The sequence below is a fragment of the Astatotilapia calliptera genome, chromosome 12, assembly GCF_900246225.1.
Source record: "Astatotilapia calliptera chromosome 12, fAstCal1.2, whole genome shotgun sequence".
In the NCBI taxonomy this organism is placed as follows: domain Eukaryota; kingdom Metazoa; phylum Chordata; class Actinopteri; order Cichliformes; family Cichlidae; genus Astatotilapia; species Astatotilapia calliptera.
In genome coordinates this window covers 5,178,405-5,235,351 of record NC_039313.1, presented here as the reverse complement: position 1 = coordinate 5,235,351, position 56,947 = coordinate 5,178,405, and the positions used below count along the sequence as shown (strand labels likewise).

General features: G+C 40.7%; 1 protein-coding gene across 2 annotated transcripts; it reads right to left on the bottom strand.

Annotated features, from left to right (window-relative positions):
* Positions 1-11,473: 11,473 nt before the first annotated feature.
* hk2 (hexokinase 2) lies at positions 11,474-55,909 on the bottom strand. 2 transcript variants are annotated; one of them, XM_026186935.1, is made up of 19 exons: positions 55,587-55,909; positions 50,292-50,454; positions 48,741-48,889; positions 44,304-44,423; positions 39,640-39,690; positions 38,408-38,503; positions 35,196-35,295; positions 34,508-34,691; positions 32,064-32,225; positions 28,899-29,132; positions 25,988-26,292; positions 25,727-25,875; positions 25,409-25,528; positions 21,372-21,467; positions 20,033-20,132; positions 19,701-19,884; positions 15,963-16,118; positions 12,754-12,990; positions 11,474-12,382 (listed from the first exon to the last, which is right to left on the bottom strand). In XM_026186935.1, exons 1-19 carry the CDS (start codon positions 55,647-55,649, stop codon positions 12,238-12,240), a joined length of 2,814 nt encoding a protein of 937 aa, XP_026042720.1. In that variant the 5' UTR covers positions 55,650-55,909; the 3' UTR covers positions 11,474-12,237. The 2 variants fall into 2 exon arrangements, with proteins under 2 accessions (XP_026042720.1, XP_026042719.1); XM_026186934.1 differs by lacking the exon at positions 39,640-39,690 and having other exon boundaries at positions 55,587-55,908.
* Between the last annotated feature and the right edge of the window lie 1,038 nt (positions 55,910-56,947).

The window sequence follows — 56,947 nt, the reverse complement described above, 5'->3', positions numbered from 1 at the left end:
TGCAAAGGATGCTTATGCGCATTCAGAAATATGACATAGATGTGGTGTATGTGCCAGGCAAAGACATGTTATTAGCAGACACGTTGAGCAGGGCATATCTTCCAGAGTGCTCACCACAGGGCTCCATAGAGGAGGAAATAGAGAGCATTAACATGGTCACTCATGCACCCATCTCACCTGACAGACTAAACAGCATAAGGACTGCTACACGAGACGACAAAGCACTACAGATCCTCATAGATACAATTCACAGAGGTTGGCCGACAGACAAAAGAGACACTGATGGTGACATCAGACCATACTTCTCATTCCAGGATGAACTGAGTAGTCAGGATGGACTTGTGTTTAGAGGTGAACGTGTTGTTGTCCCGACTACCATGAGACAGGAGATCATAACTAGACTACACTCGACACACCTAGGTGTAGAAGGTTGTCTAAGGAGAGCCAGAGAGTGTGTGTACTGGCCAGGCATGAACGAACAAATTAAGACTTATGTGACTAAGTGTGACATCTGCAGGTCAGTTGACTACAGACAGCAGAAAGAGACCTTGGTCCCACATGAGATCCCGACTAGACCATGGGCTAAGGTGGGCTCGGACCTGTTTATGTTTGACAACAAGGACTACCTTATCACAGTGGACTACTATTCAAACTTCTGGGAAATTGACTATCTCCCGGACACTAAGTCCACCACAGTGATTAGAAAGCTGAAGGCTCACTTTGCCAGACAAGGCATCCCGGACATTGTTGTTTCAGATAATGGACCACAGTATACGTCCGGTGAGTTTCTGAGATTTAGTCGACTGTGGGGTTTCCAGCATAAAACATCTTCGCCAGGTTACCCTCAGAGTAACGGGAAGGCAGAATCAGCAGTAAAGACAGCAAAGAGGCTGCTGCTAAAGGCAAAACTGGCAGGGCAAGACCCGTGTCTTGCGATTCTGGACCATCGCAATACACCATCACAAGGCCTGGAGACCAGCCCAGCTCAGAGGCTGCTCAGCAGGAGGACACAGACGCTTTTGCCAACCAGGACGAGCCTGCTAAGGCCAAAAGTCATTCCAGCCCGGCGGGAGTTGGAGAGGAAACAGAAGCGCCAAAAACTGTGCTATGACCGATCAGCACGAGACATGGACTCTTTGAAGCTAGGGGACAGTGTCAGAGTTCAGCCTTTTGACCGCCATTCCACTTGGAGCAGGGGAGTGGTGATTGGGACTGTTGACCCGAGGTCCTATGAGGTTCAGTTGGACTCTGGAAGTGTCCTGAGGAGGAATCGGAGGCACCTGAGACATGCAGGCGTGGTGGATCAGGAAAATGCCATAACAGACACCGGGGCACTGACCAGGTCAGTGACAGCTCCCTCAGACACTCGTGAGCGGCAGATCAAGACTGACGAGGTAACAGGGGGTGTCAGGACAAGGTCAGGCCGCAAAGTGGTTCCACCACTTAGGTACAAAGACTATGTTGCATAATGAGGATTTATTGTTTATTGTTTGAGGGGAAGAGTTGTGTATTCTGTGGATATTGATGTTCACTACAGCTTACAGAAATGTACATGTTTGAATAAGTGGAATGCTTTTGTATTCTTTGAGTGTTTCATATTGTTTTCACCCTCAGTGAGAAGAGGGACAAATCAAAACAAAAGGACTTCTGTTTTTTCCAAAAAAAAAAGAGAAGGGATGTAATAATGTGAATTATTGTTTGCAAGATGTTTTGTTCCACAATAGATTGTGTTGCTGCACGGACGTTTTAGAGTGTCACACAAGTAAGGATGGTTAGGCTGTATGTTGCTATTGTACATGGCAGAGGACCAATCTGAGTCGCATGACTTGTTAATAAAACTGACTACCCCGTTGGGTAGGAAATAGATATTCTGGAGTCTGTCGTGAATGAGACCAGAATATAACAGCCGGGGTTGTGGGCGGGTGGGTGCATGGGGGCCCGGCCCTGGAGCAGGGTGCCGCCGGTGCGTCGGACCACCTGGGGGGCTCTTCAACTGGTGGGGAAGATTGTCACATCTTGCAGGAGCTTTCCTCTCTTCAGGAACTCTCTCTGCAGAAGGGGGAGATACAGGAGAGGTTGAGGAAGATCTCAGCCTGGGCGTTTAATCAGAATCAGAATCAGAATACTTTATTGATCCCTGGGGGAAATTATTTTTTGTTACAGTGCTCCATTTTAAACCAACATTAAGACAAGACAGACAATACGCTAACTAAGAATAGTACAATATATACAGTGGGGCAAAAAAGTATTTAGTCAGCCACCGATTGTGCAAGTTCCCCCACTTAAAATGATGACAGAGGTCAGTAATTTGCACCAGAGGTACACGTCAACTGTGAGAGACAGAATGTGAAAAAAAAGTCCATGAATTCACATGGTAGGATTTGTAAAGAATTTATCCGTAAATCAGGGTGGCAAATAAGTATTTGGTCACCTCAAACATGGAAAATCTCTGGCTCTCACAGACCTGTAACGTCTTCTGTAAGACGCTTTTCTGTCCCCCACTCGTTACCTGTATGAATGGCACCTGTTTGAACCCATCATCTGTATAAAAGACACCTGTCCACAGCCTCAAACAGTCAGACTCCAAACTCCGCCATGGCCAAGACCAAAGAGCTCTCGAAGGACACCAGGAAAAGCATTGTAGACCTGCACCAGACTGGGAAGAGTGAATCTACAATAGGCAAGCAGCTTGGTGTGAAAAAATCAACTGTGGGAGCAATCATCAGAAAATGGAAGACATACAAGACCACTGATAATCTCCCACGATCTGGGGCTCCACGCAAGATCTCATCCCGTGGGGTCAAAATGATCATGAGAACGGTGAGCAAAGATCCCAGAACCACACGGGGGGACCTGGTGAATGACCTGCAGAGAGCTGGGACCAAAGTAACAAAGGTCACCATCAGTAACACACTACAACGGCAGGGAATCAAATCCCGCAGTGCCAGACGTGTTCCGCTGCTGAAGCCAGTGCATGTCCAGGCCCGTCTGAAGTTTGCCAGAGAGCACATGGATGATACAGCAGAGGATTGGGAGAATGTCATGTGGTCAGATGAAACCAAAGTAGAACTTTTTGGTATAAACTCAACTCGTCGTGTTTGGAGGAGGAAGAATACCGAGTTGCATCCCAAGAACACCATACCTACTGTGAAGCATGGGGGTGGAAACATCATGCTATGGGGCTGTTTTTCTGCCAAGGGGACAGGACGACTGATCCGTGTTAAGGACAGAATGAATGGGGCCATGTATCGTGGGATTTTGAGCCAAAACCTCCTTCCATCAGTGAGAACTTTGAAGATGAAACGCGGCTGGGTCTTCCAACATGACAATGATCCAAAACACACCGCCCGGGCAACAAAGGAGTGGCTCCGTAAGAAGCATTTGAAAGTCCTGGAGTGGCCTAGCCAGTCGCCAGACCTCAACCCCATAGAAAATCTGTGGCGGGAGTTGAAAGTGCGTGTTGCTCGGCGACAGCCCCAAAACATCACTGCTCTCGAGAAGATCTGCATGGAGGAATGGGCCAAAATACCAGCTACTGTGTGTGCAAACCTGGTAAAGACCTATAGTAAACGTTTGACCTCTGTTATTGCCAACAAAGGTTATGTTACAAAGTATTGAGTTGTATTTTTGTTATTGACCAAATACTTATTTGCCACCCCGATTTACGAATAAATTCTTTACAAATCCTACCATGTGGATTCATGGATTTTTTTTTCACATTCTGTCTCTCACAGTTGACGTGTACCTCTGGTGCAAATTACTGACCTCTGTCATCATTTTAAGTGGGGGAACTTGCACAATCGGTGGCTGACTAAATACTTTTTTGCCCCACTGTACATATATATACATACATACATACATAAGTCACTTATAAATAAATATTTGGAAAAGAAACATGTGTAGTTGTAGCAGCAAACAGTGTGTTAAGTGGATGCGTTGTACAGGGAGATGGCCACAGGCAGGAATGATTTCCTGTGTCGTTCAGTGGTGCTTTTCGGTAATCTCAGTCTCTCACTGAACGAGCTCCTGTGACTGACCAACATGTCATGGAGTGGGTGGGAGGTGTTATCCAACATTGTCTTTATCTTGGACAGCATCCGCCTCTCCGACACCACCTTGAGGGAGTCCAGCTCCATCCCCACAACATTGCTGGCCTTACGGATCAGTTTATTAAGTCTGTTGGCATCTGCGACTGTCTTATGTAGTCTGGAAGATGAGTGGATGGTGGGGTGGGTGCAGTTTTCTCTGTGGTGGGGTTGGGTGGACTGTCCCGGGCTCTGTGGGGCCGGGAGGCGCTGCTGCACTGGGCCCCGGTCTGGATGGGCCTGGGCCCCCTTTCCCTGGCGGGTCGCGGAGTGTGGGAGTGCCTACTGGGGTCAGCGGGGGAGCTGGCCCCAGGGAGGGGTTACCTGCCCCTCCCTTCCTTCCCTCCCCATCTCCAGCTGCCTCTCTCTTCCCGCTCCACCACAACCACCCACACATGCAGGGCCTTGGAGTAGGGGTATGTCACCAGGGTGCAGAGGAGGCTACCCCCCCTCTGTCCCCTTCTGGCTGCCTCTGCCTCAATTTTATCCCACAACTTAGACATTCACATTATTCACACTCTCATTAAACATACATATAGGATCTTGGGGGTGGGCACAATCACGGAGTCCAAATTACCATCAGGGTGTACACCTCACCCCTGGCGTCGTTGCCCACCTCTCAATTTTAAATACACGTAGACATTGAGGGCTATCAGGAGGGACTATGCGCTTACCTGCTGCTCTCTGGCAGGTAGCTCCAAGCCCTCCTGGGTTTTAATTGCACCTTAGAACACACATGCATCAACACTACAATGAGCGGGTGGAGGGAGGTTTGGAGTCTTCTCCCACCCCCATTCTCTGCGGCCTGCTGGAGCGGGAGGGCTAGGTGGAGTTGGCCGTCCGACTGCGGTCTGGAGTGTGGGGCCTCCCTGCTGCTACGGAGTCGGGGTGGTCTGCCTCTCCCCACCGCAGGGAAAAGGGTAACACCACCTGGGTCTGGGTGCCGTTCCCCCTCCAGGGGCAAGGGTACCTAGACCCGGTTTGTAGAGTACGCTTGGGGAGTGTGATCGTGTGTACAGCGTCTCTTTATGTCTGTCTCCACGTTGGTTGAGTGTGGAGTAAGTGCATATGAGAGCATGAGGGGGGGAATGGATGTTTGTGTCTGTGTGTGCCTGTATGTCTGTGTCTATATGTCAGGTTGGGTGTCAGGCGCCACCTCTCTGGGGACACCTCAGGCCCTCCAAGGTTTGGAGGCCTATCTCCCCCTACCACCACTTCCCCTGCCAGTGGCGGACCCCCTCAGACATCGGTGCGTTGGTGGTTCTTTGTGTCCGGGGATGGGCGTCCAGGTACACACCGGCTCACTCCTTGGCGGCCGCTTATCGGGGCCTGGAGCCTGGGGCTCGCTCGGGCCCCTTCGGCGGTGGGGTGCCCCCGGCCTCTCGGCCTGGGGCTCAGTCACTCAGGCACAGCTGGCGGCCGGCAGAGCTCACGGGCGCGTCACTGCAACTCCCCCTGGCTTCTGCTCCGCGGCTGCTGAGTGAACCCTCATCTGGGACTCTCCTCAGCTCTTACTGGAACAGTGGCGCGGCTGCCCCTCTGTTGGTCTTCCATGGTTTCTTGTGTTCTGGGGGCCTCTGGATGTCTGGAGTTTTGATCTCCTCCATACCTGCTTCACACCCTGGAGGACGGGGCTGTGGCCCCCCCACACTCCCTAGCAGATCGTTACATGGAGAAACCTTTGGAATACAAGCGCGCTGATCCACACAGGTATGCACACGGGTGTTCACTGCTCGTAGACCCAAATTACACCTTTCTTGGCTGCTACTTCGAAGCACATCTGTCCTGCGTGCTGCACAACAACATTGAATATTTAGTATTTACTGCTGTTTACACTTAGCTAGATTAATGCGATGGTGTTGTGTTTAGTATGTTGCTTTGTTTTTTGTTTTTTTGTCTTTTTTTGCTTGTTTTCTATTCTTCTCTCAACAGGTGATCCAGGAGATTTTTATTTTTTTTCTCCCCCCTTTCTCACTGTCCCTCTCCCCTTCTGTTTTTCCTTTCCTTCCTCTTTCTTTCTCCCTTTCCTGTCTCTCACTCATGTCTGTCCCGTCTGTAACATCTGAAAATAAAATATAATAAATAATAAAACCAAAGATCGACCAAATGGACCAATACGGCAATGCCACGATGATCCATTTGGCAAAGTAAATCCATTGGGTATCCTTGTTGGTCTTCAGACAACAATTCTGATGGCTAAAGAACCAAATGGGACAGGCGAAAAAAAAAAAAAAAAAGCACCAAATCTGCCCCTTACTCTGTAAAGCACTTGTTGACTCATATGAAAAGTGTTACATGAGTAAATATTGCTTGATTAAGGAAATCGATGCAATTAATGTAACTGTTGCATCTACTTGATTAGGCAATAAACACTTTATTTAATAAAAAGGTTCCCAGAATTATGAAAGAAAAAAAAATTCTTTCATTGATTTCATGATTAGGGGAGACCGGGGATAGTTGTAACGTGGGTCAGTTGTAACACTTCCAATTTCTCCAATCAGGGCTAAGTTTCAAATGATGTGATTAATCCTGTGCATGCCCAACTCAGTTGTGCTATCACATGTGAAAAATCAGCACATTTTGTCAAACACAAACAATTTAACACGAAAAAAAGTAATTTGTATGCCAAAAAGTAAGTTTTTCTACTTTATTTCAATTTCTAATAGCATTATCTGCTTTGCAGTTAAACTCATCAAACTTAAATTATGTTATTTGTATGTCTATGGAGATATATTCTGTGCAGGTCTTTAGTGCTAATGTTTTAGCCGTTGGCTGTAATGTTAGCTAGTTCATGGCTATAGGAGTCTGGGTCAGTTGTAACAGCAACAGTCTGGGTTAGTTGTAACAATAATGCAGATGTTACAACTTACCGCACTATTACTTTAACTTATATTAAACAAGTTGGGGCAACGACATCAGCAGAGAGAGGTTCACTGGTCGCATTTGTATATGCGGTTAATGCCATTGGCAACACAATTCCTCCACTGTTTGTGTTGTGATATTTTGATACCACGGTTAGCATTTACAGGATATTGTTTTATACAGGAAAACTGTTACTCAATAAGGCCCATCTACTAGTTGTTTTTCTCTTTCTCTGTGACCCAAGAATTAATGTGTAAGACTCACAAGCTGGTACCCCAAGGTCGAAAATACCACAGAGACGAGACCACTTCCTTACTCCCATCCTCCCTTCTTTATCTCTTAGAAAAAGGCTCGTTAAAGGCCAGGTGGTTTGTTTCAGAATTCACTAATGAAAGAACTCTGTATTCTATGTCTAGGAGTGTATTTTGCTGGGATGATCATAAATTGTAGCTGAACTGATAAACTACACACAGGATACTTCTTTGCTCACAAGGCAGGAAGACGTTTCCTTATTTGGTCTGTACCGGTTTGAACTGAGAACTTGCTGACACACGAACCTTTTTTTTCCTCTATATAAGCTGTTATGTACTAAATAAACCTTTGAGTCGATTGGGAAGGCAACCTAAAGCAGTCTCTGTTTTCTTGTTCTCCCAAGCTGCTCCCGAGCTCGTACTAACACGCTGAATGGCATACCTGAGTGTTACTTTAAATAATTAGGAATCTTAGAAGGAAAGGACAGAACTCTGCTTATCGCTCGTGCCTTGGAGGGAAAACCGGGATGGACATTTTTTTCCTTCAGTTTGTGTTCCCACACATACATTATGCAGACCACTGTGTCAGAGATGGACCAGTAGGAAGTACTGGTAGTGGAAATAAATCAGGATGGGTGCAAGAAACAGATTTCCTCATCTTTCTGAAGCACTTTGCAAACCACACCAAGGTAAGCCATGATAAAAAGTAATGGAATTGCGATGCTGGTGAACAACTACATTTTTTCAGCTTCATTGTTATGTTCAAAATTGGTGCAAGAGTTGTAGGTTATAATGCCCACTGAGCCAATGAGGCCAAACGCAAAGAAGACCAACCAAAATTAATGAAATATTCAGTTGCAGAAAATTCCATAATTTGTCTTTTTTGGGGGGTTGGAATCAAAAGTTAGATTTCTGCATTCTGTCACACAAACACACAGCTACATAAATGGCTCTAAGTGCGTTCATGTGTTGAATAAACAAAGATTACATGTTAATGTTTTGTTAGTACCCTTATTTTATTGTGTTACATTTTACCCCAGGATATGTTACAACTAACCCAGACTATGGGGTTAATTGTAACATTTCACTCTTCGTGTTTGAGGCCATACCATGCAATGGGTAATTGTGCTGCAGAGAAAATAGCTGCACTATTTAATAGCAGAGACATGTAAATACTTTGCATTACATTTTGAATCCACTATCTTAAAAGAGCTCCAATTTACAGACAGAAATGTCAAAAATGTTACAACTATCCCCGGTCTCCCCTACTGTGATAAAACATAATATTAATAAATTATTGCATGTTTCATTTCATGTAGGGACCGCAGTCCTCCATGAATGCACCTGAACTACTGTACATTAAGATGGTAAGTCTTTCTCTGTGTGCATGTAGTGTGCACATATTGTGAAATATTCATCATGGCATGTTGCTCCAATCGCAACAGGACTATACCAGCCTACCCACAGGCAGTAGCGGTTGCCCGGGGCGGCATCGTGGTGGGGGGCGGCATCACGGGCATCGGCAAAATAAAAAATAAAAATAAAAAATTGCTCGTACTCATGCTGCCTCGACATCAGCCAGCGCATATTGGGAATGGCATTGTCACCGATCGGTTTTCTATCGCCCATTTGCTGGGAGTAAGGGCGCCCTCCGTTTGCGAGGTGCGCCTGCTGCTTGCGGCACAGGGAGGAGAGGGCGGGGCGGCGAGGGGATTCTCTGGCTGGCTGGAGCAGCATCTAATAACCAGCTCGCAAAATAAAACAAAATAAAGACAAACTAACAAACACGAAAACACCAGACATTATGATACAGACTTGTAATTTGCGCCGATGTTTTTTCGAAATTCTATACGTGAAAAGTGAGCGCGAGAGCCCTCGGTGCGCCTGCTTGCTGCTGAAGTCAAAGTAAAACTTTATTGTCATCTCCGCTACAGTCCAGAATATAGAGAGACGATACGGCGAGGCTCCAGTTACAGCAGTGCAAGTAAACAAACAATATATATAAGAAGAGTAAGAAAATAAATATACACTTTAGGACTCGGGGTAAAGGGATCAATAACAATTGAAAATTTATAATTTACAGTTTGATGATTTAAAGTCTCACACACAACCCGTCAAAAGGGGAGGAGAGCCTTGCTGCTTCCAAATAGAGCACATTTCATTCACAATGATGTAAATCCAAGCCCATTATGTATTCATGATTTGAATCCTGGGTTGTGTAAAATCTCAGAAATGCACCCTAGACAAAGTGAATCTGTGAACTAAGGTAAGTTTATTAGGTTATGTTGTGGCGATCCTCGAATTGGGGGATTTGTATTCATACTGGAGTGCAAAATTAAAACCAATGTAAGATGGACAATTAAAGTTCAAAGCCATCAGGTCCTCAGTTTAGAAAAAATAGAAAAGAAGAGGAGGAGAAACGAGCAAAAGATGCAGGTAAGCAGATGTGTCATTGGACAATGGCAGGTCATCCTGAAACAATCAGAATCAGAATACTTTATTAATCCCTAAGGAAATAATGTGGGTTACAGTTGCTCCAAAAAGAAATGGTAAAAATAGTAACAGTAACAGACTGAACTCCAAACAATACATTATGTTACAGATTTTAATGTTAATTAGTCATTGTCAATTGTTGATTCTTCCTGTTCTCATTGTATGACAAATTATGATGGCTGTTTGGTAGCTGTTTGCATTCTATGCATACTCTCTCTCTTCATATGTGTGTGTGTGGGGGGGGGGGGGGGGGGGGGGGGAGTGTTCGCCCGGGGCACCAAACAGGCTAGGACCGCCTTATTTTTATCATACATTTATTGCTACAGGGATAGATACTCATATTAAAGTGACCAAAGTTTTAAATAATTGGGTCAGCATATGTAAAAGTAATCCATGTGAGCTTAAAGCTCAGGCTTCAAACTGTTCTGAACACTCAGTGCTAAGCTTACATCTTTATGATGTCACACGAAGGGTATCTCCCAGAAAAGCCATACACCTTGGAGAGACCATTTTAAAAGCATTTTGAGATCCTTTTTCTTTTTAAATACAGACACAGGACTGCAGCATTAGGTGAACCTGGAGTTATATTAATAACAGCAGACTGTATATAGCCAACATTTATACAAGCGTATGACTAACATATGTGATGTCCAGTTCATTAGCCGTCCAACCCTGGCATGTGCCATTCAAAGGACTGAAGGCTCATTATAAAGGTCTGCTTATAGTGATTAAGGTGTTCGGTTAAACTGAATGCAGTAACACTAATTAGACTGCATATTAGGCAAATGCACATCTGCTGTGGGCTGAAGGAGCATACTCACCTCTGAGGTTATCAGATGAAGCCTGCTCACATCTCCATGGATATAAGCAAATGTATTTGGTGACAGACACATTCTTTAAGGTTTAGAGGGATCTTGTGATCTCCTCTTTCACGAACACTAAACTGTGTATATGTATATCCTATTGTACCCACATGTTTCTTTTCCAAATATTTATTTATAAGTGACTTATGTATGTATGTATGTATATATATGTATATATTGTACTATTCTTAGTTAGCGTATTGTCTGTCTTGTCTTAATGTTGGTTTAAAATGGAGCACTGTAACAAAAAATAATTTCCCCCAGGGATCAATAAAGTATTCTGATTCTGATGATTGTTGACCTTTGAGTTTGAAAAGGACGCAACATGGAGGCTGCGTAACAAGAATAATGGAATAAAGGACAATGGAGGAAGAAATGAGAGTGTAAATGCACAATTGTGTACTGATTGTTTCCTGAACTCATCCACAGGCACATTACACGTGCACGTGGCTAAGCTTAAAACTATGAAGCCTGCATGAGCCATGCTGTGATTCACCTGCACCCTCACTGCGACTACAGTATCTGTTTGCTTGAAAGTTGCTCCCAAATGGATCTATTTTAGTACCCATCTGAATAAAAGAAAGAGCAAACGAATACATCAATTGTAATGTGACGGTCTTTAATGGCACTAAAACCGCAGGATGAATTATGATCTGCCAGACAATCTTAGCAGACAGATTATGAATGAAAAAGCAAAGTGCTGTGGTTCTAAAAATTCACTAAAGCTTGATTTTAGTGATGTTGCTGCTGAATGTTGGGAATTCTGATTTTTTTTTAAAAAAAGATTCTTTTTTGCTGAGTTTCGGCTTGACGGGCATTTTCAGAAACATGACTTTTTAACCTTTTTGGTAGCAAAATGAAATATTTAAACATGCAAATAAAGTTAATACAAATAAAAAAGAAAAATAAATTAAAAACATTTTCCCACCAGTGCTGGATTTCAACTTTTTGTCTTTTCTCCTTTATTTTCTGACCTCTATTGTTTGGTAAGAGTCCCTGGGGATGGGTGCAGTGAGAATATTTAATGTTGGTACTTTTCCTACAGCATCAGAATAACCTAATGGTAATCATTAGCCCTCTGCTAGCACTACAAATACAAACACAGTATGAATAAAAATACAGAATGAATAAGATTTGGTTTTCAGCATGTCCAGCAGAACAGAACAGTTCACTTATATAAACGCTGTGTTTAAATATTGGTAAATTCAGTACAACAACCGGCATTTCATTTTTGGTTTCATAACACAGGAGTTACAGTTTAATCTCCCACGTGTTCAGCAATTTTCCAAATAAAGGCAATGGAAATGTTTTTGTGACGGAGGCACTTTGTGACACGTGCTGCCTAAACAAGTTTTTCCAACATTTCTTTTTTCAATCAGTGTATAAACTTATACACACGAGCTGGAAGGCAGCCTGGGATATTCAATATTAAAGACAAAGATGGAGTGTATACAAAGCAAGCCCATCAGCTTGTAACAGTCACATTTCACAGGAGGTGCAATTCTTGTAACGCGCTGTCTGAACTTCATTTAAAGACTCCCCCCTTCTCAATATCAGCTACAAAGATTACAAACACAAATCTTAAAACACATTCTTACACACCTTTACACTGGGGGTGGAAAAAAAAACATTAAAAATATATATATATATAACTATTCATGACATCACAGCAGCCTTTGGGATTTACTGCTGTCCTTCATTTTTGACCCTGCAGGCCACTGCGGTGATCAGTGCTGCTCCCTTTCCACTTCCATCCTCCGACTTCAGGAACGTCACCTCACACTGTGGCGCCAAATCCCGCAGTGTTTCTTGCATAATGGCAGAGAAACTTAATAAGCAAAGGAAAGAGAGAGAGAGGAGAAATAAGTGTCAAAAAGCTGCAAGAAACTCTCTTCCTCTACTATGCAAATAAGAGTATTTTTGCAGCTGATGACTACGTTGTCTTAAATGTAATACACCCAGATGGTCTTTTCTTTCAAGTCCTCAAAGGACTAAAAAGATACATTTCTGCAGCTCTTTGTACAAATCATGAATAGTTTATCCAAAAATCTACAATTCAGAAAAAAATATAATAAATTTGTGAATATAAAAGTGTGCAGTGTAGCTCTGTATCCCAACCACTCAGGGCTTAATAGTGCAGGCTTGTCTGATTCTTACGAACTGAATAAAATGCTGTTTTAGGAGATAACTGCTTCTTACTGAGGATGCGTTTTATAAAGCGTGCCATCCACTCCCACGGTGATGGAGAGTTGATTCAAGTTGCGATTCTGCCGTATCTTGTCGACAACAGCGGCTAAACCAGCGCCAGAGAGCTGAGCGGCACGGCGGGCGACCACGCTGCACACCTCCTTCACCAGCACGCTGTCATCGCACGTGGAGCCGGTGAGGCCCAGGTGCTGCAGGATGGAGCGAACCTGACGCATGGCGAGGCGGTCGCTGCGGGTCGGAGAGAAGAAAGTGTTATGCACGCGCAAAGAGAGTCCACTTATTAGACACACAATCATACAGAGCATTTATAATCAGAAAGAAACGCGGAACTTTAAAGCAGACAAAGTCTTACACGTGCAAATTTAAACCCTATAAAGACTCAGAGAGATTCATGGTTGGATTTTAGAAAGATTGCAGACTCCACATGTTGGTGGATGCAGCAAACATGGACCTGCAGCATTGTGACCTACAGAGAAGCACTATTTTTTTGTTTCATCCATTTTTCTATTTCCACATCCTTTCCTCTAAATGAGATTTGCCACATGATGTTTTCTATCTCGCTTCATAAAAAGCCTTATGGATGATGAGCCGCTGCGAGCTCTCACTCCTCTGCAGAGGACATCTGCAGCTATGGGAAAGTGACAGATGGAGCCCTTTCTGACCAAAGACCTTCTTCCTTCTCAGTCCGTTGCAACATGCAGCTAAAAGGATCTTAATCACTTCACAATTATTTCAGTTTGTGAACTTTAGTTGATAAGTATCAACATATTTTAATGTTCTCATTCTAAATGACTTTGTGTAGAATCATTAGAATAAATGTCATTTTACCCATTTAAAATATTGTAATTCCACATCAAATGTGCTGAAAGTAAAGAGCACAATTTATGAACACAAAGTAACAGCCTTTCTCTGAAACATCTCTGATCTCACCCATTTCTTTGTACTTTTGCATTGATCTGCTTCTATCAATCTCTTTAAAATCACCCAGCGCGATTGATGTTTCTTTAGATTAATCTGTAATAACACATCTTGGCTCTTTCATGTGCACTGTAGCAGGGGAGGTAAATCCAGGATGATTCAATCAGAATGCTAAACTCGATAAGACAGAGCCCTCAGGCCCTTAACTGATGCTACTAGCATACAGAACATTTAGAAATCCTGCCATCATCACACAGGTTGCAAAGCCTACTCTCATTCCCAGAGTTTCAAATACGGTCAAAGGTCTGCTTGTCATTGGTCTGTCACGTCCTCCTTATCACATGCAAACGACACCTTGGTATTATTTGTTCACACTGGATGAGCTGAACTTCTTAGCATGCAGTGTTAATGATGCATACAGTAGATGGACTGGTTCTTAGTAGAGCAGGGCGATATGACCAAAAGTATTTATCACGATATACATTTGAAAATTTGCAATAACGATATAACTGATGATATAATTGACACTAGACAAAACACTTTACAACTCCACAACTTTATTAGTGCAAAAAACCCCATCAATGTATTTTCACTTAAACAAGCAGCTGTTTTTTATGTGCATTAAAGTTATATAAAAATTTAACAGTGCAAATTTCTTGCTGACAGTTTAACCAAAAGGCATTTCCAGTGGAAACTGGCCGACATATCCTCAGCATAACCATGTATAATAGCCACAAAACTTAAAAAGAGGTTATACACACACAATACGGTAACATTATGTTGAAGCACAGTACGTATCACTCCGCGAGGCTCCTGCCTACGATAGTCGTAATGATCCGACAATCCATCAAGCGGTGCGGCTTCGTAGCTTAGCAAAGTCACACTAAAACATTTGACAGATTTTCGAGCGCCGTGTACATAAAATCGTTTCGAGGTCAGTAAACACAACTAGAATTCATACATAAGGCACACGGGATTATAAGGCGCACTGTCGATTTTCAGAAAAATCGAAGGATTGATTTTAAGTGTGCCGTATTTTCCACAAACACGGTAATAACGACGGCCCGCTAGCATGCGCTACCAAAAATAGTGCTTTGTTGTGTATCTGACGGACGAAAGCTAAACCAGTTCCACACCACTGAAGTTGCAGCATTTTTACAAACCAATTCTGGTTCATCCGTTTCATTCAACGGTCCGCTTTTGCCTTCTCATTCTCTGCTATGCTTTTTCCGCCATGTGCGTATGAAAACAAAGGCACTGCGCATGCTCATTTTACCCATATTCTATCGCGAGATTTCATTTTCTTATCGTTGCCCAACATTACCGTGAACGGTATGATATGGCCCAGCCCTAGTTCTTAGGCAGCACTTTTCTGCTCTACTACTCAAGTAGAGTTCTTTGAGTGATACTTGAGCACTCAGCTTTATCCAACATGTTTCATTCACTTTTTCTTTCTTCTAAGTAGAACATCCAAACTCTGATGAATGCACTGGGAGCAACTCCGGGCTCTGGAGCGACTAGGGATCGAACCCCCAAGCCTCTCCGTCCTAAGCCTGATCCTTCCTGATCCTGAGCCACAGCTGCCGCATTCAGGAATATTAAACCCAAGCTAGGATTTTCTGTGAAAACACAAAGCTCCCTAACAAAAAACAAACTGCAGTTTTCCAACTGACAAACGTTCGACCCACTGCCTCCCCTCAAACCTCCAAATATCGGCTTAACTGTTTTTGCTCTGTTTCTTTTCTGTCTTACCTTCTGCACTCGGCTTGACCAGGACACTGGCAGTGCATCTCTATGATACCAGCAGGATCTTACACAATGGCAGCATTTAACACCCTGGGATAACAAGTGGCTTTACTATAGTCTGAGCAGCACATGTATTGGAGAAGCATCGCAGCAGAACAGACTGTGGTGTAAAGTCGAGCTTCCTTTTTGGGCTGCTAACTATCATTGAAAAGGAAAAATGGTTAACTCTGTTAACTTTGTATTATATTTCACTAACATACTTAAATAAATATAAAAATATAAAAGGATAACTGGAAAGTATAAAGGATGGCAACATATTCAGACACTGTGATTTTATGTTATCACATCTAAATAGTCTGTGTTGGTTTCAAAGAACAAAAATGAGTCAGTGATACAAAAAGTATTGACATGCTGCTCATCATTTTATACATAATCATTACACACCTCAGGCTTTAGTATAACAAATGCCAAACATGTGACCAAGATGGTGTGAGCTCAACAGACATGTTGAGACTAGAGCAGTTTGTAATACTCACCTTTCAATCTGCGACAGGAACTTTGTCTCAAAGATGCCTCGCGTCTTCAGTCGTTCTGACACTTTGCCCCTGAACAGCAGGCCCTTAGCGGTAAAATCCAGTAACACGTTCCGCACGATCTCCCCCAGGTACATCCCACTGATCATCTTTTCATACCTTCGAGAGAACACACAAACTTCAAACTTTCCAGATCCATGCACACAGACAACACAGTAGCCACAGTATTTACATTATCACCATTTACAATTTCAGTCCCAAATGTTACTAAAAAGCAATTTAGTGAGCAAGCACCAATTTACTTTGAGAAAGAGGAGACAGAAACATTAATTAAGAGAAGTCAGATAAGTTATTTGTTCCATTAACAAAAACAAATGTCATTACTAAAGCAGATTTTAATGGAATAGTTACCAGAATGTGTAACAGGGACTGAAATGAATTCTGTCTAATGTTATATGCTCGGCATGTACAGGACACACACTGCATGAACTCCCTGACGTGACACTGAGACTTCTTTTTACAGATATTCCAAAAGGCTTCTTTAAAAGAAGAAAAAATAACTTAATAAAGCACTTCTTCTTTTGAAATAATCAATGTATAGTATGCCTGTATAGGTATAGCTCTGCTGTCTTACTCACAGCTACATCTTAATGTTCTCTCATGAATAAGTCAAGAGGAAACCAATGATGTTGCCCGACTTGTCTTTAAAACAACAATGTGTCTTTCATTTCATTTCATCTCCCGGTCAAAGGTGTGACCTCCCTCTTCGGTGGCTTGGTATTTTGTATTTTCTCAGAACAAAGACCACAAAGTGCTTTAAGCCAACAAATTAAATGTTTTGTCTGGATGTGTTCAGATAAACAGAATAAACAAGAGAAAAATGTGATGTGGTGGCAGGCCTGAGCTCCTGTGGACTTGAATACAGAATATATAGATTTCAGGAAAAAAGGCTGAACTTGGATGGTTCTGGGACAGCTTTGAACCCTTTATCTCATTCTCACAGGCAGATGCTCTCAAAGTCAATCAGATTGGATTGACAACTCTCCACAGAGGTCTGGGCTTTTCCTGGAACACTCAAATACAGTCAAGACTCATTTTCAAACATATTCAGACTCACTTGCTCTGGGCTTTTTGAATCTGCCTGTATATATTCTAATTCCACTACAAGCTAAACTAAAGTGCAGCTTTTGCTTTATTGTTGAAATAAAGAAACAACCAATCAACACCATGACTGCTCAGATCTCCAAAGAACTGCAGTAAAGTGACCATAATCACACAAACTCATTTTCACAGATAGTACTGAAACTGAAAAGCAAAGGGAAAACTTTGCTTTTCAGTTTTTTCCATCTTAAGATACATGCAAGTGTGTATGTGTGACTAGTTACTCTGGTAAAATGTCCACCTATCATCTTATATCTATATTAATTAAATAATATATAATGTTATATTGCTTAAATAGTTGCATGCTGATGAGTTTGCATGTGTAGCACATGCACAACATAGAAAACAAAAATACTTTTGCAGTTTTGTGTTGTTTTGTATGCTCTGGGTATTCAGTTCATTGGTATTGTTTTTTGTTATTGTTAGTTTGTTCTTGATGGAGTCTGCTGTTTTTGTTTTGGTAATTAGAAACTGTTAAAAACATGTTGCTAACAAACTGTATTTAACCACCAAGTTAAACTATCCAACGATTGCACATTTACAGAGATGCTCATCAAATGACCCCAGATTACTTTAGCTCTTCTTCTGTTTGATGTGTTTTTAACATTTGATCTGATGAAGCTGATGAATTTATTTTTCCTTAATCTAATTCTATTTATAAGAACAAAATGAAACCTGAACCCCAAGTGGAAATCACTCTGCATCGTTTTAGTTTAAGAGTGTCTCTGTAACAGATGTTCCTGCAGACACAATTCTGCTGTTTTGTAGTCCATCCAGTAGTTTGATAAACAATCATACAAGAACTGTGCTTTTAAAAAAAGATAAAACACGTATCTTATCCAGACAGCTGTATAAACAGCTCTTTGGGTGAATAAAATAGCTGGCAGCTATGCTGAGTCTCTATCATTCAGCCAAAGGTACTGAGTGATCGACTGTGTGCAAAGAGCCAAGAGACAAATGTGATCAGACTTAATTCTCAGCATTTAGACTTATAATCCACGGCCCCCTCACATCTGCAGGGAGAGCAGGACAGGCTACATTCTTCAGTAGTCTTTCTACAGCATCGAACTGCATTTTTCAGTTCTTTTAATGTTCTTAGATATATTTGATCACATAGAAATATTTTACATTTTATCATTGGAATAGGTGACACTCATAGGGATCATTCTGTGGGGGAAAACAAGAGTTATAAGATTGGTGAAATGCCCCTTTTGGATTGGTAAGATGCTGCCAGCACCACCACTTTAATGTGAACACACAGGGTAGCCCCCTGGGTTAACTTAGCGAGTTGATAACCTGCTTTATGCAATCACTTATCCTGATCACTGATGCTAGGATAAGTGAATCCAGATAACAGGAAGGTAATTTGGGTGCACTGAAGGTCATAGTACAGGGCGCTGAGGTCTAAGCCTACAAATATAATAACAGTCACCAACATAGTTGTTTAAAGAATATACATTTGTTATTCAGATTAACTCTTGCTTTTGACTTGTTGGATTTTAAATGATGTGTACTTTCAAAAGGGCCTGATGTGAAGTTTAAGAATTTGGTGAATAATGGCCTGTTTGTTATGAAGTGCAGAATGCTGCAGCGGCAATGTTTTTTTGTAGGCCAACTTGAAAGTTAGCATCACTCTGGCTCACTAGACAAAAAGCCACTGCCAGTTTGTTGGTAAACATTTGGACTATACAGAAATTAAGCTTTGTGAGAATTAAAGATTCATAAATTGTTCAGCAAGATAATCATCACAAACCAACATCAACCATAACACCTAACCATAAACCTTATCTTAGGCATTAAAGAAAAAAAAAAAATACTGACGTCGATGCAGAGAAACTCATGTCTGGGTATCAGGACAGAGTGTTGCAGTGTCACATTACAGAGGGAAAGAAACGTGAAATTTTAAGAAATAAAATAGTGCAAATTGAGTTTAAAGCACAACAGGGTTAAATTTATTCTCAACATGTTTGTCTGTAGTCTAAAAATGCTGAGTAAGACAAACTTGTTCCTCCTTTTGTAACAAATGTTTCCGATTATTCCTTCATAGTTTTTGTTTACAGAATTTGGATTGAGTATTTGACAATGGTAAGATTATCTGACTTGTGACCATAAATATCTTAAAGGTCTAGTTTATACGGAGCACTTCTGGAGCCTGATATTTCTAAAAGATTAATGTCAGTAATTTATAAAAAAATAAATAAATAAATCTGTGATTCCAGTTTTCGACACTGAAACTTTGTCATTGTGGGAAATGTCAGAACTGACGGCTGGAATTGCTTTACTGCCACAGAGAGCTCTTGATGTGTGACACTATGAGTTATCTATTCAAACAACTGTCACAGTGGTGACTTGCAGTGTAGTGCACTCTCCATGTGTCTTTTAATTGGCAGCATTATTATTTCATGATAGACTCCCTGACTCTTCTGTGTTTCTTGAGCCAGTGTGTCTTTCTCTCAGTCAGTCCTTGTCTTGTTTTTCCCTTATGTGTTCATAATGGTAACTACATGTGATGCTGTTTGTTGTGAATCTTGGCTCTGAGAATCCACGCTGTGGATTTTTCATTTATTACCGATCCAGTACCTCTGTTTCCCAGGGTAGTTAGAGCAGGCATCGACGAGGCGATCGAACTCTGTGCAAAACTCCTCTAGTTCCCCATTTTCACCAAATGCTCCCCACTCGACATTGACACACATGCGGCCATTGTCGTCCTCCACCAGTTCGATGTTATGCATTTCCTCCATGTAGCAGGCATTGGTCCCTGTGCCTGAAATTAATCAGACAAAATACGAGGACTTTCATAGAACAGCTTGACTACAAAGATGATGAATAAATAGAAATATACCAGACAATGTTTGCAAACAATAAATAAACTTTGCAAGACTTCAAAGAAGGAGGGAGGTGGCCAAACTTACCGACGATGAGTCCCACCTCACATTTGGGGTCCTCGTATCCGCAAGTCATCATGGTTCCCACTGTGTCATTAACTACTGCCACAAAGTTCAAATCAAATTCCTGGAAGCAAAGTAAACAAACGTATTCATATCTATGAACTGGAACTGAGCATCCATTCATCCATTCGCTTCCGCTTATCCTTTTCAGGGTCGCGGGGGGCGCTGGAGCCTATCCCAGCTGTCATAGGGCGAGAGGCAGGGTACACCCTGGACAGGTCGCCAGTCTGTCGCAGGGCCAACACACAGGGACAGACAACCATTTGCACTCACATTCATTCGCACATTCACACCTAGTGACAATTTGGATTATCCAATTAACCTATCCCCACAAGCTGCATGTCTTTGGACGGTGGGAGGAAGCCAGAGTACCCGGAGGGAACCCACGCAAACACGGGGAGAACATGCAAACACAGAAAGACCTGATGGTGGAATTGAACCCAGGACCTTCTTGCTGTGCGGCAACAGTGCTAACCACCGTGCCACCGTGCCGCCTGAGCATAAGCATAAATATTAATATTATCCATAGCACTAGAAAGACATTATTCGCTTATCTACACTCTTCACTCAACTGCAGTTCTAATGGTTGCGGGTCTGAGAATCCTCATATTGCTTTAGTGCATCATCTAACGCTGTGAGCACCGGAAAACAGAAGATATAAATCATAGTTTGGTAAATTGTCAGATTATATAATAAGATTCTGTACTTTTATAACAAGCACTACTTACATTACTTTATCTTACATTTCAGCCACAAACACACACACACACACACACACACACACACACACACACACACACACACACACACACACGTAAATATATATAAATATCTACATATAGACACATGTATATATCTCTCTGTGTGTGTACATATACACTCAGCCATTTCAGAAAATAACTCAAACACAAATTCAAAGAATCACACAAGACCATTTTAATCTATTTGTTAAATCTCATGCAATTAAACTGATGTACTTGTTATTCAATCAGAAATGAAAGTCGTAACTAAAAGCATTGGAGAGAAAATTCAGACATTCACTTGCAAGTGTAGGTGGATCTCTTAGAGTGCTGCTCTCCTGGGTCTTACATGTGACTGTATAACATCATGGTACAGTCTAGCCACTTTGGCTCTTTTTATTACATGAATCAAGGGTTAATATTCAAGGCCACAATTCTGTAATATTGTTGGGTCTTTGCTTTACATATAAAACACCTTGAGGCAACTTATGCTGTGCTTTGGCAGATGAAAAAAAGTGAAGTGACTTTAAAATTGTATTTAAGACTGTGATTGATGTACTGACCCCTCTGCTGCGGACAGCTTCTTTAAGCAACGCGACAACATCTTTCCCCTCACAGCCGCTGGCTTTAAACCCCTTCGTCCACTTCAGGAGTATGCCCTAGACAAATTACAGAGTCACGATCAGAATCCTTTGTATTTAGCCACGTTTGTGCACACAAACATTTGACTTTGGTTCACGTTACTCTTTGCATGCAAAGAAAATAAACATTTTTTTGTAGTCAGGGTGTCATTAGAGCTGAAAATTTAAGCACACACAGAAAGAAAAAAAAACAACAACAACTCAGGTCTCAATTAGAAAAACAAAACACAAACAAAAACAAGAAGCAGTCAAGGAAGACAAACCTCCATTGTCTCCATTTGGAAATGTTAGCTCTTTATACAGTAAAGTTACAGCGGGATACAAATAATATCAGGCTGATCCTGCCACACTTTGTGTCCCCTGTCTAAATCACGGACAAACAGTATCCCACAGTTGTTTATGTTTTTGAACCTATTTTGCACAGAGAGGCATTTTTGAAAAATGTATTGATAACAATGTTGAATATTATTACACAGGAAAAAAACAACTAAAATAATCACACCGTGACGCCTCTGCCTTTCTAAATAGAGGGACAGTAACTGCGTGTGTGTAAGCGTGTAAAACCTGAAGATAGAGACAAAATACTGTTAATCTGCTATTCTGCAATTCATCTCCTGTAAACAATAACGTGGCGCACAGCGTGACGTGAAAAAAGGCACATACCTTTGACGTTGCCTGACCAACTCTGTATTCCTCGTCCACACGTAAACGCAAAAAAGGAGTTTTAAAAAAAAATCACAGTTTTCAGTGATTCGAAACGCCGTTTACGTGTGGACGAAACAGCTGCGTTTTCAAAAATACCCGTGTAGGTGTGGACGTAGCGTTAAAGAATTAGTAGTTTATTTTCTTACAACCTGTAATTTATTGCAGATTACTTGCATTTGCTTAATTGTTCACTAAATGTTTGAGGTGTGAAATAAACAGCAATGGAGCAAAATATGGGTGTGTGTGGTTGGAGGATGTGTTTGCGCGTGTGCGTGCACGTGCGAGAAGGAGGCATGGGGCGCGAACATTTTTCTTGTAAAAAAAAAAGGGGGGCCTGGCAAAAAAAGTTTGGGAACCACTGGCTTAACACATGTGGCAGGTTGTTGTCATCAATTGTCGCTCCTTGTTTTCAAGTTCAACAACCGAGCCCACTTATACAATCACATTCACAGATCACCAAAATATCTTTCTTTATGCAACTCTGTCTGCATGACACCCTATTCCAGGTATTTTGTTTGGGGCGATGATTCAGAGTTCAAATTTATTCTGCAGGGCTTCTTATTTTCATCATCATCCAAACAACACTCCCTATAGTTCACTGATTGTTCAAACTTCAAGCTGCTGGGAACATTTGATTGTTATTATTTGTTGGGTTTTTGTTTTTTTTTCTGACAATGCAAAAGGCTATGATTGCTATATCCAAGGTACAGCGGCTTGCAAAAGTATTCGGCCCCCTTGAACTTTCCCACATTTTGTCACATTACAGCCACAAACATGAATCAATTTTATTGGAATTCCACGTGAAAGACCAACACAAAGTGGTGCACACGTGAGAAGTGGAACGAAAATCATACATGATTCCAAACATTTTTACAAATAAATAACTGAAAAGTGGGGTGTGTGTAATTATTCTGCCTCCTGAGTCTTTGTAGAACCACCTTTTGCTGCAGTTCCAGCTGCCAGTCTTTTAGGGTTTGTCCGTACCAGCTTTGCACATCTAGAGACTGAAATCTTTGCCCATTCTTCTTTGCAAAACAGCTCCAGCTCAGTCAGATTAGATGGGCAGCATTTGTGAACAGCAGTTTTCAGATCTTGCCACAGATTCTCAATTGGATTTAGATCTGGACTTTGACTGGGCCATTCTAACACATGGATATGTTTTGTTTTAAACCGTTCCATTGTTGCCCTGGCTTTATGTTTAGGGTCGTTGTCCTGCTGGAAGGTGAACCTCCGCCCCAGTCTCAAGTCTTTTGCAGACTCCAAGAGGTTTTCTTCCAGGATTGCCCTGTATTTGGCTCCATCCATCTTCCCATCAACTCTGACCAGCTTCCCTGTCCCCGCTGAAGAGAAGCACCCCCAGAGCATGATGCTGCCACCACCATATTTGACAGTGGGGATGGTGTGTTCAGAGTGATGTGCAGTCTTAGTTTTCCCGCCACACATAGCGTTTTGCCAAAAAGTTCCATTTTGGTCTCATCTGACCAGAGCACCTTCTTCCACATGTTTGCTGTGTCCCCCACATGGCTTGTGGCAAACTGCAAACAGGACTTGTGGTTTTTTGTTAACAATGGCTTTCTTCTTGCCACTCTTCCATAAAGGCCAACTTTGTGCAGTGCACGACTAATAGTTGTCCTATGGACAGATTCCCCCACCTGAGCTGTAGATCTGTGCAGCTCATCCAGAGTCACCATGGGCCTCTTGGCTGCATTTCTGATCAGTGCTCTCCTTGTTCGGCCTGTGAGTTTAGGTGGACGGCCTTGTCTTGGTAGGTTTACAGTTGTGCCATACTCCTTCCATTTCTGAATGATCGCTTGAACAGTGCTCCGTGGGATGTTCAAGGCTTGGGAAATCTTTTTGTAGCCTAAGCCTGCTTTAAATTTCTCAATAACTTTATCCCTGACCTGTCTGGTGTGTTCTTTGGACTTCATGGTGTTGTTGCTCCCAATATTCTCTTAGACAACCTCTGAGGCCGTCACAGAGCAGCTGTATTTGTACTGACATTAGATTACACATAGGTGCACTCTATTTAGTCATTAGCGCTCATCAGGCAACGTCTATGGGCAACTGGCTGCACTCAGACCAAAGGGGGCTCAATAATTACGCACACCCCACTTTGCAGTTATTTATTTGTAAAAAATGTTTGGAATCATGTATGATTTTTGTTCCACTTCTCACGTGTGCACCACTTTGTGTTGGTCTTTCACGTGGAATTCCAATAAAATCGATTCATGTTTGTGGCTGTAATGTGACAAAATGTGGGAAAGTTCAAGGGGGCCGAATACTTTTGCAAGCCACTGTAGCTTGTGTACTCCCCACCAGAGTGTCCCAGCAAGTTTAGAAAACAGAGTATAGTTTAGACCAGTTTCTCTACCTGACACACTCCTGTGCTCACATACAGCGTGAAGAAGAAAGTTTTAAGTATAAGAAGATATAAATGAAATAACCTGATCCGTAGCAGGTCTGGCAATTAGATAAATACAACCTCCGAGCAACCACAAAACATGACATCCTGCACCGCATCATTATTTATTTAACAAAAACAAAACCAACTAAGCTAAACCAGAGTACAGTGCAAGTAGCAACCAGGTGCTGTTAATCAAATGCACTTGATGAACTGATCCATCAGCAAGTGTGAGCACCTCTATAAAAGCAGTTTGGGCACTTTGCTGATCTGGGGCATTTGGGCGTCCTATCTACAAAAAGGACTACATCTCAGTCTCATCAAGCCTAAATTATCAAAGTTTTATGACAGAGTAATTAGAAAAAAAAAAACAGAATTAAATGTAAGGCCATTTGTCTGACAGCTAAAACTTGACAAAAACTGGTTCATGCAACAAAACGCTGGTTTTAAGACAGCCAGCAAATCTACAACTGAATGGCTGTAAAAGAAAATAATTAAGGTGTTGCAATGGCCCAGTCAAAGCCCAGATGCTGCAGTGGGACCTCACGAGAACTACAAATGAAGCAACTACCTGCAAAGCTCAATGAACTGAAGCAATGCTGTAAAGAGGGGTGGGCAAAACAATGATGATGTGGAAATTGATACAAGTGATTCAGAAAATGATTACATCAAGTTACAAACTACTGAATCATGAAGTTTACTTCAGTCTAAACTGAAACTGACGTAGACCAAGGGTGGGTCTTTGCTGGGGTAAAAAGTATAAACGTTTTTGGTGAAAGGCACCAAGAGAAAGATGTAACCAGTCTGAACTCATATAGTTTATAGGTCATTTTACACAAACACAGAAAATTACCTCATCAAGTTTGGTTTGATCGCAGGGGAAGGAGAACGTAAAACCCAAAGGTAAAGATGCTCCTTTCATGCCCATGTATTCCAAAAAGTCAGCTATGCAGTCCACAATATGGTTGAACAGCTAGAAAAAAAACCAAACAAAAAAACAAAATTAAAAGGAATATTATAAGGTATAAGTACAAATAAGTACAAAGCATCACTTTTGCAAACATCCACAGTACTGTGCTTTGACATGGCAAGTTTTTAACCAACATTTGGCCTTAATTTAGCTCTTAATCACAAGTAGCTTCCTGTTAGTCAGTTTCAGTTGAAGCACTACCTCTTCCCCTGTGCCTTGCATGATTTCCTGTGGGATACTGTAGATCTTCTGTTGCATATCCACACTGCGTTTTGTTCCACTTCTCACTCGCACCAGAAGCACTCGAAAGCTGGAGCCTCCAAGGTCCAAAGCCAAGAAATCGCCATGTTCTGTCCAGGTATAAAAGACATTAACTCATTATATTTAAAAAAAAAAAAAAAGAAAAAAGAAACCTTGTGTCAAAAGCAAGCCAGAGCTTGGGGGAGGTGGGGTTAAACCTACCTGATCCGTCGGGAGTGGATCGGACATAAGTGGGAAGCATCTTGATGCTGGCCTGCTTGTGGGTTTGCTTTGACAGACCTCGGGTCATCTCCTCGCTGAATCGCCTCTTTACCTCCAGCAGCTGTTCGCGACTCAAGCGCAGCGTGTCGAGGATGTGCTGCCGGTCAGCATTTTGGTTGGCAAGTCGGAAGGCCACCGCAGTCACCATAGCTGCACCCTTCCCACTACCATCCTGTGACTGCAAAAAACGCACATCGCAGTCGGGTACAAGTCGACGAACCATTTTGTTGAGCCTCCTGGAAAACCTAGAAAAGACACACATTTGGTTAAGTCCCCATGGTTTCTGTCTTCTGTTGTTCCTTTTTCGCTTGTACACATGATACCCAAACAACTTGCTCTGTTGTGTTTTGATCTTCTTTTTTTTTTTTTTTTTACATTGAAGCTGCTCTACACCAGACAATAATCAGGAACATCATCTATGGGCATTTCCTTCTTCAGAGATTAACATTGTGTAGCCACTTCTTATACCTGAGTATATCATGCTTATGATTTTTGCCAAGGAACACACACACACACACAGAATCATTTTTTTCATACACACTGTGCACTTTAACTGATGAACCTGGTGACATTTCCACTAGATATATTTGATCAGCAAACCTTTTAAATTTAAAATGAACATCTTTTGACCCTGTGTCGCACAAATACAATCAGCTGTGCCCATTAACGTCTTGAACACACCCTCCTTGTCAGTTAACCCCCCCACACACACACACACACACACACACACACACACACAATGACAAGCTGTATATTTTATAGATTATCATTTTCAGTTACACTAAAAGCAGCGCATAATCAAGCCAGCTAGGAAACCTGGAAAAGGTAAGTGGCAGGCAATTCAGCTTGCAGCAATTTTCCTTTAAGAAAAAAGGGGGGCAGAAAGATAAGGACTCAGTTTAAGAGCACAATTTCTTACAGATGGATTTTTCTCTGCTATAAGTGAACTTGATGATGCTCCTTTATCATGTATACATCCTTCCAGCATTCAGTCTTTAAACTGTTTGTCTGACTTATTTATATAATCACACAGAGCAAATACAGTGGGGCAAAAGTATTTAGTCAGCCACCGATTGTGCAAGTTCCCCCACTTAAAATGATGACAGAGGTCAGTAATTTGCACCAGAGGTACACTTCAACTGTGAGAGACAGAATGTGAAAGAAAAATCCATGAATCCACATGGTAGGATTTGTAAAGAGTTTATTCGTAAATCAGGGTGGAAAATAAGTATTTGGTCAATAACAAAAATACAACTCAATACTTTGTAACATAACCTTTGTTGGCAATAACAGAGGTCAAACGTTTACTATAGGTCTTTACCAGGTTTGCACACACAGTAGCTGGTATTTTGGCCCATTCCTCCATGCAGATCTTCTCGAGAGCAGTGATGTTTTGGGGCTGTCGCCGAGCAACACGGACTTTCAACTCCCGCCACAGATTTTCTATGGGGTTGAGGTCTGGAGACTGGCTAGGCCACTCCAGGACTTTCAAATGCTTCTTACGGAGCCACTCCTTTGTTGCCCGGGCGGTGTGTTTTGGATCATTGTCATGTTGGAAGACCCAGCCTCGTTTCATCTTCAAAGTTCTCACTGATGGAAGGAGGTTTTGGCTCAAAATCTCACGATACATGGCCCCATTCATTCTGTCCTTAACACGGATCAGTCGTCCTGTCCCCTTGGCAGAAAAACAGCCCCATAGCATGATGTTTCCACCCCCATGCTTCACAGTAGGTATGGTGTTCTTGGGATGCAACTCAGTATTCTTCTTCCTCCAAACACGACGAGTTGAGTTTATACCAAAAAGTTCTACTTTGGTTTCATCTGACCACATGACATTCTCCCAATCCTCTGCTGTATCATCCATGTGCTCTCTGGCAAACTTCAGACGGGCCTGGACATGCACTGGCTTCAGCAGCGGAACACGTCTGGCACTGCGGGATTTGATTCCCTGCCGTTGTAGTGTGTTACTGATGGTGACCTTTGTTACTTTGGTCCCAGCTCTCTGCAGGTCATTCACCAGGTCCCCCCGTGTGGTTCTGGGATCTTTGCTCACCGTTCTCATGATCATTTTGACCCCACGGGATGAGATCTTGCGTGGAGCCCCAGATCGAGGGAGATTATCAGTGGTCTTGTATGTCTTCCATTTTCTGATGATTGCTCCCACAGTTGATTTTTTCACACCAAGCTGCTTGCCTATTGTAGATTCACTCTTCCCAGTCTGGTGCAGGTCTACAATACTTTTCCTGGTGTCCTTCGAAAGCTCTTTGGTCTTGGCCATGGCGGAGTTTGGAGTCTGACTGTTTGAGGCTGTGGACAGGTGTCTTTTATACAGATGATGAGTTCAAACAGGTAACGAGTGGGGGACAGAAAAGCTTCTTACAGAAGACATTACAGGTCTGTGAGAGCCAGAGATTTTCCTTGTTTGAGGTGACCAAATACTTATTTTCCACCCTAATTTACGAATAAATTCTTTACAAATCCTACCATGTGGATTCATGGATTTTTTTTTTCACATTCTGTCTCTCACAGTTGAAGTGTACCTCTGGTGCAAATTACTGACCTCTGTCATCATTTTAAGTGGGGGAACTTGCACAATCGGTGGCTGACTAAATACTTTTTTGCCCCACTGTATGTGGCTGTTCACTGAGATCACCTCCCTGAGACTTGCCTTTATGCTCTTATATTCTTTGTCTCAGGGACATGCAGGCACACAGAATGAATAGTAAAAATGTGATTTGAAGTGACAAACACAGCCACAGTCACTCCACAGCTACAGTAAAAGGTGCCAGTGACACAGATCAAAGTCATGAATGTGTTGGCGAGACCAACATAACAGAAGTGATTCACTTACTCTGGATGATTCTTGTAAACAGAGCCATCCACTCCAATAGTGACACGCAACTTCTCAGCAGCTTTGTTATCCCGGATCTGTCGCAGCACTGATGCTAGAGAGGAAGCGCACAGGTGTGCGGCCCGTGTGGATACAATCTGACACACCCTCCGAGTTGCTATGCAGTCCTCAACCGACGGGTCCAGCCCCAGGCCACGAAGTATCTTCTCAGCACTAGCAATACCTTCCTCATCTCTGCAGGAAGGAAAGTGAAGAAATTAATGTGAAGAATAGAAGAAGAGCTTGAGGACAGAATTCTTACCCTCCCCCATAAAAACGTCGTTTTATTTTAAGTACGTGCCAAGTGTTTTTTAAAAGGGCAAGACATTTTTAACACAGCTGTTCCAAACAGCCTAGATTATTATAGATGCTCACATTATTTTACTTTGCATACGGAAACATAATGATTTCACAAAAAAACAAAAACTAACAGCTTCAAAATTATTAGCCTCCATGCTAATAGCTAGTTGCATATACAACTACATATTTCCTTTGCAAATCTTTTAAGCTCCTCCACATTTTATGTTTTTCTGGCATGGATCTTAGTCTTTAGTTCATCCCACAGATTTTCAATTTTGATTCAGCTCAGGGCTTTATGTAGGCCAGTCAGGAAGAGTCACTTTGTTTGTCTGGAGGTAGTTCTCCAACAGGAGAGATGTGTGTTTTGGGTTGTGGTGTTTGGAGACAAAGGGAGGATCTCAGCTTTGGTGCTCGCTGCTACAGGTTTGTTTTTTCCAAAATCTGCAGATATCCTTCTTCATGATTCCTTCCACCTTGATGAGATTCTCAGTTCCAGACAAACGAAACAATCACAAGCATAACACTCCCACCATCGTGTTTCAGTGTGGGGAAGGTGTTCTTTGGGTTGTACGCCTCTTCCTTCTCTATCCTCAACCTTCACAGCACATTTTTAATTACTAGCATATAATCTCTGCCCACTGCTTTTGAACATTCAAACTCAGAATTTAACTTATTAATGAAGACCTATTAATAGATTATTTACCAGAAAGCAATAAAGGAATAATAAACTTTCAGGAAATGGACTGTGTGTTCTGTGAGATGGTCTGGGTTTCTCTTCCCTGCATGCTGTACTTCTACTTTGCTGTTGGGGAAGATTTCTGTTCAAGAATCTTTGAAAGACCCACTAAACATGTATTTGGTGTTAAACATCACTTGTTCACCTCTTTAGCTATAAATAACTAATATTTTGACTCAATCCACCCAAAAAATAAACATAAAAATAAAAAATCTAGCAAAACAGGAGCGATGGCAATTATATGCAAATAGAGCCATGTGAGGACGTTTACACAAGACTTTATGCAGTTCACCCCATTATTTAGTGATGTCTGAAACAACTTTCAGCCACAATAACTTGAAGCAGGGTTCCACAGTTAAACAAATTATAATCTCAAGTTTGGCTTCCTACAATTAAATGAATATGAGTGATCATGCATTAAAATGTATATAAAGTAATGCCCTGTTGATTTCATTTTGTTGAAAGTTTTGGTGAATAAGAAGGACTACTTTGATACAAATATGTGAACAGATGTGAAAGGAGTGTGAATTATAATATTATTGTTCACTAAATACTCGTGATTGTCATTTTGGCCCTAACTTGAATTAATTGTGTTGTGTGTGACTTTATCACTCTCTCTTGTCATTGTGTCATTTTGGCTCTTCATTAAAATGTTGCTTCAGTTCATTGCAGTGTGGGAGCACTCATTTATGCAACACTTTCTTAGCGTCTTGATGCATTCTCAATCATCCAGGAAAGTAAATCTCCAAAAGTTGATTCTGTTCATCTGGACATAGCGTTTTGTGGGAGAAACGTTTCGTCACTCATCCAAGTGACTTCTTCAGTCTCGGCTGACTGCAGGTTTGCCCAATCTTATAAACAGTACATTTTGCAGTACAGTAAATTTGAATACATTTGCATAATGACATTATGCAAACGTACTGTTTATAAGATTGGGGAACCTGCAGTCAGCTGAGACTGAAGAAGTCACTTGGATGAGTGACGAAACGTTTCTCCCACAAAACGCTACGTCCAGATGAACAGAATCAACTTTTGGAGATTTACTTTCTTTCAGTCAGATTTACAGAATTTCAGTCAGGCTGAGGTCTGGGCCATTATAACACCTTGATTCTTTGCCTTTTTCACCATTCTGTTAGAGATTTCTTGCTGTGATTGGGCTCCTGTTGCATGAATGAGTTTCATCCGAATGGTGAATGGACTGGTTATTATCTATCCATCCATCCATCCATTCGCTTCCGCTTATCCTTTTCAGGGTCGCGGGGGGTGCTGGAGCCTATCCCAGCTGTCATAGGGCGAGAGGCAGGGTACACCCTGGACAGGTCGCCAGTCTGTCACAGGGCCAACACACAGGGACAGACAACCATTCACACTCACATTCACTCGCACATTCACACCTAGTGGCAATTTGTATTATCCAATTAACCTATCCCCACAAGCTGCATATCTTTGGACGGTGGGAGGAAGCCGGAGTACCCGGAGAGAACCCACGCAAACACGGGGAGAACATGCAAACTCCACACAGAAAGACCCCGGCCTGATGGTGGAATTGAACTCAGGACCTTCTTGCTGTGAGGCAACAGTGCTAACCACCGTGCCACCGTGCTGCCCCTGGTTATTATCTACTGCTTATATAATGCATACATTCACACTCCGATGCATCGGAGAGCAATTTGGAGTTTGTGATGCAGAAGGCAGGATGCAGTCAGGGATCGAACCATCAACCTTCCAATTAGTACATGACCTGCTCTACCTCCTGACTACAGCCAGCCCACCCAACCTATGCAACTTTAAAAACGTCAGCAGTGTTGCCATGTTATTTTTAGACTGACGTCCAATGGAGCTATAATTGTTCAGCCTTTTTTTTGTGCTGTCATGAACTTTAACATTTAACAGACTAATTCAGGTCTGCAGAGTGTCAGATGTAGCTCTTGGTTGTTCGGCAGTTTCGATGAGCATCTTAATTCCTGGCATAGCTCGTTGCTACTAACATAATGTTCAACAGGTTTGCACTTAGTCCGCCATCTGAGAGATATCACAGAATGCAGTGTCAAGGTGCAGATGTGCACACACACACACAAAGAAAAACTAACTTGTCATTCTCGATTGCATAGATGTGGCTGGTACTGAAGTGTCCGGTGGTGAGGAGCTCTGACGTAGTCTTGCCCTGAAACAGCAGCTGTGATCTGGCCATCTTTACCAAGATGAGACGTACCAGTTCCCCCATGTACATCCCACTAATCATCTTCTCAAACCTGCATGCAACATGAAAAAAAGAGAAGCAAAACAATGTGATATACATATATTTATAAAATATGATGAGCTCTATTTATGTACATCTACACACAGTGTTGGGGAGTAACGGAACACATGTACCGCCGTTACGTATTTAACATACAAAATATGAGTAACTGTATTCTGTTACAGTTACCGTTTAAAAAGGTGGTATTTAGAATACAGTTACTTTGCTGAAATTAAGGGATTACATGGCGGTATTTTCCTGTTTCATATGTTCGGCTATGCTCTCTCTATTTTTGGTTTCCACGCCCCAAACAAAACACGCATTAAGAGGCTCTAATGCCTGTGTCTCAATCTCGCGGCCCATGTCACCCCTACTTGCGGCCCGCATAATGACGTAAAGAAATATTTTAAAAAATGATTCACAAAAATGATTTAATATGCAGGCAGAGTGTTACAGGCATAGCCCTAAAGAATGTAGCCTCATGGGCAGTGTAGTCTGTGCTGCACGGAGAATGCACTGCCATACACGTTATGTGTCTGTGAGCGTGAGGAGGGAGAAAAAGGTGAGTGGAAAAGTACAAGTTGTCACCGAGCAGAAACGGGAGCTGGAAGCATGTAAATATAATAATAACCACTGCAGCCAAAAAGAGAGCCTGACGAGCCCAGTTGTAAGTAAGCTATTAAGACTCGACTGTACACTGTGTTCGTGTTTTCCTCAGAAACAAAAAGTTCCGTTGGAGCAGTCTTTCAACGCCTCTCTCTGTCTCTCGCTAGCAAACTTGAACCACACAATAAAGTAAAGCTAGTTTTCAGCTACGAGCCCGACACGGAACCCGACGTAATAGCCAGAGGTCCCTTTACTACAGTTTGGAGCCGCGGACCTGTTTTCTATACGAGATCACTGCAAAAGGTGCAGCCTTACCTAATGTCCACCTTACTGTTACTCATTTTATATTAAGATTTAAACATCTAGTTGGTATTGGTATGGCGAGTAACCTTCAGTAATAGTAATAAATCACACAGCAATCACACAGGTCTCTCTTGGAAATGAGATTTTTAATCTCAATGAGATTTTTTTTACCTGGATAAATAAAGGATTAATAAAGCAATAGTACATTCATGTAGTTGTAAAAAAGCATGATAATATATTAAGTAATCCAAAGTATTCAGAATACATTACTCTCATTGAGTAAGCAGCACATAACAAAGCTGTTCCCAAATTAAATGCTGAGGTAAACTGCCTTTCCAGCAGAGTATTATTTTTATGTTTTTAGACAAACAAATAACAATGTTTGACAAGTGTGAGACAGTCAGAACTACAAAGATTTTAATAAATAAACTGTCAAAAGTTTGATTTTTGTTTTAGAATTACATGGTAATAATGATCCACCAATTAGGCATTAAAGTCATTCGTTGAAGTATATAAACTGTTTAATCTCTCTGTGACGCACTGCATGCTTTATTGTGACTGGAAATTAAGGTCACGCAAACTTAAATCCGTCACCTAACTCTATTAAACCCTGTCTGGGCCCAGACCTCTTATTGAGGTTTCTCATGTGATATCAAGAGCTGTCCACTATACTGGATGTGATACAACCACTGGTTGCTAGGGAAAAATGTGCTTTTCTGACAGGTTGCCAATGGTTCCTGGAGGCTGCTGGCTCTCGCTGGGTGAAATCAGTTGCAAAGAAGGCACTGCACCAAAAACCTCCCTGCAGGTCACCTTTAGTTTTTCATGTTTGTCTGCAAATACTCCAACAACTAGCCAAGCAGCAGTAAAACTTAAAGAAACATAAACCAGAAATAGTTAGCTGTGCCTTTTGAAATTTGCCAGCTGCAGTGCTGAAGGGCTCCATTTCCAGTTTGCATCGCATTTTTCATTTTCACTGATACTCTGAAAGCAGCTGGCCAGTATTAGCAGAGCCGAATATTCATTTTTCCCTCACGACCGGTGGTTGCCAGATGGTCATGGACCAATCTCTAGGCCTGTGTGACTGAAGCCTTATTCACTTGAACCTACATGATTGTCACATGTCCACATGTCTGCAAAACCGCAAATGTTCCAGGACATACTGACTTTTTTGACAGAACTCTGAATTAGTATATGAAAAAGGTTATTTACATAATATCAGCAACAACATCAACAAAGGTGAAGCAGTCAGACAAAGTATTTCAATATGCCCACATGAATGGAAATCAGAGAGAGTCGCTTCTAATTCAAACCCGCCTGCCTGTGAAGCCACCAGCGTGGGATGTTTTATCTAATACCAAGTCGTGTGAGAACAAACACACTCACAGCTGCTTGCCAGGGTTGAATGAGCCTGCGTCCAGCTCCCGGTCAATGTCAGTGCGTAGGTCCTCCAGGGCCCCGTCGTCCCCAAAAGCACCCCACTCAGTATTTACACACATCCGCCCCTCGTCACCATCCAGAACACCAATGTTCCTCATCTGCTCCATGTAGCAAGCGTTGGTCCCCGTTCCTTGAGAAAAGAGATTTCACTGCAACAACTCTGTCAGTAACTATATAACGACTAACTGAGAGGTCGGCTGGGCTTAGTGGGCACATTTAAGATTACACTTACAAGATGAGTGTGAAAGCACCTGTGCTCACTTCTCTCCTCTAGTTTGTATATATTTTTACAATACAAGTTACAAATATAATACTATAACAATAATATCACACTTTGCAGCAGAAACTGCATCTGAAGGAAATCCATTAAAGGAAAAATTAAATAGAGATGAATAAGAAACTTCAGCAGGGAAATTTCTTTTTTTGAGTGCAACAGTGAGGTGCCACATGTTCTGGCCTTCAGCATTAAAAGATTTTTTTTTTTCATGAACATCGATATTTTTACCCAAGAAGAAAACAGATGGAGCAGTTCATCCATTAGGATGCAGTTTAATGGGTGTTACATCACTGTTGTGTGGTAGAAGTCTCACTGAGCCTCATAATCCATTTATAGTCACTGTTACATTAGACTTACCTACAATGAGGCCAACTTCACAGTGACGGTCATCAAAGCCACAGGTCATCATGGTTCCCACTGTGTCATTGACCACAGACACAATGTCAATGTCAAAGTCCTGCAATGAGAATCTGTTTATTAAAACAAGCTTTCATTTGAATTCACTACTTCTTGCATCACAGTATTTTGGATTTACTTCAGCACTTCATTTTGTTTAATTTACTACACTGAAATCAATCTTTAAGTTTTTATGAGGACATTATGCAGGTGTTTTATCTAAACGTGTTTTCTTGCTGAGGTTTGCTGAGGACATTTGTTTAGTTATTGTGGATGACCTTCCATACTTATAGCTGGAAGTATCATTGATATCTTTAATAGGCACAATGCAGCAGCTCATGCTGTCATTACCCCAGGTCACCTGCACAAGACGCATGTAGTGTTAGCCTGCACAAAAAGATCTTTTCTTCCAAGTTATTAGAGCCTGAGCATTCACATTGCGAAGGCTCTATTGTATCTGCTCCATTTATTTAATATCAGTCCTCCCTTAGAGTACACGATTTGCATACGAGCTCCAACCAGGATGCTCTTTGGCACTGTGTGTTCACGTAGAAACCAAAGCAAACTCTCACATTGTACCATTTGTACTTTTTTACCATTTGCTGCTCCAAAAGAGCCAGTGTGAATTACTTGTAAGTTTGTTGTCAACAGACACTAAATATCTTGTTTGAGGTGAGCCAAGCCTCGCGTATACTCAGAATTCACCATAAACTCTAGTTTTGGCACTGGGTTCAGTCCTTACTCCTTTTCCCCATGTATGCATGCTCATGAAGATGATTCATAAAGCCCCTGGATACATGAAAATTATCAACTTGCATGGACATGTTTGCATTGTGGCAGATGTATAGCAGAACAAGTCAGGCTGGTGGTTTGCATTTGTCTACTCATGTTGTTCTGAGTCTTTCCACTACTTCAGCCAGCTTACTGAAGAAATTAGAAAGGCTTTGAGAAGTGATGGTTGATCTGCTCATCTGCTCTGTTATATGCTCTTCATCATCCAACCAATGACAAGGAGTCAGTGGTTGAATGATTTTGACCACTGCCAAGATGGGCATGCTTCTTCTTGACTTGTGGGATTTAACGATTAGAACGATTTGGTCATGAAACAGTGGAGTAAAACGAGCACGCTTGCCTTGTGGTGTCAGGCGTGTTTTGAGATCATGTTGCAAAGTTTCCTCACACTATAATCAGACAGGATGAGAGAAACAACACCTCTACACTGAGTTTCTCATGTGTGCCCAAGTCTATCTTTTCCTGCAGGTTGAGGAATAAGCACTGATGAACCACATTATTAGGTACACCTGTTCAAACTCCTGTTAATGCAAATATTCAGTGTGCCAACGATGCTAATGTATTAGCTGCTTAACCACAGCATAGTTGTGCCAGGCTGACTGGTCAGAGGTTACAGTTTACACAGCAAAGCTTAAAATCTGATATATTGTCTAATGGTTTGGGTTTTTTCCCGGGACATGAAACATAAAAAGATTTTTCTACTATGTGTTACGTGTAATTATTTAGCAGTCCTCACTTAATTAGTGAATTAATTACATCTACAGCAGTGTTTCCCAACCACTGTGCTGCGGCAAATAGGATTGCCGTGAGAAATGATCAGGTGTGCTGTGGAAGATTATCTGGTTCCACCTGATTAGTACACCGAGCGGCTGGTGTGAGTCACGGGCAGAACAACTACAATGTCTTCCACTAGAGGGCAGTACAACGACCTGCTCTAATTAATCGGTTGCCAACTGCCAGTAAAACAGAAGAAGAAGAAGAAGACAAAGAAGAAATTGCATAAAGTCACACTGTGAGTGAGACAACGCAGCGTGTAATAGCAATAAATAAATATTTGAAAAGAAAAAGTAGTCATTCTGACCTGGTCCTGGAGAAAATTCAGACCCAGATGAAGGCCCTAGCATGAGTAGTGGTCAGATGAAAGCAAAAAAGGTATACTGGGGACAAAGCAAGCCAATTCCACTATCCCTGGTGTGCAGGGAAAAATTATCAATATGCTTTTTGTGACATTTTTGTTTGGTGGTGTGGCATGTGATTTTTCTAATGTGAAATATGTGCTGTGGCTCCAAAAGGTTGAGAAACACTGATCTACAGCAGTGGCACCCAAGCATTTTAGCACCACGGACCAGTTTATGTCCGATAATATTTTCACGGACCGGACTTTAAGGCGTTGCGGATAAATACCACAACAAAAAAACAAAACAAAAAAAAAAAAAACGGTACCGGTACCGAAAAACAAAGATTTCTTCATAACACACGGGCAAAGACCCAGGGAAACAGAGTTAACGATAAATATGATTTTAAAAAATTAATAAATAACGTTAAAAACCCTGAAAACCATACATTTCACACCCGAGCCTCAACTCTTGCAGCCCGGTAATAAACGACTCACGGACCAGTGGTTGGGGACCGCTGATCTACAGTATATCTGTCTCAACTTTCTGTTGTATTCCTGCTGTTTCAAAAATGATACAAGCAGGAACGCTGCACAGTGCCCTCTGGTGGACAAAGTATGAAAAACCAACATTCATAACATGGTTGAAGGGTGTTTCTCCCATCTTGTCCTTACAACCTTTCATAAAGAGTTGTAAATGAGTTTAAAGAAGGGTGGAGTTTTCTGCTCTACACACTGTGGGCCTCTTGTTACTTGCTAGTTAAACTTCCTTTAAACACCACAGTAGCTGAGGTATTGTTGCTGATCCCTGATCCATCCCTGTATGAACACAGTATGCCCACCTTCTGATGGCTGCTTCCCACACATTAACATGTCATGTTTCAAAGCTCAGATCATCCTAAATTCGTTTTCTTGAATATGACACTGATTTCACTGTACCCAAATGGCCTCCACAGTCGCAGATCTCAATCGAATAGAGTAACTATGGGAATGCAGGAGAACAGAACTTTGCATTACAGATATGTAGCCGGGAAATCTGGAGAAACTGTGATGATATCACAGGAGTGCAGACCAAAATGTTTCCTGACGATTGCTGAATCTATGCCATCAAGAATTAAGTTCTGAAAGCAAAAGGACGTCCAAACTAGTACTACTAAGGTGTGCCTAACACAGTGGCAAGCCAGTGAATGTAACTGCAGCTACACTTAATTAGCACTGTTTCAATACCTTTCCAAATGTTCAAGTGTTTATAAATTTGGATAATTACCCCTCTTTTCTTGATGGATTTTCTCAGAAGGCTGACCACGTCCTGTCCTTCCACCCCACTTGACCTGAAGCCTTTAGTCCAAGACATCAAAACAGCCTGCAGATGGAAAAAAACAACAACAGGACAAGTCAATTAAAAAATAATTTCATGATATATTGCTCAGAGTTGTTACACACCTCATCAACTCACAGAATGCTTGAGTGAATCAACCAAGTGATTTACAAATCACCTAAAATCTGAAACATATTTCACCGCTGGCTGTAAGAGTCCCCGACTCAGGTGGCAACGCACACTGTGTTAATAATAACTGAACCTGACAACGACTAAATGCTAACTCTTCCCTGTAAAATATGGACATTTAAAACAGCAAAGTAAATAAACAGCCGGTGGTAATTACTCTATAAATCAAAGATAAACATTTATCTTTTTATAAAGTTCCACAACACAGCCTGGTCTGGGACATGAAAGCTGCTCATTCTAACCAGCATTCATTCAGAGAAAAATTAATGAGTATTATCAATAAGAAATTTCAAGCTGGAAGGATTATATTCAGCCCAGAGATAGTCCACCATGAAGACTTTTAAAATATGTTCACAGTCCAAGCTGATGATGGATCAGTTTGATTTGTGTTGAGGTCATGTGTGAACATGTTACCTCAGGTGACACATTCAGTGCAGGGCTGTGTGCATCACAGGCAAAAGGAGACTGTGACCTTTCTATTGATGGCATGATTTCAGATTTTGAACTCAGCACAACACTGTGAAACTTCGTGTTTCCCATTTATTTTTTTATCTGTTAGTCATCAAGTACAAACTACAGACGAATACGAAACAGGAAAGGTCACTCAGCAACTGGCAGCTAGTAATAGAAAAAAAGCCAGAGTAATTATCTGCTAACTAATAATTTCTCTTTTAAAATGTATGAACTTTGTAAATCTTGTAAAAAAAATAAATAAAATGAAATGAAAAACAGAAGACTGAATGCCTCCTCTGTCTGCTGTAACCAGTTTTACTGCATATTTTTAAAATAGCCACAAAAACTTGTGACCATCTTCACTGTAAAAACAGGTTTGTACATTAAATCTAAAATAATATAACAGACAGCATTAAAGTACCAAGTCTCAGCTGTAATATATGCAAAACTGTGTCTGAAAGTACTGGAACAGTTTGGTCACTAAAACCTTAGGAAGCTGCGTGTCGTTTCAACATATGTTTATGGACAAAGGTGCTCACCTGTGGGTTCAAGCTGAGTGAGTGTTGGATATTAGGCTGTGGTGGAGTTATCTGTCAATTTGAGAAGTGTAAAAAAAAAAAAAAGTAAAAATGTGAAGAACAAATTGTCTAAAAAAAAATGTAAAAACAAATATAAATAAATAAAAACAAATAAAAACCAAGAAAAAAAAAGAAAAATCTACAAGAAACATCAGTTTGTGTCATCTGTTGCACATAGAGCTGGGCGATATGAGATTTTTTCATATCACGATATGTTTTTTTCATTTCAGGCGATAACGATATCTATCACGATATAAGCCAAATAACTATATTTGTAAGATTTAAATGTGCCGTTGCTCACAAGTAAAATGTGAAATAATCAGCAGCTTGTTTTTATTTAAATATTTATTTCCCATAATAAGTTCAACAGGGTAGATGTACTTAAGGAACATGAGACTTTTTCAGATAAATAAAGGCAAATATTGCAAACTTCAAAAGAAAGGCAGCCGCTAAAGCGTTTAAGTTTCAAAATAGAACAAACGAAACAGACTAAATTGTCAATTCCACTTAGAAACAAAGTATTAATTCTAAAAATAAATCTTAGTTTGTTTTACAGAAGAACAGACAAAACTGACTAACTTTTGTCAATATCAAATAAACTGAGAACTAAAAGGAAATTCTCAATCTCTCCTTGTTGTATAGTTTAGCTTTTCAAACAGTTTTAACAGTTACTTTAGTCTGACAAAAGCCGAATGATGAATTAGCGCTTCCAGTCAGAGACTGAGGCTACGTCCACACGTACACGGGTATTTTTGAAAACGGAGATTTTCCGTTTTCGTTTTAAAAAAATAATCCCGTCCACACATAAAGGCAGAAATGAAGGAAAACGGTGCTATGAACATGCCAAAGCAGCAGGTGGCGCTAGATTCCTAACCGTGCAGAAATATTGGCCAATCAGAAGTCTAGAAGCCTCGGTGGGAAAAAGTAAACAAAGCTGGGGCATAGAAGCAGAACCGAGTCGTATGTGTGGACCGACAGTAACTGTGTGTATATGTAAGCATTTAAACACTGCAGAGAGTAGAATTAACAGTAACAGTATTGTAGAAATTCATTTCACCGAAACAATAACGCGGCGCACAGTGTGACGCATGCACCAGTTCATTGTATTTCCAGACTTGCTTTCGGCACAATTTACAGTGCACGCTACTCTGTTTTTTGTCAGACTTGAAATAGCCGAAATACCTTCACACTACGGAACTTCTATGGCTCTTCCGTTCGACAATCTCTCCGGCATTGGAACCATCATCTGTTTTCTCTTCGGTCACGCTCGGTTGATTTTTCTAGTCGGTACACTCATTTCCTCCATTACCCACTGGCTGCTTCCCAAACAAACACACGTGCGGCTTGGCACTTGTGCTGTACGTAACAAGTCACGCGACGTGAAGTTGCGGCTGTGATTGGTTCGGCTCTGCGCTACTTAATTTGGATCGGCCGACCTTTTTTTTTTTTTTTTTTTTTTTTTTTTTAAAGAGGACAAGAGCGGCGAGGTCTATCGCGATAGCTTAATTTCTCTATCGAGTAAAAGTTATATCGCGATAGATATCGTTATCGTTCTATCGCCCAGCTCTAGTTGCACAAGGGTGCACAGACAAAGTAGAAAATAGCAAAAAGCTGAGGAAGTCTTCTCCATGGTGGACAAAAAAAAAACCAAAAAAAAAAAAAAAACCTTTTGAGTACACGGGGGGAAAAAAGCTCCTGAAGATGTACACTTAGGGCCAATTTACAAAAACATCCACCCTCCATAAACCGAATTTCTACTGATGAATTAAAATGAGCTTCCTTTAAAAAGATGGAAAGAGAAAAAACTGAATTGAAGGGGGAAAAAGTCTCATAACCCAAACCATTATTTTAAGTATAGAAGTGGTTTTGGAAAAGCATAGGAGGTTGGCTGTATGTCAAATTAGAACTGTGATATTGTCATTTATTGAATATTTCACTGCTGATGGAAGCAACAGGTAAAATGCACAATGACACAAAAGCATCGTGCGTGCTAAGAATCAGCTCGATTCTTTAAATATTATACAATTAAGCATTAAAAACATGTGGCCAGAGCAAACAAAGGGCTTTTTAGCATGATTGCTTTAAATTACAGCACTTGCTGCTCAATTTAGAAACAAGGATGGAAACTCCAATATCAGTAAATGTTGAAGATGTTTGCAACTTATTGAGTGAAGTGAGCTGTCATAATAATGGCAAATGTGTTGTGTTAAAACTGTTACATATATCACACAGCTGTTCTCTTACTTACACAAACTGAGACTTGGCACTTTAATGTAGTAAAATAAAGAAATAAATCAACAAGAACACAAAGAGCAAGTGTCCAGATACTCACAGACTGGACCGCATCACTTTTTGCACAGGAAAAGAAGAGTTAGAAAGAATGCCAACGTAATAACCCAAGAAAAACAGCAGTGTGATGAAGCCCTCACTGACTGCTGCAAGTAAAAGCTGACAGCAGAGGACCATTAGAGAAACTTCACGCTATTTTCAATACCCTGAAAGAACAAAAAATAAAGGCCCAGTTCATGCAACAGCAGAGCAATGCTGCTCTCCGCATCCCCTTCTTCGTCCAGACAAGAAAGGTTATCAGATGACCAACCAAGCGTACAGACAAGACGTTTCTAAAAACCAGATATCTCCCTGCTACAGATAGGAGCCACAGATCTGGAAAGGCAACACTTTAAAGGAGATATCTAGGGGTGACCGTGGCTCAGGGGATTGGGAAGTTCTGTAACCGGAAGGTTGCCGGTTCGAACCCCCTGCTCTCTGGTCGTTGTGGCCAGAGGGGCCGATGGCGCAATATGGCAGCCTCGCTTCTGTCAGTCTGCCCCAGGTGTGGCTAAAACTGTAGCTTGCCTCCACCAGTGTGTGAATGTGAGAGTGAATGAATAGTGGAATTGTAAAGCGCTTTGGGTGCCTAGAAAAGCGCTATATAAATGCTAGATTTGGCACGATACCACTTTTTTATGTCCGATACCGATATCATAAATTTGGATATCTGCCGATACCGATATGAATCCGATATAGTGTGTTTTTTAATCATTTAAAACTTTTTTTTTATATCTTGCTGCTTTTTGTATAAGTTAATACTCAAGTTAAAAAAAACAAAACAAAAACACTAAAGCTATTCTGTTATACGTGTATGCAAAAAATACACTGCACCCAAAATATTTCATAGTTCAGCAAAACTGACCAATCTAATAAACTTAAACCTACACCATCCTCCCTATTCTGGTATTTTAAAGAGTACTTAGCAGAAATATTAAGCAACCTAACCAATAGGGTTTTAAAACTCCCAGCAAAAAAAAAAAAAAAAAAAAAAAGGGGAACCCACCTCATGATGCTTAATCGACGTAATCAACTTTAATTTGATGCAGTGTGAAAAAAAAAAATGCACAGAAATCAATTATTTTTCAAGAATAATTAAATAGATTCAACATCTTTCTTCAACAGAATTGCAGACTGCACAGATGGTACCTTCCCAAAGGAAAAAGTACTATAGCTTACTAGGGTATATTAGACTTAACAGTTACTATATACAATAATGGACTTCTATATATTTTACATCAAATTAAAACTTTGGGTGTAAGATTCAGATAATTATTTATTAAAAGCTAGACATTTTAAATGAGAATAAGAAAGAAAAGTATGTTTCTGTGCCCCCTTTTCCCTGTTCATGGCCTGTCGGCCCCCCTGGCTACACTTTGCTAGATCCGCCCCTGCACAGTTACCAGCAGTCAGCTACATAGAAAAAGATCCTCGAGTAGAAAGTAATATTAAATAAATTCTAACAACAGCTTATCAAGGTTAAGCGTGCTGCTGTTGTTCAGCCACTGGTTTCCTCTTTCTGGAGCGAAGTGGGCCAAAAACAAACAAGAGAGACAGACTCCGACAGAAAAGCCGATCAGCTGATCATTAATCAGTTTCACGATTGAAGTAGCAGCAAGAAGAGGCAGTCGCTCCATATATCGGTTGTTTAGCTTAACGTGGGAATGCTTTACAAACATTCAGAGATGAACTTACACACTTGCTTTACTTCTCTGTGGGATAACTTCCTCGGAGATGAAATGCTGGTTTGGTAGGGAGGCTACAAATACACACAGCCGCTCTATCACGTGACCACACTGCTCAGATGTGCTACGGTTATGAGCCGAGTTACGCCGTGTTGCAAGTTTTGTGAGGTGCTTTTTTGATATTTAATGGATCGATTACATTTTTTATTTCTCTCCGATATCCGATCCAGTAATTTACGTCAGTATCGGACCGATACGATACGTAATATTGGATCGGTCCATCTCTAATAAATGCAATCCATTAATCCATTAATATATCTGCTACCATACTTTAGATATAAAGTATGGTAGCAGTTTGAACTTCTGAAGAGGTCAAAAACAAAAATCTGACTCATTCAGAAACAACTAAAATGCCAAACTTGAAATGGTAACAGTAATTGTGTTATTTTATCATTAATTTATTTTAAACAATTTCAACTCTTTATATATCTAAACACAGAAAAAAAAGAGTTCTACTTAAACAGAAATACAAGAAAGAAATTAACTGAATTGAATCTTTATTGAAATCCATCCAAATCTGTGATTTGAGGGCAGAACTTTTAAATCACTCACCTCATCCAACTTAGTCTGCTGGCAGGGAAACGAGAAGGTGAAGCCCAGAGGAAGCTTTTTGTCCTTCATGCCCATCTTGTCCAGATAGTTAGCCAGACAAGCAGCTATGTGGTCAAAAAACTACAAGAGAAGAAAGGTCAATTTTCTTATTAACTGCAAGATAAAAAATTGCATCTTTAATTTTCCATACATGTGTGCATTGTTCATCCAACTAGCAATGCTGCTGGTGTAACGAACCATGTGATACATTATTACGAGTCCTGAAGCCGTTTAAATCCTACTAACATCACTATACATCACTTCATCACATCTTTGCTATGGCAATTGTAAACAACATCTCAACTCAGGCATGCAATAAAGAAAGCTTTCAAAGGACTTTACAGTTCAACACCTTGAATTAAGTAGCTTGTAGAAGCACAAGTAGGAGCAATAAGCTGAAGTAATAGTTTCCTGTGTGACTTTATCAACATTTTTGTGGAGGAATTTCGTCCCACTCTACTTTACATTGGCATTCCTTTATGCACAGCTCAAGACTACAGTTTGGTCCAATTCAAAACCTTGACTCTTTTTCAGGCATTTTGTTGGAAATTTCCAGCTGTTTGTGGGATCATTGTCCTGCTGCAAGTTTCAGCCGAGCTTTAGCTGTCAGACAGATGGCCTCACTTTTGACTCTTGAATACTTTGGTATACGGAGGAGTTCATGGCTAACTCAATGACTGGAAAGTGCCCAGGTCCTGTTGCTGCAAAACAAGCCCACATCAAGCCCAATGCTTGACGGTGGTATAATGGTGTTATTGCTGATGTGTCTGGTTTTTGCCAAACGTGGCACTGTGTATTATGGCAGAACTTCTCCTTTTTTGTTTTCATCGGACCAAAGGACATTGCTACGCATTTACAAATACCTGCATGGAAAAGTTCTTAATCTGCACAAAAAATGGCTTAACACGCAAAACCACTGTGAGATTTTGACAAGTGAGCAACATCCAATTTTGCTCTTGCAACCATGTTAAACTCATTCTAATACAACAGCTTTGTGTTTGTTGCCTGCAGTCTGCATCATTTTAAAGACTTTTGTTCAAATTTCCTAAAGAAAAACACATCCATTCATTTGTTTGTACACATAGTTAGAGGCACTTTTAAATTTAATCATAAAGTACAAACAAATCCAGGTACAAGTATATTTATAAACACCAGGTTTATTTATGATTTATCTACAGTTTTGTGCGAACACACATGAGTAAATATGTTTTATTGCTCCATGTTTGTTTTAAACAGAAGAGCTTTTCTACTGATAATCTTTCCAAAGAAGTCATACTTGTTCAGTCTTTTTCTAACTGTACTGACACAAACTTTAACATTTAACATGCTAAATGAGCCCTGCAGAGTCTGGCATGTAGCTCTTAATAAACAGTGGCATGAATCTGCTAGGAAACCCACTCCTGGGAAGATTGTGGCCCTGTGTTAACACACACCTGGTTCCTCCACAGCAGAAAATTCTCAAAACTTCTGCTTTTATGGAGAAACAATTAAATAAGCACATTTGATTGGTTTGCAGTAATGCTCTCCTTTAATGCTCAGTAGTATGATGTTAAATGCAAAGCAAAATTACACAACATTAAAATAAAACGCGAGGATTTTTTTGTCACTCTAAAACAAACAAAGGATAATTATACATGCCTAACTGTTATTGCAATATTATTAAAATTTATAAACCAAGCATTTGATCTCTTTCATGCACTGAGTTCAGTTCAACAGTCTTAAAAGAGCGACACTGAGGTTGTTAATTAGTGTGTTGTTTTGGTTTTCATGTTGAGCTACATCAGTGGTTCCCAAACTTTTTTGCTAGGCACCCCTTTGTTTTACAAGAAAAAATGGCTTTGGCTTAGAATGAAGTTGGTTTGGAAACATATTCAGCTATGCTTGATCTCCTGCTTTGCGTTTGTGTAGGCGCCCCGTGCTAGCACTGTCCAAGCGTTGTTTTTGTTTTTTTCTGCTGTGGCAAATGGGTGCAAGCCTTTGACCACAAACTTACTGCTCGGTGACATTCGTCTATCCTGGCCTGAAAGGAGACGCTACCGGTAGACTGCAGTGAGAACTGCCAGCATCTGAGCCAGCCAGACTCTGTCTGTCTCTCTCATCATGGTCACCTAAATGCACAGTAATGGCAGGTTTTGTAATAAGGCAGATCGCGCTAACATAATATGCACTGTTAGTTGATTATTTACCTGCCGCATTAACGGGAGAGGACGTGCAAACGTTACCGCTACTGTTGGGTTGAGATTCACGAGTCAAGCGGAATTAAAAACACGACATTCATTTAAGGTCATCGCGTGTTTTGTGAGCAAATGCTTTTGCATATTCGTAGTGTTTCCTCCCTTAAATGAAATATCTACTTTGCAAGTATTGCAAGTTGCCCTGTTGTCAGCCGTTCTCGTAAAGTATAATCAAACTTTTGAGCGTTAGGCGCCGCGTTTCCTGCCAGGTAAATGACGCTCCGCAACGTGGTGACGTCATCCGGGGCGACTGGAATCGATAAGTGAATCATTTGCAAAAATGGCAAACAATTCCAAGGAATTGAAACAGTGGGAACCAGTTCTCAACAAGAACCAGTTTTCAATACCCATCCCTAGTGGTGATATACAGTGGGGCAAAAAAGTATTTAGTCATTTTAAGTGGGGGAACTTGCAAAAGTATTCGGCCCCCTTGAACTTTCCCACATTTTGTCACATTACAGCCACAAACATGAATTAATCTTATTGGAATTCCACGTGACAGACCAACACAAAGTGGTGCACACGTGAGAAGTGGAACGAAAATCATACATTATTCCAAACATTTTTTACAAATAAATAACTGCAAAGTGGGGTGTGCGTAATTATTCAGCCCCCTGAGTCAATACTTTGTAGAACCACCTTTTGCTGCAATTACAGCTGCCAGTCTTTTATGTCTCTACCAGCTTTGCACATCTAGAGACTGAAATTCTTGCCCATTCTTCTTTGCAAACAGCTCCAGCTCAGTCAGATTAGCTGGACAGCGTTTGTGAACAGCAGTTTTCAGATCTTGCCACAGATTCTCGATTGGATTTAGATCTGGACTTTGACTGGGCCATTCTAACACATGGATGTGTTTTGTTTTAAACCGTTCCATTGTTGCCCTGGCTTTATGTTTAGTGTCGTTGTAAAAAATGTTTGGAATCATGTATGATTTTCGTTCCACTTCTCACGTGTGCACTACTTTGTGTTGGTCTGTCACGTGGAATTCCAATAAGATTAATTCATGTTTGTGGCTGTAATGTGACAAAATGTGGGAATGTTCAAGGGGGCCGAATACTTTTGCAAGCCACTGTAACTGATCATCAGCAAGTGTGAGCCTGTCTATAAAAGCAGAGGTTTTCAGTAGCTTGCTGTCCATTAGTTTGGGAAGGGTTGGAAGGGCATTTCCAAACAATGTGAACTCCTTTTTCTTTCTACAGTGAAAAAGATTATTCACATGGGAAAAACATTCAAGGCAGCTGCCACGCTTCCCAGGGAACATCATAGTAAATTTAATGCTCAGTTTCCCTCAGACAAAACACAAAACATTTTAGAATCTACAGACCTCAGGTGAGCATGTTCAATGTTAAAGGTCATGACAGCACTATTCGAAAAAGACTGAACAAATATGGCTTGCTTGGAAAGGTTGCCAGGAGAAACATCTCTCTGAAAAGAACATGTGAGCAAACATTAATTTGGCAGAGTTGCAAAGTCAAGGCCATTGCATCAACCATGAACTCCTCTGTATCCAAAAGTTTTCTAAAGTCAACTATAAGGTCATCTGTTAACTACTAGAGCTTGGTCACGGTTGGGTTCTGCAACAGAACAGTGATCCCAAACACAGCAGCATGTCTACAAGAGAACAGCTGAAAGAGAAAAGAATCAAGGTGTCCCAGTCAAAGTCCAGTCCTCAACCTTAAGAGAGCGGTTAAGAAATGAACGCCTGCAAAGAGTGGGCCTAAATTCCTCCACAATAATTTGAGAGACTGAAAAGTATTATTTTAAGTTATTAATTGGTGGTCCTATAAGTTACTGAATGATGCAGAGTGTGTAGTTTTGCACATGCTGCTTCTGCATTTTGGCTTTGAGCATAAATAATGACACAGTATAAAATCTCATGTGTAATTGTTCATCTGAGGTTGTATTTACCTCATTCTAGCACACTGTAGGGATCAGAGTTTATTTCATTAGAACTAAAAGACAGTCTTTTCTTTTTGCCTGTATAGATGTACTTCAAATAAACTAATGATAATTTAATTGTCATTTTTGGGTTGATGAGGCCAATTTCTCCTGTCAATGTGCGTGCTTCGTTCTTCGTACATGGCTCGTAAACCTCAGCGATAGCAAAGCACACGGTAAAAGAAAAAACATAAATTAGCCTTCCATAATGTGGAACGCGTCTTACCTCAGACCCGCTGCCTCTCATGATGTGTTCAGGAATGTCGTAAATCTGACTTTCCATCTCCACTTTTTGCTCGCCATTACCCATGACTTTGACCAGAAGCACTCGGAAGTTTGATCCACCAAGGTCGAGGGCCAGGAATTGTCCTTGTTCTTTTCAACAAAAGAATAAACCCAGAGTTACATACAGCACAACACTCACAATATTATATTTTTATTTTATTTTATTTATTATATATATATATATATATATATATATATATATATATATATATATATATATATATATATATATACACACATACACACACACACACACATATATATACACATACATACATATTCTATACACACACACACACATACATACACACAGGTGGCTGCCAGTGTTACTCCTCACTCCTCACCCTTGTAGTAGATACTCTCATGGTAAAGAGGATATATAGGATAAATTTGAACATGTTATGTGTGAATGAATTATCTAAATAGTTTTTGGTTTGAGATGAGAACATCTTGCCTCAAGACAAAATCCACTTTTTTCAAGGAACACATTTTCACTGGACACGTCATTTACACCAACTCTTTACAGTCTCATATGAACAGTAGAGCAGGGCAATATAACCAAAAGTATTTATCACGATATACATTTGAAAATTTGCGATAACGATATAACTGACGATATAATTGACAATAGACAAAATACTTTACAACTCCACAACTTTATTAGTGCAAAAAACCCCATCAATGTATTTTCACTTAAACAAGCAGCTGTTTTTTTATGTGCATTAAAGTTATATAAAAATTTAACAGTGCAAATTTCTTGCTGACAGTTTAACCAAAAGGCATTTCCAGTGGAAACTGGCCGACATATCCTCAGCATAACCATGTATAATATCCACAAAACTTAAAAAGAGGTTATACACACACAATACGGTAACATTATGTTGAAGCACAGTACGCATCACTCCGCGAGGCTCCTGCCTACGATAGCCGTAATGCTCCAACAACCCATCAAGCGGTGCGGCTTCATAGCTTAGCAAAGTCGTACTAAAACATTTGACAGATTTTCGAGCGCCGTGTACATAAAATAGTTTCGAGGTCAGTAAACACAACCAGAATTCATACATAAGGCACACGGGATTATAAGGCACTCTGTTGATTTTCAGAAAAATCAAAGGATTGATTTTAAGTGTGCCGTATTTTCCAAAAAACACGGTAATAACGACGGCCCGCTAGCATGCGCTACCAAAAATAGTGCTTTGTTGTGTATTTGACGGACGAAAGCTAAACCAGTTCCACACCACTGAAGTTGCAGCATTTTCACAAACCAATTCTGGTTCATCCGTTTCATTCAACGATCCACTTTTGCCTTCTCATTCTGTGTCGCCGCCATGTGCGTATGTAAACAAAGGCACTGCGCATGCGCGTTTTACCCATATTCTATCCCGATATTTCATTTTCCTCTCGTTGCCCAAAATTACACCGGTATTACCGTGAATGGTATGATATAGCCCAGCCTTAATGAACATTATCCTGTACGTGAAACGGGTATTACCTGTTCCGTCAGGAGTGGAGCGCACAAATGTGGGCAGCATCTTGACAGCAGCGGTGGGGTTGGTGTCTCTACACAGGCCTTTGTCCATCTCTCGACGAAATCGTAGTGACACGTCCATCAAAGTCTTATCTGACAGCTGGAGGTTGTGAAGGTATTTGTCCACCTAGATAAATAAATAAGTAATTAATTAACAAAGTTAGTATTTCCTAAGTACTAGATTAGTCTGCATCAGAAAATATAACATGCATTACAGTCGTCCTTGGCAGGGTTCAAAAGGATAATTGCTTAATAGCATGTAGCTTCCTTTCAAGTGTTGAAAAAAAACCCAAAAAAAAAAAACCCCCCAAAAAAACCACACAAACTCAAATAGAAACACAGAGTAAACAGCATCATCATGTTAAAGTTAAAAATAAATGCCATATGACTTCTTCTAGTTTCCCCAACTGGTAACTGAAGACGTTGACATTGTGTAGCTTGATATTTAAAACTCCCAACACAAGGTGTGCTCCAGCTGCTTCAATACGTGACTGTTAGACTCTTTGTTCTTCACTTCTATACATTTTGTATAGAAGATGTTACTTTTTGCACCAAACTTGTGTCCATACTGTGGTATCCTACACCTGAGGGCATGGAAGTGAGCCAGACCAGTGAAAGGCCCCTTCTGTCAGTGTGTAGTTTAACTTTACACTCACTTAATCCATGAGATGGGAAAATATAAGAAAAAGAAGTGTAATTTCAACATGTCTCAGTTTCTCTACGTGATTAAGTACTGCTGCTGCATTAAATGAAAGAAATCTGTCACCAGAACTAATACTGGGCTTAAAGTGGAAGAAATTTGCCCACACTGTCCTGTAGTTATAATGCAGAATGTTTTTGTTAATTCACATAAAATGTCCTGTTGTATTCATTTATTTTACTGTGGACATATTAAAAAAAAAAAAGACTTCTAAAAGAACTGGAACTTTCCTGTCATTTAACAGTTTCTACTATTACTTTATTACTTCCGTGTAGCATGAATGTCCACGGGGGAGGTCTTTATGGGTGGGACAAACAGTGAAAATTATGAGAACAGCTAAAAGTCCAAAATCCTTCAAATTTTCCAAAACCATCTAGTGGGCCGCACTGGAGTCTTTACCAGGCCAATTCTGCCCCCCAGGTCTTATGTTTGACACCCCGCCTAAGACGTCCCAACAAAGAAAGAAATTAAAATTATTCTGAAAATCCTTACAAGATTTTGTAGGCAAACTTAACAGTCTGGAGCAAGGCTAAAGCAAGAAGGTAACAAAAAATTTCACGTATTGTTCAAGATTTGAGAGAAAAAACAGCTATAACAGAAATTAATGAAAATAAGCCCATTTCAACAACTCAACTCTGGTACTAGGTCACCGTGGTCCTCGGGTTGGACCGTGTATCTAGGGAACACAATGGATTGAATGTTGTAGTCCTTGTACATCAGTACTATGAAAGTGGAAATTACACTTTCTGAAAGGAAGAGACTAAGATTCGGCAGGAAAATAGGCTGATACCACACACACACACACACACACACACACACACACACACACACACAGTGATATTACATAAGTACATAGTACATAAAAATACACCTGCAGATTCTTCACATGGCTTATATAACGCGTCTCTGTTCCAGTGAGTTAAAAGAGCAAATTTCTCAATGAATATGGCATTTTCTCTTATTAATAAAGTATAATGCATGTACTGCATGTAACCCAGATCTCTCCAATACCTAATTTAAAAAAAAAAAAAAAAAAAAAAAAAAGGACACTTTTGTTAAAAATAGATTTTCTTTTTTCAGTGCGAGGGTCTTTCTCAGTATTATCCATCTCCTCTCGGACTCTTCAGGCCCACAGGTATTAGTTTTGCTGGAGCGTGGAAACAGCTTTTGATAGAGTAAAATGGAGATATTTATTCTATACTTTGAAGGGATTTGACAAGGGGCGAAACATTATCCAAAGCTCCAGTCTCTATTCCAACCTGTTCAGCGTTGGTAGAGGCAGAGGTACCCTCTTTGACCGCTTATTTGCAATTGCTATTGAGAGTATTTCATTAGCCTTTCACTAACCTTAACTCTCTTTATTGACCTCAAGAGAGGATCAATAGCAGGTGTAATTCAGAGCTTTCCCATGTCTGGGGTGTTGCCTCAGGAAGGGCAGCTGGTGCAAAAATCTGCCAGATCAAATACGTGGAGCTGCCTGCTGTGGCGACCCCTTGTGAATGAGGGAGCTGTATGAACTGTTGACACTGACTGGATTAGGACCCAGGAGGAGCGCTATCATCTTGATAGATGCAAGAATCTTTATCTTATCAACCATTTTCTCTGTCAACTTTAATTTTCTCTCCAACTGCTACACCACAGGAAGACTACACTATTAGAATAATAAAATCGACGCTTCTTTAAACTCCTCAATACGCGCAAATTATCTTGAAAATTGTCTTTACTTACTTTGAAAGTGAAAAAAGGCATATGTGTTAGGTTAACCAGTGATTCTAAACTGGCAGTAGGGATGAATGTGAGCGTGAATGGCTGTTTATGGCGCCCTGCAGCAGCAACTTGCTCATTGGGAGTCCTGCTATCCTACTACCTCCCCTTTGACAGCTGGGCCGGGCTACAGCAGCATTTAACCTCTTGTAGACAGCGCTTCCTATCCTTCTCAAGAGGAGAGCTACACATCTCATACGAGTCACGAGCTATCAGGACTCATTATCTGCTCCTAGAACAGTTCTGAACCATGATCGTGACTGTCCCGTCCTCCACAATATAACTGTATGTGTTCTTCACAGGCGCCTTGTACCGTTTTCTTTTGTGGAAAGTGACAGACTATGCTAAGCTTATGCTTCAGAAGAAAAAACAAACAAACAAACAAACAAACAAAAAAAACAACACACTGTACAGTATGTTACCAAAGCCTGAAATTACACACACACACACACACACACACACACACACACACACACACACACACACACACACACACACACACACACACACACACACACCAGCTGGACACTATAGGGGGCTACTACAAAGCTTTATTGTAAGTTTCTTGCTATAATTTCTAAAAGCAGGTTTTTACTTTGTTATTAAGGGATTATTAAGTCTAAAGGGATGGGAATTTATACTTCATTCATTCATTTAAAATTTAATTTAGAAAGAGAAGAGGTCTGATTCTTTAAATGTTCCCCTCAGCAGGAGTATCTGACAGACCAATTCACGTTTTGTAATTATAAGCTGAGTGTGAGTAAACAGCCTCACAGCAAGAGAAGCTGTTAAAGGTTTCGTAGATGAATGGTAGCGTCAATGAACAAGCAAAATCATCAATTCATACAATTCCCCGTTTAAATGACAGCAATGACTGGAGTGCAACAATAGGAGAAAAAAGCAAAACAACAGAACAAAAGGCCAAATGAGTTCCATTCAGCCATTAATCAAAAAGAATCCGCTCAAAAGGTCCAAGGGTAATACTGCTGTAATTTCGTTTTGGCTATTTTGACAAATTGCATAAGATTACCACCAGAAACACTGAATAAGAAGTCAAACCGTAGGTAATGAAATGAAAAAGCAATGAAAAGATTGTTCAAAATGGAATACAAAAGGAATTACACTGTCTGAAATGGCAGTAAATTCAAGTTTTATTACGCTATTATTTAATAGTAATTATCAGGCATGTGCATTTTCACCCATACAGTTTAACTTGCTTACATAAGCTGATCACTAAGCACCCATCTTAGTGATCAGCTAAGATGATCACTAAGATGGATAGAGCCTTCTAGAGCCTTCTTTCTAGGCTAGCCTAGAAAGAAGGCTCTATCATGTAAATGTTACAGTCCTGTGACTTGCAGGCTTTTAATTTGAAGCAGTCACAGGAAGTGTTTGTACTAGGGTTGCTAATCATCCCTGTGTTTTCACGAATGATGACGTGTGTTTTAACTGTGAGCCTCTGGGCATCGTGAAAAGGACAAGTTGTGCAGAAGACTGTAGCTATCTGCCTGATCTCAGTCAAGACAGATTTTCCCATCTCTACCGTGTTAACAGCATAACACAGTCCCTTCACCAAAGCATGTCACTAACTTATCAAACAGAATGTGTTCGAATTAAGGGGCTGGCCTTGAAGCCTGTGTCAATAATGATAAAAACAAAAATTCCTGCAATGAATTTTCTTTTACAAATTTAAATATTTTTGAAAATATTATGTATAATGACAATATAATAATACTGTAAACTTGTATTGTATGGTGTCATGTCATTAAGTAACCTGTCCCAAGCCTGAATAAATAGAAGGGTTGCATCAGGAAGGATCGCAGCATAAAAACTGCACCAAATCAAACTTCTGCACACATCCGCTGTGACAATCCCTTGGGAAAGCTGTAAATACCACGTCATTAAGTAACCTTCCTATTGTGGATGATTTTATTTTCCCATTAATCCATTTTCTTACACTTATCCAAATCAGGTTTGCAGGGGGCTGGAGCCAAGCCGAGGTATCTTGTTGCAGAATCCAAGCAACAAGGCTCCAGTCAGATGGGGGGCTCAGACCCAGGGTGTTCTTGCTGTGGTGCAACAGTGCTAATCGCTTTTCCACTGTGTCACCCTGGGTTTGTTTTATTGTTATTAAGTGTTTTCTTTTGTTTTGGGCACACTGCAAATTTCTTAAATAAAATCTGGAGCTTTCTGCAGCAATGATGGCTTTTTCCTGTTATAAATGAACCATCAAGAACATAAAATTCAAGTCGTAGCAGTTAAAACCCAGGTTTATTGATGATATGGGACGGTGCTATAAGTATATCCCCACTGAGCTTAATGGGACACAAATGACAGGAACTACTAAAGTTTTTAACATTACTGTGCTTTTACTTCCCTGAACAAGTTTTCCACACTTTACCGTTTCTTCCAAGAAAAGGGCGTTAACGATTTCCCCATACAGAGAGTAAGAAAGGGACACACACACACACACACACACTGCATTGACGAAACCTGATATGACATTACCTTCTCTATAGAGTGCGTAATAAGCTTTATTGAATCCTGTTACCCAATGCATTGCTCATACCTCCTCTAGTGTGAGCAATGAAGTGGGGTTAATTAAGTTAACGGCAGATTTTTTGGCCAAAGAGGAAGAAGTAATAACACGCAAACAATACATGCTAACAGCCTAGCGACCTGTTTGACCCCGGTTTCACGTCCTCCCTGAGACGTATCAAGTTCAAATGTCACGTCACCATACTGGAGATAGCTACCAAAACATAACTAGCGGAGTGTTGAACGCCAGTACTCACTTTATCTGCTTGGTCATCGTGGAGTTCCGTGCTGTAATTAGCCAGAGGGTTCGAGGTTGACATCTTTAGTCAGGGATGTGTGGCGAATTTACGTCCTTCCCGTCCTCCTACTCTACAGACTTACAGAGAAATTAAATACAAACACAGCTCCCTTAAATAACAAACACACAACAGTGATAACTTGTCTTAAATTCGTAAGTTAAACTCGTCTTTAAAAACAGAGTTGTGCAAAAAAAAAAAGTCTAGTGAAACTTCCAGCTTCCTGGACCTGGTAGTGTGGTGACGTCAGAGAGAAAGAAGGGCGCCGATTGGCTGCAGAGATGTCGCGGTGATATCACTTTTCTCCAAAAAATTACAGAACAACAGTGCTGAGGTACTACAAAATTTGGTATCGAAGTGATACAAAGTGAATACAGGGCCAGTATTAAAGATACCAATATCAATACTGATACTGTTACTTTTAAGACAGCCGATATTGGGTAGGGCAGTGTGTTATGATGAATCATCATCAGTTTCCAAATTCATAACAGAATTTAATGACCGCTAAATCACTACGATTTTTTACTTTCCACAATACTTAACACAACAAAGGACACCATTCAGCCTTTCATGTGTTTTGAAACTTGAATTTAAACGTTGTTTAAATGTGCTATAGGCTATAGATATAATACATGTGACAGTCAACACAAAAAGATTTTTTCAAAAAGGACATTTTTTATGGTGCATGTTTGAGGAGGAGGATTTTTTTCATTTGCATAAAATAATGCAATAAACACAATTCAGTGAGCTACACACTGAACTTAGAGCAGGGGTGTCCAACTCCAGGCCTCAAGGGCCAGTGTAATGCAGGTTTTAGGTGTGTCCTTGATCCAACACAACTTCTTTAAATGGCTAAATTACCTCTTCAATATGTCTTGAAGTTCTCCTGAGGCCTGGTAATGAACTAATCATTTGATTTAGGTGAGCTGACCCAGGGTGATATCTAAAACCTGCAGGACACTGGGCCTTGAGGCCTGGAGTTGGACACCTCTGACTTAGAGGATAGAGACAACATATCAATCCTAGTATTAATCTGTTACCAAAACCAGCGTTTTAATCGATGCTATCAATATTTGGATTCATCCACCTATTTCTACAGTACAGAGATGTTTCAGATATGAACCAAACAATAGGAACGCAATTTCTCAGCCGTTTGTTGATACTTTGCAGATTGTGATTTTTATACAAGGTACAATAGTGTATAAAATTCACTTCAGGCAGGTTCCAAATTTTATCCAATACCTCAATAATAAACAACTCAAACAAGGAAATAAACAAAAGGAAATAAACAAAAGGAAGGAAATAAAAAAAAAAAGAAACAA

Coding starts and splice junctions, on each gene's coding strand:
- hk2 (XM_026186935.1), bottom strand. CDS start 55,649: ATGTCAACCTCGAACCCTCTGGCTAATTACAGCACGGAACTCCACGAT. Junction 44,424..48,740: donor TGAGAGGCAGCGGGTCTGAG/GTAAGACGCGTT, acceptor CTTCTCTTGTAG/TTTTTTGACCACATAGCTGC. Junction 19,885..20,032: donor TGAGGTGGGACTCATCGTCG/GTAAGTTTGGCC, acceptor GATTAATTTCAG/GCACAGGGACCAATGCCTGC.